The sequence below is a fragment of the Amborella trichopoda genome, chromosome 12 (assembly GCF_054954075.1).
Source record: "Amborella trichopoda isolate Santa Cruz 75 chromosome 12, AtrichopodaSantaCruz75HAP2 v2.0, whole genome shotgun sequence".
Classification (NCBI taxonomy): domain Eukaryota; kingdom Viridiplantae; phylum Streptophyta; class Magnoliopsida; order Amborellales; family Amborellaceae; genus Amborella; species Amborella trichopoda.
In genome coordinates this window covers 23,159,079-23,231,167 of record NC_142347.1, presented here as the reverse complement: position 1 = coordinate 23,231,167, position 72,089 = coordinate 23,159,079, and positions in this window count along the sequence as shown.

Below are 72,089 nucleotides of genomic sequence, written 5' to 3'. Positions count from 1 at the left end.
AGATCTGCAAAAGACCTTCTGGTGGAACAACATGAAGAAAGATGTGGCTCAGTTTGTCCCCAAGTGCTTAACGTGTCAGTAAGTGAAGGCAAAACATTAGAAACTCGTCGAGCTGTTGCAAACCTTACCCATACCAGAGTGTAAGTGGTAACACATTATAATGGATTTTTTTTCTAGATTGCCCAGGTAAAGTGTCGGACATGATAGTATATGGATCATCGTGGACTAATTAACTAAGGCTGCTCATTTCTTATCGGTTCATATAACCTATACTCTGGATAAACTGGCCCAATTATACATCAAAGAAATTGTGAGGTTGCATGTAATACCTATCCTCATCGTGTCCAACAGGGACACCAGGTTCACCTCTAAGGTTTGGGCAAGCCTGCAGTCAACCTTGGGATCTTGACTTGCTTTTAACACCGCCTTCCACCCCTAGACAGTGAGCAGTTAGAAAGAACCATTCAGACTCTGGAAGACATGTTGAGGACGTGTGTTACTGATCTTAAGGGAATCTGGGAGGACCACCTACGCCTAATAGAGTTTGCCTATAACAACAGCTTCCAAGTTAGTATTCAGATGGCGCCTTATGAGGCTTTATATGGAGGGAAGTATAGATCACCCATCTGTTGGGATGACGTGGGTGAAAGAAATTGTCGGGGCCTGAAATTGTTCAAATGACCTCTAAGAAGATTACCTTAATACGGGAGTGGCTTAAAGAGGCCCAAAGTCAGTGAAAGAGTTACGCCGATAATCACAAGAGAGACCTCGAGTTTGAAGTAGGTGATCGAGTCTTCTTAAAAGTATTACCGACAAAGGGCGTTATGAGATTCGACAAAAAGGGGAAACTGAGCCAGTGATTCATTGGACCTTTTGGAATCTTGGAAATAATTGTAAACGTGGCATACCGGCTTGCCCTGTCACCTGAATTAGTCAACATTCACAATGTTTTTCATGTATCGCTATTGAGGAAATATCAACCCGACTCGTCCCATGTCTTGAAGTACGAACCAATCCCTATCAAAGAAGACCTGACCTATGTTCAGAAACCGATTGAGATATTAGATAGGAGGGTACAAGTTTTGCGTAATAAAGAAATTCCCCTGGTCCGGGTACAATGACAATATCATTCAAGAGAAGAATCAACATGGGAATGGGAGGACAAAATTTGGGAGAAGTACCCCCACTTTTTTTATTAACATCAATATGATTTTGAGGACAAAATCCTTTTTCAGGAGGGAGTGATGTAAGGACCACATATTTTTGTAAGAGTCAGGCACGTATGGAAAAACACATGGACGAAGAAAGAGAGAAAGAAGCATCACCGCATGCATAAAGGGTAGTGTCATGTGTTGAAGACGCCTAGAACACATTTTTCAGCACCTTGGGTCCTTGATGCGGAATAAAGAGGAAGCAGGTCAATAAAGCCAGGCATACAGTGGAATTTTCGACAGTATCAGAATTTTCCGAGACCAAGTGGAAATATTCACAAGCACTTCAAAAGGCCACCTGCTAAGTTTCGTCACAATCCAACATGTCTAAGGCAATGTAGACAAAGAAACAATTTTGGAAACATCAGCCTCTACCACCCCGAAATGGACCCCGTAACTAGAACTACATTTTTGGTGCATTAATATGTTGTGGGACTAACATTATTGGATCCGGCACGGTCGAAAATCCTTATGAGTCAAGTTTCGGCTTAATCAGGCGCTCCAAGACAAAGTTATAGGTAAAATACGGAAATGGGATATGCCACACACTATTCTCGTGCGCCCTTCTTGCACTAAAACACCATTAATGGTGACTATTTTGTAATATCGAGCAGTGACTTTCCAGGGTCATATCTTACCCGTCCCAAAACAGATCACGCTCAAAGTTTGTGAGTGTGTTGGTCTTGTCCAGATGAGCGTTTCGATGTGTGACACGTCTCATGATGACACCTGAGCAGAGAGAAAATCTAGAGAGAAGTTTTCAATTTGTGAAGAAAGATGCAGGAAATCAGCAGCGACATGCCTCGCTCGAGCGGCCAAATCACGACGCTTGTACAACCGATCAACTTGAGACCAGTTTCATTATGTGCGTAAGGCCCAGGGCTACTATTATTCTAAACCCTATACGTGATGAACGGCTGGATTTCATTCACAAATGCGTCGAACTTGCTGTAAATTCTTGCCATGGAAATTCAAATTCCTGCCAAAAACCCAAGATGGCAAAATCTTTGTTCCTGCACGAAATCGAGCGACGTTTGTTGCAACGCGATCGTGACGAAATGCCTAGTGTGATCCAACAAAGGAATCACACAAAAAACATCAAGAAATAAGAGCACTATCGATAAGAAGTTTTCAAGATTCGCATGAATTTCAAGTTACATGATCGTGGCTTAAAAACACGATCCGTGGCTTGAAATTGGTATCAAATTGATCGCCATATCGAGCCGAGCAAAAAAAGAATCATCTTTTTGACAAATGGACACCAGAGCAACCCCGGATCATCCATGGAAGATCACGCACGTTCTAGGGCAGCAGTAGGGTTTGTTTTGGAATTCCATGAATTGTTAGGAAAGGGCAAAACAGTCATTTTGTACCAAATTTTTTAATTTCTTTTAATTAAAAATAATTGTAATTATCATCAATTGAGATATTTTTTAGGCATCCACCCATGTTTTAGGCCCAACTCTATAAATATATGCTAAACCTAATTATATAAGGATCCACTCATTCTCTACATGGAACAATAAAATTTAAGATTATTCTTTGAGTACGTGGGTGCGTCTTGGAGAGAGAGAGGATAGAAAAGAAAAGGGCTGGTACCCTTCAATAAGGTAACTTTTTCTCTCCTCCTTTTTTCACTCTCTTCATCTCTATCTTTCTCTCTCTTTCCTCTCTCGTCTATCTCTTTTCTCTCTCTTCTAGTGTATCTTTTTCTCTCTTCTTGCTCTTATTCTCTCTGTCTCTCTCATTCCCTCTCAAACATGCTCAGCAGTGACCATAACTGTGCATGTCTCTCTCTCTTTCTCTCTTCTTCTTCCTTTGTCTATTCTCTCTGCTTTCTTTCTCTTCTCCTTTCTTCTTCCTTCTCTCTCTACCCTATCTTTCTCTCTGTCTCTCTATCTCTCCCTGTCTGAACATGCACGGCGATGGCAACACCATGCACGAATCTCTCTTTATTTTTTTCTCTCTGACACACACGGCGATGGCAGCGTCGTGGGTGTTTCTTTCTTCTTTCCTTATTCTTCCTCTCTGTTTCCTAATCTCTTTCTTGCTCTCTTTCTCCTTTGGCTTTCTCCTAATCTCTCTCCTCACTTTCTCTTACTCTTTCTTCTTTCACTACTCACTTTCCTTCTCTCTCTTTCCTTTCCTCTTTCTCTTCCCTAAATTCTCTATCTCTCTCTCACTTTGTTGTTTCTTTTCTCTCTTCTCTCCAATCATGCACGATGATGTTCATCGTTGGGCATGACATTCTCAATCTTCCCCTATCCTTTGGAAGCATGCACAGTGAGCCGGGCCTTAACCCGAGTGGCGGGTCGGGCCTCTGTTTAAGCTCCCCTTCTCTCATGTCGTGCACAGCGTTGCTCATCACCACGCATGACTATCATTTCTCATTTTTGTCTCACTCTGTCATGGACGACGGAAGTCCATCACCACCCATGTTCTTTCTCTCACCTCTTTCCTCTGTCATGGATGGCAGAAGTCCATCGTCGTTCATGTTCTTTCACTCTCCTCTTTCCTCTGTCTTGGATGGCAGTGATCATCGTCGTTCATGTTCTTTCCCTCTTTTTTTTCTCTCTCTTCTCTTCCCTTTTCCCATCTCTCTTCTTTCTCTCTCTTTTTTTCTCTCTTCTTTCTTTCTTCTCTTTGCTCTCCTTTCTCTCTCTTATTTTCTCTCTCTTCATTTCTCCACCCCATCCTTATATCTCTTTTCTACTCTCTTTATTTCTCTCTCGACTTTTCTTTTTTCCTTTCTTTCTTTTCTTTCTTCTTCCTCTTTGATTTGACTTAGGGACAAGTCTAACACTGTCACGGTGGTCTCGTCGTCGAGCAGTATTTTCTTTGTGTTGGTCTAAGTTATTGAGTCTGTCTTGCTGCCACGTCGAACTCGCCAATGTGTCAGGCTGGTTGGTGTCGATGTTCTGTCGTCGAATAGTATTGTCATTGTGTCGATTCGCGTTACCGTGCCCGTCTTTCTACCATGACAAATCAATCATCATACCAATTTAGCCACTGTGTTAGGCTGGCCACTCGGTCAAATTCTTATTTTCTTTTCTTCTCTCTTTTTCTTTCTCCCAACCATCATCTCATAATCTCTCCTCTTTTCTCTTTTGAATGTGCGCGCCTATGTACGTTCGCTCAAAGACAAGGTGGGGGTCCTTTGGCCACTTGTCTTGTGACATTAATCTTGTGTGTGTGATTGCAAAAATAGGAGAATATAGGCCAAGGGAGGCGATTCCGAACCATTTGTAGGACTGGGAAGATTTGTTCGTGATCTAAGAGGACACCCATGCGAGCCAGCCTAAGTAAGTCTGAACCCACCTTAATTCCTCTCTCATCGGTTGGTATACCTGCCATTGTTCTTGAGGAAGGTTTCCAATAGAGCGATCTCAAGTCCTGGGTTCCCTCGAAACCCGAGACACGTGATGCAGATCATCCAGATTCGGAGGGCGAGATCGAGGAACCTAACCAACCGTCAGCTAGTGGGTCACCACTTTCGCCTCCTATCCATACACCATCTATCCCTTATAGGCGGCCTTATGCCATCTCCCCAATGTGAGTCAAAACCTCAACCATACTCACTCCGTGGCCTCCATAGACTGTCGTCCATCACCAGTACGGTCCAGCTGTATAACCTTAAAATATAATGCATATCCTGGCTGTATGACATTAAAAGACTTCGCACAAGTCCCGAAGACATGACCCTAAACATGCCTTCATAAAAAGCGAAAACAAAAAAAAAAAATAACGGGCATGGTGCTTACTTGAACAAGAGAATGCCATGAGTAAAAATCATGGAAAGTCATAGTCACGAAACCATGAGTAAGAGAGTTTCGTGAAAATAAAAACTCAGGCACCGTGAAAACCAGAAAAGGGCACCGTGAGTAAAAATGGAGGAATAAGGGCACACATGTTCATAAGGTCATGGGTAATAGAGCCCTAGATAAAGGGAAGTTGGTGAAAACTGTGTCTACAATGCCACTTCCCAAGTTCGAGTGAAAATTCATAAAGGGTGCTTGGAACAATAAGAAGGTTGATGCAGCACACGCCTCATGAGCAGCTTCAGCCCCCATTCAAAAGAAAAATCCCTGGTGTTAGAATGCCATGATATCAGGACCTAAAAATACGAGCTTCAAGAAGAATCCGACAGTCTGAGTTTGTTCATAAAAAGGTCATAGAGGTCAGAAGAATCGCTAAGACGGTAAGTCAAGGTTCCATGCTAATGGACCCCATTCCCAAGAAGTCATAAAAAATATGAAAGTCATTCTGACATGCTAAAGATGCTCCTCATTGATAAGAAACTGTTAAATAAGGTCAATACTTGCCAAAGACTTCAGGGTGATGCCTCTCCAAGAGGTCGCCTCGCTAAACCCCTCCCTAGCCGACAGGTTTGTCAGGACAGGCCAACAAAAAGCCCCCGATTGAACCCGACAGGATAGGGCCCATAGAGGTACATTGTTTGTTAAAAGCAAACCTGATGTAGCAACAAAGAACGCCCACCAAGGGCTCCTTGGCTGTCTATCTAAAAACAAAGGCTCGTGACGTGGATGATGGGCATTCCATGAGATGTCCCCCACCAGCAGCCAAGCGAGCTCCCGATATGGATGATGGGCATTCCATGAGATGTCCCCCACCAGCAGCAAAAACAAAAGTCCATGACGTGGATGATGGGCATTCAATGAGATGTCTCCCACCAGAAGACACAAAAACCCTGACTAATTGGGAAGAACGTCCTTAAGCAAGCCTAGATTCTGACCAACTAGGTCTACAAGCTTTTGAAAGCCCCCAGTTGTCGGAACTCGAAAAGAGCTCTTTACGTGGATGATGGGCATTCCATGAGATGTCCCCCACCAATAGCTCAAGTATCTTCTCCCTCGAAGTCTCCACTGATGGATCTGCGACAAATGCATCCAAACGTCTGAGCATCCTAGTTACAACAATGCATGGATATCTCATCGGTGTTCACGTGGTCCTGTAGCTAGGAAGAAAAAAGTAATAAAGCCAAAGGAAATTGTCTAAATCTTGCCCTTCTCGCTTCTCACGAAGCATAACATTCGGTGGGGCAAGCTGTTTGAACAATTTTTCAGCACTTTGGGTACCCGATACGGAATATAAGAGAAGACGGTCAATAAATCCCTGTCTTACAGTGGAATTTTTTACTGCCTCGGAACTGATCTAGAATGGGTTAGAATGTTCCTAAGGACTTCAAAAGGCTAGTTGCCAAGTTTCGTCATAATCTGATATGTCTAAGCTAGTGTAACAAAAAATAGTTTTGAAAAAATCAGCCTCTAGCACCCTAAAACAGACCCTACAACTGGAACTTTATTACTGAAGCATCAAATGGCTATGGGACTATCGCCATTGGGTCCAACTTGGTTAACAACCCCTAGGGGTTATTTTTCGGCTTAAACAGACACTCCAAGACAAAGTTATGGGTAAAATACTGAAAAGAGGTAAGCCACACGCTATTCCTATATGGCCTCCCTACACCAATCTCCATTAAAGGAGCCTGGTTTGTACAGTCACGAGCAGCAATTTTGATGACTCTTATTTCCCTCATTGTGAGTCGGGTCGAGCTCAAAATTTGCCAGCATGTTCGTCTCGTCATGATGAGCGTTTTGATATGTGGCATGTCCGATGACGATGTCCGAGCAGAGAGAAAAGCTAGATATAAGTTGGCGATTCGAAGCAAACGTTCCAAAAAATGCAGCAACAGCACGTCTCGCTCGAGTGACCGTAGCACGACACTCGCACATCGGATCAACGCAAATCCAGTAGCATTGCTTATGTAAGGTCCAGGGCTATGTCAGGTTCGAACTCCACACATGATGAATGGTAGGAATTTCACACGCGAAGCCGATAAAGTTGTTATAAATTCCAATCATTTGAATTCAGATTTCGCCCAAAACCCAAAGACTATAGAATATTTGTCCAGGCACGAAATAAAGCTACAATTGTTGTAACACAATTGTGACGGCATTCTCAGTGTAATACAGTGAAGAAATCACAGAAAAACATCAAGAAACGCGCACACCATCGATCGAAAGTTTTCAAGATTCATACAAATTTCGAGTCGCATGATCGTGGCCTAAAAACACGATCCATGGCTCGAAGTTAGTACTAAATTAATCATCACAAACGAGCGTCGGAGCAACCTTGAAATCATCCATGGAAGATCACACACATTTCAGGCAGCAACTGTGACTGTTTTGGAATTCCATGTAATGTTTGGTAGGGGCAAATCTGTCATTTTTCCCCCATTTGTACATTTTATTTTAAATCAAAAAACTGTAATTGTCATCAATTAGGTCAGATTTTGGGCGCCACCTATGTTTAGGGCCCAATTCTATAAATACATGCTAAACTTAATTGTAAACGGCTTCCCTCAAGCATCAATCTCATGAATAAAATTTGAGAGTTTTACATTGAAATTGTGAGCATGTCTTGAGAGAGAGAGAGGAGAGAGAAGAAAATTCTGGTACCCCTCGATGAAGGTAACTTTCTCTCTCCTCCTCTCTTCGCTCTATTCTTCTTTCTTTCTCTCTCCTCCTCTATTCTCTCTCTTCCTCTTTTTTCTTTCTCTCTCCTCGTCTCCTTCTTCTCCCAGTCTCTCGCTCCTCTTCTCCTTCTCTCTATCTTTTTCTCTCTTCCTCTTATTTTCTCTCTTTTCACTCAACACGCATGACAGTGAGCCACGCCATGCATGTCTCTTTTCCCCTTTCTCTCTCTTCTTTGTCTTTCTTTTTCTCTCTCTAACCTTTCCTTTCTCTCTCCTCCTTAGTCATACATGGCGGTACCCATCGCCGAGCATGACATTCTCCTTCCTTTCTTATCTCCTGAAACATGAACAGTGAGCCGGGTCTTAACTCGAGTGGCAGGCTGGGTCTCTATCCAAGTTCCTCTTTCTCAATGTTGTGTACGGTGATGCTCATCGTTGCGCATGATGTCTCTTCATATATATTCTATTATGATATTCTGATACTGCTACTGCCATACTATGATTGTGATACTGACCACTACACGATGGGACACCCATCAGTAGTGGATATTGTTTTACTAATACTGGCCATTACGTCATGGGATACCCATCGGTAGTGGATGCTGCTACATTGAGAAAAATGATGCCGGCTATGTCCCCTAACTTATTGAATGATAGGATGGAGTTAGGGGATGTGAAATGGGAGTATTGCATCCCCCAAAGAGTCATGAGATGAGACTTGTGACTGACGCCTTGCAAGGTAAGTGCCTATTGAAAACTCCAATTCACGCTAGGAACCGTGTGTGTGGGTATGAGGGTGTTACGAAGTGGATTTACCCACATTTCATTGCCCTCCCTCCTGAGAGATGGTAGAAGTCCTAAGTAATGGTATTGGCTTAGCTTGATGGATAGAGCTTCTACTTCGGGAGTAGGTGAACTAAGGAGTGTGTGGGTAATGATTGAATTATGACAGTGATTGCTGATAATCATAATGATGGAATGATAAATGACATTGAATTCGATGCTTGATATTGATGTTTTGATCTAATTTCTGACATTTACGACCATTATGTTATGACTTTTCATACTTGGAAGAATTGCTTATGATGCATGAATAGACTCATTAACAATGCATGGCACATAGATCTACTTACTGGGCTTTATAGCTCATCCCATTATATCTCCCCTCTTGTAGATTGATAGCGAACAGATCTGAGGTCCGCGGTTCTCGATTGGAAGGCAAGGTTACACTCTGCTAAGAAGAAATTATGATATTGTATGTAGTAGGGCAATTAGTCCTGAATTTTGTTTATTTTGAAAAGATGTATTATTCGGCCCAGTTGCCCCAGATTTAAGTGTAATATTTTCGGAATAAATTTTATGTATTACAATGTTAATGATGGATGGATTTCTCGAAAGTTTAAATGTTTATTTTCATTTACAATCATTGATTCAGTTCTTTGCTATGGTTTGCTTTGATTACCAATATAACAACGTTGAGTCAACTCCGGCTTGAGTGACTCTGGATCACGAACCCGCTCTCGGTCATCCTCCATCGAGTACAGAATTGGGATCGGGGCGGGGTCATGACAATCTCCCTATAGTCAATACACAGCCTCAAGGACCCATCCTTTTTCTTCACAAACAGGACCGGTGCATCCTAGAGTGACACACTAGGTTGGATGAATCCCTTATCCAACAATTCTTGCAACTGTTCTTTCAACTCCTTCAACTCTGCTGGAGCCATTATATACGGAGCTTTAGATATGGGAACAGTGACAGGTATCACGTTTATCTCAAATTCAATTTCCCTCGCTAGAGGTAGGGATGACAACTCTTTTAAAAATACCTCAGGATATTCTCTCACTATTGGTATCCCTTATAGCTTGGACTGGCCGTTCCGATTCTCTACCACATAGGCTAGATATCCTTCACATCTTTTAGCCAGGAGGTGAGAAGCTCAGAGAGAAGAAATAAAGTGCAGAGGGGGAGTATCATTAGTGGCCTCGAAGTGCAGCTCAGGTTACATTAGTGGCCTCAAAGTGCAACTCAGGTTAGTTTGGGAATTTAAAGGTTACCATCTTTTCATGGAAATTGACAGTGGCTTGGTGAGTGTACAACTAATCCATGCCCAAAATACCCCAAAATCCTGAACCTCTAAGAGGATCAAGTCTACAGGCAGGTTGCACCCATCAATTGTAATTCCACATTGTCTATACACTCTATCAGTTTTCATAGAATCCCCCATAGGTGTGCATAGTACTGGAGTATAATTAAGACATGCAGGTGTGTTATTCAAATGGCAAGGAAAATGGGGTGTAACAAAAGAGTGAGAACCAAGGCTCTAGCTTTAACACCACAAATAGAGAGCATACCTCGGATCACCGAGGTGGACGCCTTAGCTTCTTTCTCGGTGAGGGCAAATACACGTCCTTGCGTCTTCAATTGGTCCTCTGTCTTCATCATAGGACAATTCTTAACCCAATGGTCGGGCTTGCCACACCTGAGGCACGTTCTGTTTCCTGTAACATTCGGTGGTAGTATGGTTGTCCTTCCCGCAATGAGAACAGATTGGGCGTCGATCATTCTCCATGTTTCCCAAGAAATTATTCTGGGCCCTCTGGGTATGCTGGTAAGGTCTCCCCCTAACATCCCTCCTTGGAAATTGTCGGGGCTTCTTCCTAAAGTTTCCTGATGATAAGGGCTTCACCTTTCCTTTCCTCCTTGACCTGTGGTTCTCGTAGTCCCTCTCAATCTTTAGGGTGAGGTCTACCAATAGGGCATATGACTTCAGGTTGGCCTACAGTACCCTTCCTCTAATATCCGACCGAAGGCCCTCTCAAATTTAGCCGCCTTTCATGACTCGGTGTTAATAAGGTGAGGCGTGTACCTAGGGAGTTCCGCAAATTTAGCGACATATTGTTCTATTGTCATACTTCCTTCCTTAAGTTGAATAAACTTTACTTATTTCCTCTCCCTGACGGAGTCTGGGAAATAGTTCTCGTCAAACGCTGCCAGAAAGTTTTCTGAAGTGGTCTCGGTCTCTAACTCCCTCCAAGATTTCTTAACCGAGTTCCACCAATATTGAGCTTCTCCTTCCAGTGTGAAGGCTCCCAATCAGACTTTCTGCTCATCCAAGTAGTGCAACATTTTGAGAATCTTCTATATCTGTCTCTTCCACCTCTCGGCTTTCTCTACCCCGCCTTGCCCTAAGAAGGTCGGGGGTGCCAGTCTTCTAAACCTTTATATTAGGCTACTATCATTTTTCTCTGGGTAGAGGTAGACTGAGATGGCATCGACTCCTTCATCATTTGCTTCATTGCCCCCAGAGTCCTATAGAACTCACCGAGCGTATCGGTGTTCTCATTGCTGAAACTCGCATTGTTGGCACGAGTCCTTAGCATCTTCAACCTAGCACCGGAGCACCTAGTCAATAATCTGTCCTAAGACTATTCTAAGGACTCTTCCAAATCCCCCTAGGCCAAAAATCCTATCTTGGCTGCTCTGATAAGATAACTTTCACGACCCCTCTTCCAACCCTTTTTCCGTACATGACAGAGGGTGACCAAGTGCGGGTTCGTGAACCCAAGATAGCGTATGCCACTCCAGTCGGAGTGGACTTAACGATTTTATCTCGAAAATCAAAGCAAACCATGGAATTTAACTAAATCAACAATTCTAAGTACATAGGAAAATTTAATATTTGGAAGATTCATATATCAATCTAAAGGCACTACATGAAATTTCTTCCAAGAAAATATTACATCTGAGTCTGGGGTATCAGAGCCCAATTTTATATTTCCCAAAATTTCAAACAAAAATTCAGGGCTATACTGCTCAGCAACATACAAGATTTGAGTTCCTTCTCAAGGGAATAAGACTCCAACTCCCAATCTGCAAAACACGAGCTTTCGGCCCTCGACCTGACGCGATTAATCTACAAGAGGGGAGATACAGAGGGGATGAGCTGTAAAGCCCAGTAAGTAGATCTAAGTATTATGGATCATTAATGAGTCTATTCATGCGTCATAAGAAATTCATTCAACATATAAGAAGTCATAGTGCTACTGTCATGTAAATCAGAAATCAGATCAGTGCATCAATTATAAGCATCATAATCAAATATCATAATTAGCATTCAATCATTACAATCATCATCATTCTCATTCACTATTCAAGCATTACCCACTCACTCCTTAGTTCACCTACTCTCGAAGTAGAAGCCCTATCCATCGGGTTAAACCAATCCCATTGTTTATGACCTCTACCATCTCTCAGGATGGAGGGCAATGAGAAGTGAGTGAATCCACTTCATAATGCCCTCATACTCACACACACAATCTCAAACACGCATTAGGGTTTTCAATAGGCACTTACCTTGCAAGGCATCACTCACTAGTCACATGTCAAATTTTTGGGGGGCATGACCCTTCCATTCCACTTTCCCTTAAGTTCATCCTATCATTCAGCAAGTTAGGGGACATGGCCAGCATCACTTTTCTTAGTGTAGCAGTCCCCACTACCGATGGGTGTCCCATTGCCTAGCGAGTATTATCAGTAAGGTAGTATCCGCTACCGATGGGTGCCCCATCACGTAGTGGCCAGTATCACAGTATCATTTCAGAATAGTCCCCACTACCAATGGGTGTCCCATTACATAGTAGTCATTATCACAGCATCGTAACATGCTCAAGCATTAAATTCATTCATGCTAAATGAGTACCTATAGACAAATAATTCAATTTTCAGCATGCAGAGTTTGAGTCTTACTCAGAGCTATCCAGCAGTCACATAACACTATGATACTTGACATAACACATCCATCATATGAGAGATATCACATGGTATTTACGTTTAGTAATCAACATTAATGTTACGCTACTTATCATGTAACATCCGTCATGGAACTATCACATTAGTATTGCACTCATCAAATTTCACTCAACGTATAACTACATAGCATCGTTCACATCACACTATGGAATTTAATACTCATCACGTGAAAACTATCACTTATCAAAGATCACAATGTACCACTAGAGTTGCTTAGTGAGTGATCTAGTAAAAGGTAACATGATACGAACATAGAACCAAAATTTTAGTGACGTACCCCTCTTCTCGAAGGCGTAACTTCCAATCTAAAGAGAATCTCAAAATAGTTCAAACATGAAACTTTAAACTCATTCATGGATCTTTCAAATGGAGGCAGTTTGAAGGTGTTTGGGCATCGTTGATCAGTCAAAAGCTTGGTGCAAAATGCATGACAGTTGCTAGAATTACAGCAACTGTGGACAGCGACATATCCCAACATTTTGGAGCATATCTCTACATCCATACAAAATTTTAACATGGTGTAAAAATAAAACTTAGAGTTGACACACATATATTTCATTCAAGATTGATTTGAGCCCATTTGAACCCCGTTTGGTCACTGAAAATTTCAATACAAAATCCCTCACAGTTTCTGGATATTTCCCCTTTTTCAAGTTTTTTGAATGCTTTCAAATAAAAACTCCTCATTTCACAAATCCAAGTAAATTTCAATGCTAAACCTCATTCACGTTGAGTAAATTTTGTAAGTGTGCTACTTCATTAGCTTCTACAACTAACCATTTCGTTTATAATGGTGAATCAATCATTCAATCTCCTTTTAATTCAATTACCTCCACACTCTCCATCGTATTATTCTACTCATCTTTATTCCTTAAAATCTATGGCTACCCATTGTAAGTGATGCATGAACACCAAATCTACTTACCTTAAGGTCACGGTGTCTTCAAACCTCCCCCTCGTGGGCCTCTTCAAGCTCCAAGCCAAGGCTTCTCCAAGGGCAGCAGTTCACCCTCTCACTTTGCTTCTGAGACAAGTGAGGCAAAACGGCATTGAAAGGGGAGGGGAGAGGGCTTAAGTACCCATGGTAGGTGGGATCCACTGTTGCTGATTGGGTAGGTGGAGATCATTACAGCTGACATGCACGACACTGACAAGTGCGGCACTGACACGTATGGTAGCAATACGTTTTCTCCACTTTCCCTATTTTCATTGCCGCACGCACTCCTCCGTGGATGTTTTCTTCTCCTTTTCTGTCTTTGCTGCCACGCGCACTCCACCGCCCACGTTTTCTTCTTCTCTTCTCTTCTCATGATCGTGCGCACTCTGTCATGCGTGTTTTCTTCTTCTCTCTTCACTGCCACGTGCATTCCGCTGTGTCCATTTTCTTCTCGTCTTCTCTCTTCACTGTCGCGTGCACTCCGCCACACATGTTTGCTTCTCCTTTTCTCTCTTCACTATCACATGTACTCCACCACACGCATTTTCTTCTTCTCTTCTCTCTTCACTGTCGTGCGCACTCCACCACACCGGTTTTCTTCTTCTCTCTTCACTGCTGCGTGCACTCCACCATGCGCATTTTCTTCTCCTCTTCTCTCTTCACTACCGCGTGCGTTTTCTTGCTCTTCCCTACCATGCGCACTCTATCGCACACATTTTCTTCTCCTCTTCTCTCTTCACTGCCGTGCGCACTCCGTCGCACGTGTTTTCTTCTTCTCTTCTCTCTTCATTGCTGCACACACTTTGTTGCGCACGTTTTCTTCTTTTTCTCAAGAAAGTCTGGGTCGTTACACTAGTAGTGTGGCGGCGCGAGATTTGACCATGACGCTTCGTGAATAATGCTTGGTAGGTGAGGCATGAGAAGGTTTAAATGTCACAATCATCAAGGCACCGTTTTGGTGACACGTGGCTGAGCAACTACAAGGTTTGATGAGCCTAAGCCTTTTAAAAGGGGCTAGGCAGAAGAGCATGATTGCAACTTTTCCCCTTTGTGACAAATTTCCTTTTTGGATGCTCCTTTGTGTGGAGGCAGCGTAGATAATTCATTTCCTTTGAAGAGCTCGACCGGTGAGCGATGCCCACTGCAGGGGCGGACTACTTGACACCGACCATTGGGGTGCGAGCGAGCATTAAGAATCCTTGTGAATACATTTGCCCATGCAGAGGCGACGATGGACCCGTGACAGAGGGTGAGCTTGTTGCTTCGGAGCTCCTCTATTTGTGCGGGACCCATGACATGAGGCCTGCGGCCGTATATGAGGCGCTAAGGGCCTGTCATCCTCATTGGAGGATGATTTGAAGGAGTCGGAACCCCCCCATGTTCTTCAAGTCTGGCTTGAAGAGATGGATGCCACCTCTTGAAGGTACCACCACCGCAGGGAGGGTGGTTGGTCTCTTGAAGGAAAGGGATCCACTTCTGAATGGATGTACACATTTTTGTGTCACAAAGTGCATTGTAACAAACATATAATCCTTTTTGCTCATGAAATGAAATCCCTTTTCTTACGTTGAATTCTCCTTCTTTGCCTTGTGTCTCCATGCGCTACTCTCTTATGTTTTTGTGGACCGTCACAGTCCTTATCCCTGCTGATGGTGGGGATAAGGGACGGGCAATGGAATGCCTGGTCCGTGGGTTAGTTTCTGCTTGCTGTGTGATGATGGTTGGGATGCCCTTGCTGGTTTTCATCCCAACTCCTTAGGGATTGCATCATTGCTAATTTTCTCAAGACCCCTTTTTTTTTTTTTTTTAAAGGGACGGGGGGGGGGGGGGGGGACAAGGAACGAGGTTTGGCGAAGCACAATGGTGAAGAGGTGAGCCCTGAGCGCTCTGAGTGGGCCCTAGCCGTGGGCCGGCATAGTGGAGTTGGGCCATATGCAAGGGCTAGGAGGAGTTTGGACGGTGATAGGCGTGCCATTCCTGGTACGCCACCTCATGCTTGCAACAGTTAATGCAGAGCAAGAGAGGCGGTGTCAACGTCGTATGATAGTTTGATTACATGCCCTTAGTGCTTCCTCGGGACTGAGCGTAATCTTTCGCACATGTGGCACATCGCTTGGCATGCTATTCTTACGATCATATCTTCGGGGCTTGTGGTGCTGGCTCATGCGACGCTTCGATTTGCATGCTAGCGACATCTCGGTGCCTAGCCTCCGAAGCTTCGCTTCGCATGCCGTCGACGCTCTCTTGTGATTCGGGGGGGGGTTGCCCTTTGATTGGCCCTTCTGTTGCAAGACTTTATAAAAGGAGGGGTGTCTGCTCTTCACATTTACCCAAGGTATGGATCCTAAGTAAAAGTAATCACCCTTTGCACCTTTGTTCAAGCCTCCTTTTTTACATTCACCTTTTTTAGAAGCAGCACTTTCAAGCAGGGCCTATGGCTAGCTGGAGTCCACCCTCTCCTCTATGTAATGTGTGGCTGCTTGGGCCCGGGTGTGTGGCTGATGCACCATTTTCTTTTGGCCTAACACTTTTGGCTTTTTCTCTAGTGTAGGAAAGCGTCTGAAGGCAAAAGATTTATCAACTTTGTTGCCTCCCCTGGTGGCGACACGGGTACCACTCGGATTTGAAGCACTTTCACCAAGGGGTGACGTGAGGGAGTCCTTGCCCGAGGGTCATGTAGACCTCCCTACGCCTTCGGCCCTCATGGGTGTAGAGGGGTCACCTAAAATTCAGCCTTCTACATCTACGGATCTTGTTGCCTTGGCTCCTTCGTCGTGGATTCCGAAGGTTCGACCAAGGAGCACATGGTCCAAGTGAGCCTCCAGATGTTGTGCGAGTGTCCCCTTTCTAGCCTCAAGACAGAGCTTGAGGTTGTTAAAACTTGTACAGCCGACTGAAGGATCTACTGAGGGATCTCACCAATTGGGGCTCAGCAGCCGTTTTCAATGGGATTGCCACACCGAAGGTCCTTGACACGCGTATAGCTTCCCTACAAGAGAGGCTGACGAAGAAGCAATCCTTCCTGCAGGAGTATGAAGAAGAGAGGGAGTGAGTCACTGTTAGGGACACTTAATCGGTTGAAGAAGAGATCGAACTTTTCAGTCAGCTAGCGGACACAAAGACCACGATTTCCTCTTTGCAGGCTCAAGCAGTTGACCTGAGGGCTCGCCGACATCAACATAGGGAGGCGATGGCTTTGAGGTATCGCAGATTGGCGCGCATAAGTTTGGAGATAGAGCAGCTACTTAACTAGTCTGAGCGAGTGATGAGGAATGTCTCTCTCCATGAGCAGCAGAAGCAGGCAATGTTGGAGGAAGCACTGGCGTTGAGAGATAAAATGTGCAAGGTGCTCGATCTTATTTTACGGTCTCTCCCACTATTTCCCCCTCTCTTCTTTTTTCTCTTTTTTTTTTTATGCGGGCCTTGATGGCTTGCTCAATGAGACATTGTAGCCTCTTGCACATGTGAATAAAGTAGACCCCCCTGTTTCTCTCTTTTTTTGTGTGTATCGTGCCAAGGTTCCTTCTCCCTTCTCTCTTGTTTTTTTTGTTGCGCCTTGGTTTCGAATTCTGTCTTCCCATCATCGTGAGAAGTCCTGATTTGAGAGAGAATGGCGAATGCATCAAGTCTGGCTACCTCAGGTAACCAAGACCCTGTTTCTGATGGTGTTTGGCTAACACGGCCTCTATTACGGCAAAGGGGGCCAGCATCCCTTTTCTGTTGTTCATACCATGACTGCTGGATGGCTCATAGACCATCTTCTTCATGATCTGATGGGCCTTAGGTCCATACAAGTCCCATCTGGGCATAGCCACAGCCTCTGATGAGGGGTCACTCTGCGTGCAAGGCTTACTAGGGCTCTCTTGAGATTCTGAGACAAAGCCTGGCAATGGGGCGGAAGCTGTCTTCAGGGGAGCATCTTCCCTCTTCCCCATCTCCTCTTCCCCCATTACCTTAGCTCGACTAGGCACGGCCAAATCCTTCCCCTTTGTTGCGGGCACTGGATCCCACGGAGCGAATATCGGGGGTTCGTCGGGGTAAGTTGGACCATTCTTCATTTCCGGGTGGCCTAGGCCAGATGATAGCTCCGGTGCGCCCCGAGAGTCGAACGTGTGGCAAGACTGTGCTGTAGGTTTGGCCTCATTCCCCCTCTTTCTTGTGGTGGCGAGGGATCAGACTTTGGGAATCTGTAGGATTTTGCTTGACCCCTGGTGGTGCAGTGCATGCCCCACTTGTTTTTGAAGATATGTTTTAGCTCCTTGGGTCCCCGATGCGGAATAAAAGAGGAAGCCGGTCAATAAAGAACTGACATACAATGGAACTTTTTATAGTCTCAAAATTACCTCAGAACAGATGAAAATCTTCCTAAGAACTCCAAAAGGAAATTGCCAAGTTTTGTAACAGTCCGACATGTCTAAGGCAATGCAAATGAAGAAACAATTTTGAAAAAGTCAGCCTCTAGCACCCAAAAACAGACCCTGTAACTAGCACTCTATTTTCGGTGCATCAAACAGTTGTACAATCACTGTCATTCAATTTGGCACGGTTGAAAACCACTATGGCTCAAGTTTCGACTCAAACCGAAGCTCTAGGACCAAGTTATCGGTAAAAGATCGAAAAGGGATAGGCCACACACTATTCTCGTGCGACCTCCCTGCACCAAGTCACGATTAATGGTGAGTATTTTCACAGTCATGAGCAACAACTTTGAAGACCCATATCTCACTCATTTTGTGTTGGATCGCGCTCAAACCTTCTGAAGAGTGTTCGTCTTGTTAAGACTAGTGTTTCGATATGTGATACACCCCGTGACGATGTTCGAGCAAGGAGAAAAAGCTAGAGAGGCAAAAAATTCAACAGCACCACGACCCACTCGAGTGGCCATATCACGGTGCTCGTAGATCGAATCGGTGAGAGACTAGTTCCCTCGCGTGCGTAAGATCTAGCGCTATCTTTTGTTTGAACTCTGCATGTGATGAAAGGTCGGATTCGGCACACGAACACGTTGAAGTTTCTATAAATTTCGACCGTCGAAATTCAAGGTCCAAAACCCAAAATTTGTGAAATCTTCATTCGGGCACGAAATCGAGCTGCGTTTGTTGCAACGCGATGGTGATGTCATGCTCAGTGCAATATAATGAAGAAATCAAAGAAAACTATCAAGCAATGAGCACACAATGGATCCAAAGTTTCCAAGATTCGTGCAAATTTTGAGTCGCGTGATCGTGGCCTAAAAATGCGATCCATGGTTCAAAGCTAGCATCAAATCGAATGTCATACCGAGCCCAACAAGAAAGTAGTCATCTTTCGACAAAACAAGCAACAGAGCAACCCGAATCATTCATGAAAGATCATGCATATTCTAAGACAGCAGCTGGGACTATTTTGAAATTCCATGTGTTGTTGTGCAGGGGCAATACTATCATTTTGTACCCTATTTTTAAATTTTCATTAATTCAAAATAATAATTATCATCAATTAGGCTAGATTTTGGGCATCCACTCATGTTTGGGCTCAATTCTATAAATATGTGTTAAACCTAATTGTAAAGCACTTCTCTCTAGTCCCACGCTGATTAATAAAATTTGAGAATTCGCTTTGAGATTGCCTGTGCGTCTTGGAGAGAGCGAGATAAAGAAGAAAAAGGTTGGTACCCTTCGATGAGGTAATTTTCTCTCTCCTCTTCTCATCTCTCTTTCCCTCTCCTCCTCTCATTTTCTCTCTCCTCTCGTCTCTCATCTCTCTTCGTCTCTCCTCCTCTTTCTCTCTCTTCTCGCAGCATGCATGACAGTGGGTAATCGCCATCCATGTCTTTCGTCTTCTTTCTTCTTTTCCTCTTTTCTCTTTCTTTACTCATCTTCATCCTTTCCTAATCCTTCTTCTCTCTTTCTTAATCTCTCACTTCTTTCTTTCTCCCTATTCTCTCTCTTCTCCATTCATGCACAGCAGAGCCTATCGCCAGGCATGATGATGATATCCTCTGGAACACACACAGTGAGCTGGGTCTTAACCCGAGTGGCAGGCCGGACCGAGCCACTGTCTGAGTTTCTTCTTATATCATGGATGGTGGAAGCCCATCGCCGTCCATGCTTTCTCTCTCCTCCTTACTATGTCATGGACGGCACAAGCTCATTACCGTCCATGAATCTCTCTCTTCATCCTTTTATCATTGACGGTGGAAGCTCATCGTTGTCCATATTTTCTCTCTCCTCTTCTCTCCTTCGTCATAAATGGCAGCAGCTCATCACTATCTAGGCATCTTCTCTCTCCTCCTCCTTCATCATGGACCATCCATGTTTCTTCTCTCTTCTCTTTCCTTCTTCATGGACGATGGAAGCCCATCGCCGTCCATGTTTCTTCTCTCTTCCCTTTCCTCTGTCATGGACGGCGGAAGCCCATTGCTGTCCATGTTTCTTCTCTCTTCTCTTTCCTCTGTCATGGACGGTGGAAGCCCATTACCGTCCATGTTTCTTCCTCTTCTCTCTCTCCTGTCATGGACTACAGAAGCCCATCATTGTCCATATTTCTACCTTTCCTCTCTCTCTTATCATGGATGGTAGAAGCTCATCAGCGTCCATGTTTCTTCCTTTTCTCTCTCCCATGTCATGGACGACAGAAGCTTATCACCGTCCATGTTTCTTTCTCTTTTCTCTCCTGTCGTGGATGGCAGAAGTCCATCGTCGTCCATGTTTCCTCTCTGTCTTTCTCTGTTCCTTCTCCCTTCTTTCTCTATCTTTCTCTCTCTTCCTTCTTCCTTTTCTCTTCTTTTCCCTCTCTCGCTTGTTTCTTTGTCTCTTCAACCACTCTTCTTCTCTCTTCTCCTTTCTTCTACTCTACTCTTCTCTTCTCATCTTATTTTCTCTCTCTTCATTTTATTCTCTCTCCTTATTCTTTCTTCTCTTTTCTTCTCCTTCTCTCTTCCTCTATCTTCCATTCTCTCTCTTTTTCTTTTCTCTCTTCTTTCTTTTTCTTCTCTCGGTTGACTACGGGAGCTTAAGATTAACACTGTCAGGGTAGTCTTGTCGTCTGGCCATAATGTTGTTGTGCCGGTCTCAGTTACTGTGCCCATCTTACTGCCATGACGGACTAACCATCGTGTCAGACTGGTTGGTATTGGTTCTGTTGTCTAGTACTAATGTCATTGTGCTGGTCTGAGTTACCGTGCCCATCTTGCTACCACAATAGGTCAATCACCTACTGGTCAAGTCACTGTGTCAGTCTAGCCGCTTGGTCAAATTCTTCTTTCCCCTTTCTTCTATTCTATCTCTTCCTTTTCTTCCTCTCACCCCAATCTCTATCTCCTTATTCTCCCTTTCTTCTCTTGGATGTGCACGCCTGTGTACATTCGCCCAAAGACAAGGTGGGGTCCCTTGGCCCACTTGTCTTGTAACATTAACCATGCGTGTGCGATTGTAGAAACATGAGAGTACAAGCCAAGGGAGGCAATTTCGAACCAGTTGAAAGACTGCGGGGCTTTCTTCATGATCTAAGAGGGCACCCATGCGACCCAGCCCGAGTAAGTCTCCTCTCTCATCAGTTGGTATACCTGCCTTTGTTTCCTAACAAGGTTTTCGAGAGGGCAATCTCAAGTCTCCGGTTCCCTTGAAACCCGAGACACGTGTTGCTAGGTCATCCCAAGCCGGAGGGTAAGATCGAGGCACCTAACTAGCTTGGCGACTCCACTAGGAACTTACTTCCCCTTTGTTGGATTGTCCTTGTTTGGCTAGTCTCTCCTTTTGTTTTTTGCATTACATTCACATGGCTTCTGGGTTTCTTAACCCATTCATCCAAATCGGGGATTTTCTCATCCCGGCATTCGCGAGCTTACCTCTGAAACAAGTTCCTCAAACTTCATTCCCATGTTTGTCTTGAGCAAAGCCCAATGTCTAGCTCCCAGGTATTAACCTGGATAGGTGTGAGGAGGGACTTCAAGGTCACTAACTCCCCATTTACTTGCCTTGGTGGAACCTCCACCAAGGCACCCTGCATCGGTATCATATTTGCTACCACTCACAGCACACACCCTATCACTGGCAAGTCACTTGCCAGTCGTATTGCCAAGGTACTACTCTAAAAGGCTGTCCAGTCCCTTTCTGCAAAAGGCAAGCAAGTTATCATTGCTCCTGTGCGTCGCCGCAAGGCCACCCTCCACATTTGTCCACCACCTCGGGTCTCTATGCTTATAGACTTAACACATAAAGGAGGAGACCGTGGGGCCTCCACCTCTCAGATACAAGCTAAGGCTCGTGCGTCATCCACTTGAGCCACACCTTGATGCAACCCTTATGTTACCTTGAGTCATTATTCAGCATCAGGCCTTCTCCAGTCAGATCCTGTACACGTTTTGCATGTGCATCCCACCACTCAGGGGTCTCTAGCCTCTTAAGGCTTACAGACACCTACTCGTGGTCCCTAGCCTCCTAAGGCTGGACAACTTGTTCGAGCTCGGGCTGACCCCCAAGTCACCCGTAATCCTTCTTCAAGGGGTACACACGCGTCGCCTTCCCAAACTGCCAAGCACCTCAACCCTTAGTACTCAAAGTATTTCCCTAAGAGTACCATCTTGAGCCAACGTCGTCAACTAGGTCATGCCTCTGGAGCCTATAAGACAGCTCGGGGCAAAGACCTCATGGGATATCAAGTCCTTCATCCTCCTCGGCCTAAGTTAACCCTAGTTCCTGACCCACACCCTTTGCTTCACTTAATGGAGACACCTCTCTCTTGTGCAATAGGAGCTGACCAGCCACAGTCCCAATCGCAGGTCTGGCATGAGGTCCATCAAAGCCTCAAAGCCAAGTGCGACAGGGGTCTGCAAATCCTCACCAGGGAAGCCACTAAAGCAGTTCGGGCACCCAGTTCCGATGACCCTCCACATCAGAATCCCTTCTACCCTCTTCAGATGACCAGGCTTGAACAAGAGGTGCTAGAACCATGCACGGTGGTCAGTGTCATAGAAGATGATCCAACCACTCATTAGTTACAGTCCCAAGACCGTCGAGAACCGGTCCTTACACGATCGACATATAAGACTCGAGTCCAGTAGGGGCATGCTGAGCCCCTGTTGACCGATCTATCGCATGTAACTTGCCAAGTTAGGAAACCCTCAACTGCACCTAAGCCCAACCTCCCTAGGGAAACGGTCAGCGTCATGGTTGTAAATGCACCTAACGGCTCCCTGGAAGCACACATGGATAGGTTCGAACAGATGGTGCAAGCAATGATGGAGAAGATTGATCGCATGGAAACCGTGCGACACTCGGCTAACCAAGAGGCCAATTCCCATCATTTGGATGATGCAGCTCCAAGGCCGCCTCCTCTTTTTGCCTCACAGGACAATTCTATCCCTCACCCTCTCTCATAAGAGGACATCGATGCTATGGTAACCCACAGCCTAAAGAACAAGCAGATCCCTGGATTACAAGGTGCAACACTATACCAAAAGCCGTACTCCTCTTTCATTGATCAGGTGATGTTTCCCTCAGACTACAAGAAAGGAAAGTTTCCAATGTTCAATGGAACGACATCCTTACACTAGCATATTACACACTTCCAAGCGGCATGTCAAGAGATAACGGATCATGGGAGACTCCTCCTTCGTTAGTTTGTTGAAACCCTTGATGGCCCGACATTTCAATGGTATGCTCGACTTCCCCCAAATTCAGTACATACTTGGGAGGAAATGGAGAAACTATTCCACGAAGGCTTCTATAAGGTCAAGAGAGAAGTTCAAACCATCGAGCTTCTCACCTTGACCCAGGAACTAGACGAACCCGTCGATCAATTCATAGCAAAGTGGAGGGATTTGGCTGCTCGCCATCTTAATCCCATGCCTGAGAAGGAAGCAGCCCAAACCTGTGTGTGAAACATGAGACCTGAGATCGCTCTACATGTTGAGGCCTCAAATCCGACCTCCATGTTAGAGCTCATCTCTAAGTTTGTTCGTATAGAGAGCTTATCACGACACAATAGTGGGTCACAATAATAGTCTTCAAGTTCAAAAAACAACCGGGGCAATGGTAACTCTTGAACTAACCCCTGAGGCAATCAGCAAAAAGGGGTGATCAGTGCAGCTGTCACCGTTAGCGATTCAAAGAAAGCTGCCTCTCAGACTTTGGACCTCTTCAAAGGGGTAAGCATTGCGAAGACAACACCTCAGGAAGGCAAGCAGCAGCAGTCCTACAATCGGGTACCCCCACCTACGAACCTTAATCGAGATGATTATTGGGCCATGCATAAGAATAAATTTTACCCTTTTGAAAGAAAATAGGTACCCACATTACTCCGACTATTATTGGAACATAACATGATCGAGCAACTTGAGTCTAAGTCCCCTGAGAAAGCTAGACTCGACACTCATGCGAATTACTGTGCTTACCAACAAAGGATTAACTACCGTACAGAGGAATGCTACACGATTAAAGACATCATTGAGGCTCTGATCCAGAAGGGTAAGATAAAACTTGAAGACCTAAAGAAGGCATTCGGGGCAGCAGAAGCTTCCCACATAGTGACAGTCCATGTGGAAGATGAAGTGCCCGATCTCCTTCGTGCCTTATTTGCCATGATGCTTTAAGAAGGCCTCATCACACCAAAGCCGGCAAAGCAGCCCCATCGCCTTGCTCAAGGAACTGAGAACCATTGTTGGCCGTACCATCAGATATGGGGCCACGACTTGAGCGAGTGCTCTAGTTTCACAACATAATCGCAAATAAAATATAGGGATGCTAAGAAGCTCGTAGTGTTTCACAGAGGGATCCCATAGTCACTGTTCCATCGGTGCGATAGGACCTCCCAATACAAGACCCAGGTAATGATAATTCAGGTCTTGGTGAACCTCAACTTCCCAACCATGGAGAGTTTACCATGGGTGAAGCAAACTTAAATCTTTGAAGTGAGAGACAGTTCGTCAAGCTAAGGCTGTTCACAAACCTAGCGAGACGAATCAAGCACTTTCTATGAGATCCAAGAGAAGATGAGCCCCAAGGGCTACTCGCCGAAAGGTCAAGGTGCCTCAACCGCCGGTCGAGCAGAAATTTCTCAAGCCTCTTCCCCCGTTGCCGACTTTACAAAACTTCATCCTCGACAAAATTTTCCCTACTCCCTCACCTCACAAACATGACATCCCCGAGCAATCTACTACGCGAGACTGTTTGAACATATTTTTCAGCACCTTGATCCCTAATTAGGAATAAGTAGGAAGCAGGTCAATAAAGCCTACAAAACAGTGGAATTATTGATAGTCTCAGAATGACCCCATAACTGGTCAAGATCTTCATCAACACTCCAAAAGACCACCTGCTACGTTCCATCGTGATCCGACATGTCTAAGGCAGTAAACAGAAAGGAACGGTTTTTGAAAAAATGGCCTCTAGCACCCTAAAACAGACCCTACAACTAGAACTAAATTTTTTATATCTCAAATTATTGTAGAACCATGGCCATTGGATCGAGCATGGTAAAAAACCCCTATGGGTCAAGTTTCGACTTAATCAGGTGCTCCAGGACAAAGATATGAGCAAAACACTAAAACAAGAGGGGCCGCACACTATTCCTGTGTGGGCTCACTCCAAAAACACTATTAAAGGTGGTTGTTTTCACAGCCACAAGCAGCACTTTTGGAGTCCATATCTCACTCGATCCGAGTCAGATCGCTCTCAAATTTTGTGAGTGTGTTCGTCTCGTCGAGACGAGTGTTTTGATATGTGGTATGCCCCGTTATGATGTCCTAGCAGGGGGAAAAACTAGAGAGAAGTTGTCGATCCGTGAAGAAGTTCATAAATTTCAGCAGCGACGTGCCTCGCTCGATGGACCAAATCATGACGCTCATGCAATGGATCGACGCGAAACCAATTCCATTGTGTGTGTAAGGTCTAGGGCTATCATTGGACCGAACTCGTTACATGATGGACGGTCAGATTTTATGCACGAAGCCCACGAAATAACTAAAACTCCGGCCGCCGGATTCCATATTCTGGCCAAAACTCAAAAGTTGCAAAATCTTCGTTCGGGCTTGAAATAGTGTTCTGTTTGTTGCCACGTGATCATGACAGCATGCTTAGTGCAATACGATGGAAAAATCACGAAAAAACATCAAGGAACGAACGCATCAGCGATCCAAAGTTTTCTTGATTCAAGCAAATTTCTAGTCTCATGATCGAAATATGATCTATGGATCAAAAATTGTATCAAGTCAATCGTCATGCCGAGCTCAACAAGAAAATATTCATCTTTCAATCAAACGGGCATCATAGTAACCCCGGATCAATCACGGAAGATCGCACAAGTTTTCGAGCAGCAACAGGGACTGTTCTGAAATTCCACATGTTGTTAGGCAAGGGCAAAATGGTTATTTTTCACCCTATTTTCTTAATTTTCTTTAATTCAATTAAAGTGTAATTATCATCTTTTAGTTACTTTTTTTGTATCCACCCATCATTTTGCCCAATTCTATATAAACATGAACGAAAATTACAAAAAGGCCCCTGTTCATTATTCACATTGATCAATAAGATTTGAACTTTTGCCTTGAGTTCGTCGTGTTGCTTAGAGAGAGAGAGAGGAGAGAGAAAAAAGGGTCGGTACCCTTGGGTAAGGTAACTTTCTCTCTCCTCATCTTTACTCTCTTTTTTTCTTATCTTTACCTCTTTTCTCTCTCTTCTTTCTATTTTTCTCTCTTCTTTATATTTTCTCTCTCTTCTTTCTTTTTCTCTCTCTTCTTTTTTCTCTCTCTTCTTTCTTTTTCTCTCTCTTCTTTCTCCTTTCTCTCTCTTCTTTCTTCTTTCTCTCTCTTCTTCTCAGCACTGGCAAGTTTTCTCTCTCTTCTTTTTTATCTTTTTTCTCTCTCCTTTCTTCTTCTCAATATCGACTGGGTTTTCTCTCTCTTATTTCTCTCTTTTTCTCTCTCCTCTCTTCTTCCTAGCACCGGCTAGGTCTTCTCATCTCTATCTCTCTTTCTCTCTCTTCTCATTCCTATCTCTCTTTCTTCTCTTCTTTTCTCTCCTCTCCTCTCATTCCCAGTGCCGACTGGGTTTTCTCTTATTTTTCCCCTCTTCTCTCTCTTTTTAACCTTGTGGTCCCACATGACCACAAGCCTTCTCTTCCTCCTTTCTTGTGGTCTCTCATGACCACAACTTCTTCCCCTCCTTCCTTGTGGTTCGACATGACCATAGTTCCCCTCTTTTTATCACTTTTTTGTCCCTTGCTAGTTCACTTGCTTCCAGGTGCACCCTAGGGTGTACCTCCTCTATCTTTTATTGGTGGTCCTTCACGACCATCTCCCTTTTCTATTCTTTTTCAGTACACCTTTTAAGTTAGATGCCTCGATCTCGCCCTTGAATTTCAAGGAAGACTCGGGACATTCATGAGATCGCTCTCTCGAGAACCTCGTACGAAAACGGGGGCAGGTGTTATCAAATGGTGAGAGAGGAATTTTAAAAGGTAGGTTCGAGACTTACTCGAGCTGACTTGCATGGGCACCCTCTTAGATCACAAAGAAAGCCCCCCAGGAATGAAACTGGTTCGAAATCGCCTCCCTTGTCTCGTATTCTTCTTATTTTCTGCTTTATGCAATCACACACATATATGGCAAAGGTTATGGGATAGGTGGCTCAAACCTCACCCTTTTCCTTTCTGATGAGCGTACACAAACATGAGCATTCAAGAAGAAGAAAGAAAGATGGGGGGAGAGAAGAATTCAACCAAGCAAGAAGGTCATGGCAGGGACTAGACTGGTGGATAATTGACATAGCGTGGTGGTGCAATGGGCTCGGTAACTGAGACCTGCTCACAAGATCGCTACTAGACATTATTGCCGATGTCGACTAGCTAGGCACGGTGGTCGGTCTGTCATGGCAATAAAGCGGGCCAAGCTAACCTGGCGTGACAACATTACGGCTAGACGACAGGACAACCATGAGATGCTAACCTCAATTCCCCTTGGTCGAACAAGAGAGCAGTAGATGAATAGTTAAAGAGAGGAAGGGGATAGACGAAAGGAGAGACAAGAAGGATGAGGAGATGCAGTTGGTGATAGAAATTGCTGATTATTTCAGGAGATAGAAAGAAGAGGAAGCAGTCAGCGCTAAGCTTCACCGACAGTGTCAGATGAGAAGAGAGGAAGGGAGTCAATTCCATGAATTTCAGGCACATCCTCCTCTTGTATGGCTACAACATGGGAGGTCGTAGCTGCCCCGAAGGCCTTCTTTAGGTCTTTGAGCTTTATCTAACCCTTCTGAATCAGGGCCTCAATGATATCCTTCATCGTGTAGCAGTCATCCGTAGAATGATTAGTCCTCTGATGATTAGCACAATAATTCACCTGATCGTCGAGGTCCGATTGCTAGGGGAACTTGATTTTTTGAAGCTGGATCATATCCATTCCTTCTCGAAGGGATAGACCTTATTACTATGCCTGGAGAGATAATCCTTCTGATCAAAGATGGCTGGTGGAGGTACCCTATTGTATGACGGTTGTTGCTTGCCAGCCTTGGGTGCTACTGTTGCTACAGTTACCCTTTTAAAGAGGTCCAAGGTTTGGGGGGAAGCCTTCTTTGAATCAGTGACCATGACGGCTGCACTAATCACCCCTTTCTGTTGGGTGCCCCCTGTGTTATCTTGAGAGCTACCATTGCCCCGGTTATTTGTTGAACTTGTTGATGGCTATCATGTCGCACCATGATGGAGTGACAAACTTTCTTAGCACACTGATTTGGAGATCAACTCTGACATGGAGGTCAGATTGGAGGCCTCGACATGTAGAGCGATCTCAGGTCGCCTATTCCGCATGCAAGTTTGGACTACTTCCTTCTCAGGCATAGAATTAGGATGACGGAAAGCCAAGTTTCTCCATATTTATATGAACTGATCTACATGCTCATTGGGGTCTTGAGTTAGGGTGAGAAGCTCGATGGTTGAAACCTCCCTTTCGACTTCATAGAAGTGTTGATAGACAAATTTCTCCATCTACACGCATGTATGCACCGAGTTTGGAGGAAGTCGGGCATACCATTGAAATACCGAGCCATCAAGGGTTTTGACGAACTGGCAGAGAAGTAGTCTCCCGTTAGTTGTCGTTTCTAGACATGTTGCTTAGAATTGGGCGATATGCTGGTTTTGGGAAGTGGTTCCACTGAATAGAGGAAACTTCCCTTTCTTATAGTCAGAGGGGAACGGGACTTGATCAATATAGGAGGGGTATGTTCTTTGATAAGGTGTCGCCCCCTGTATGCCTTGAATTTGCCTATTCTTTAGGCTATCGGTGACCATAACATCAACATCAGCCTGAGAGACCGGATGAGGGACAGAATTGTCCTACGAGGTAGATGGAGGAGGCTTCCATGGAGGTATACCATCAGAATGATGGGAATTGCCCCATGACTAGCCGACTGGCATGCTGCGTCAATACGATCTACCTTCTCCATCATTGCGCCCACCATATCCTCAAACTTGTTCATGCGATCTTCCTGCGCATCCCCGAGCTCGCTTACAACCATTACGCTAACCGTTTCTCTAGGGAGGTCAATGTTAGTGGCAGCTGAAGACTTGCGAGTTTGACGGGTCGTATGTGGTAGGTCGGTCAGTAAGGGGTCGGCATTCCCTGACTACTCAACTTTTGTACATATATCGGACCGGTTCTCGACGGTCTTAGGACCGTGGCTGGGGATCCGGTTCACGACGGTCTTGGGACCGTGGTTGTTGAGTGGCTGAGTCTTCTTCTGCGATAGTAACCATGGCACAGGGCTCATAGAGCTCTTCTCCAGGCTTCATCGTCTGAAGGGGGTAGAAGGGATTTAGGTGAAGAGGGTCATCGAAATCGACTGCCTTGACTGCCTTGGTCACCTCCCTAGTCAAAATTTGCAGGTCACTATCGCGTGTAGCGTTGAGGTTTTGATGGACCTCTTACCAAAATTGCGATTTAGGACACGCTTGGTCAACTCTTCTTGCAAAAGAGAGAGTTGTCTCCATCAGGTGTGTTAAAGGATGAGGGCTAAGAACTGCGATCATCTTGGGCTGCGGAGGATGAAGGACTCGATCTTCTGTGAGGTCCATGCCCCGAGCTCTCTTATGAGCCCCAGAGACATGACCAAAGTATTGGGGCTGGTTCAGGATGGTACTCTTGGGGAAAACCTTCAAGTACCAGGGCTGAGGTGCTTGCTCGATGAAGAAGGAGCAAGCGGGAGCAGGGTTGACTCATGATGAGGCTTGAGTCAAGGATGATGGAAGGCCTGAGATGGCGACACATGCCCCTTGAAGAAGGATATTGAGGGACCTGGGAGTCCACCCAGGCTCGTGCAAGTGAGCTGCCTTTAAGAGGCCGAGAACTACAAGCAGGTGTATGTAAGACAACAGGGGTGGACCTGCCCCTTACAGAGTGTGCTTGTGTGTCAATAGGAGGAGGACGAGGAGGTCATCTTCTGTGTACTCGAGTAGGCACAATAATGGCATTGCCCCGAGTAGTGAGATGCACATGAGTGGCGTGTGGAGAATCTGGCCTTGGAAGGTTCGATCTTGGACACGAACTCAAGGTAATAGAAGGGTTGCCCGGAAGTGTGACTCAAGTGGGTGAGCCACGAGTCTTGTGGTGTGTGTAAGGAGTGGAGACAGTGGGGTTTTCGACTCTCTGTGTTGAGCCTCTAAGGATAGAGACCACTGATGTAGGAATGTGGGGGGTAGCCTTATGGCGACCCGCTAAAGCAATGGCAACTCGCTTGCCTTTTGCAGAAAGGGCTGGGCAGCCTTCTGGCGTACCTCAGAAACATGACCGGTAAGCGACTCGCCGATGACTGGGTGCATGCTGTGTGAGGAAACATAAGTGCCGCCAATGCAAGGCACCTTGGTGGAATTTACACCAGAGCAAAGAGATGGTGAGTGTGGGACCTTCAAGTCCCTCTTCACATTGGACCAGGTTAAGACCTGGGAGCTAGACAAGGGGTCTTTGGTCAAGAGGATGGTCGGGAACGAAGTTGAAGGACCTTATTCCCTTGAGACACTCTCGAATAAAGGGATAAGAAAATCCCCGATCCGAATGAATGGGTTATAGAACCCAGCAGCCATAAGTGAATGTGAAAAGATGATGAAAGCAGATAAAGAAGAAACTAGCCAAACAAAAACGATCAGACTAAGGGCTAGTAAGTCCTCAGTTGAGTCGCCAAACAGGTTACGTGCCTCAATCTCACACACAGGATCCCTAGGGGATCAGGCGGCACGCGTCTTGGGTTTCGGGGAAGACTTGGGACGTTCGTGAGATCGTACTCTTGGGAACCTTGCTCGAAAACAGGGGCAGGTGTTACCAACCAATGAGAGAGGAATTTTAAAAGGTGAGTTCGAGACTTACTCGGGCTGACTCGCATGGGCGCCCCCTTAGATCACGAAGAAAGGCCCTCAGTAATGAAACAGGTTCGGAATCGCCTCCCTTAGCTCATACTCTTCTTATTTTCTGCTTTCTACAATGACACACATATATGGCTTAGGTTAGGGGACAGGTGAGTCAGACCTCACCCTTTTCCTCTCTGATGAGCGTACATAAACATGCGCATTCAAGAAGAAGAAAGAAAGATGGGGGGAGAGAAGAATTCAACCAAGCAAGAAGGTCAAGGCAAGGACTAAACTGGTGAATAATTGACATAGCGTGGTGGCGAAACGGGCTTGGTAACTAAGACCGGCTCACAGAATCGCTACTAAATCTTATTGTCGATATTGACTAACTAGGCATGATGGTCGGTCTGTCGTGGCAGTAGAGCGGGCCAACAGAACCTGGAGCAACAACAATACGGTTAGGCGACAGGACTATCATGAGATGCCAACCTCAATCCCCCTTGGTCGAACGAGAGAGCAGCAAAGGAGTGGTTAAGGAGTGGAAGGGGATATACGAAAGGAGAGCGAAGAAGGAAGAGGAGATGCAGTCGGCGCTAGACATCAGTGACTATTTCAGGAGATAGGAAAGAGATGAAGCAGTTGACATTAAGCTTCACCGACTGTGTCAGATGAGAAGAGAGGAAGGGAGCCAACTGACGCTTAGTCTCGCCAGCTGAAAAAAGAAGAGAGGGAAAACCAGCTGGCTCTAAGCCTTGTCGAATGGTAAAAGAAGAGAGAGGAGACCAACCGATGCTAGCTCTCATCGAATGCTAGACGAAGAGAGAGGGGACCAACCGAGGTCTCACAGACTGATAATCGAAGAAAGAGGGGACCTACCGGCGCTAGGTCTCCCTGACTGATAGATGAAGAGAGAGGGACCAACCAGTGCTAGGTCTCGCCAGTTGACAGAGAGGGGACCAATCAATGCTAGGTCTCGCCAGCTGATAGACGAAGAGAGAGGAGACCAACTGCCACTGGGTCTCACCGACTGATAGACAAAGAGAGAGGGGACCAACTGGCGCTAGGTCTCACTGATTGATAGATGAAGAGAGAGGGGGCCAACTAATGTTAGGTCTCATCAGTTGACAGAAGAAGAGAGAGAAAGCCAACAGGTGCTAGGTCTCGTCGACTGATAGACGAAGAGAGAGGGGGTCAACCAACACTAGGTCAGTTGACAGAAGAAGAGAGAGAAAGACAATCGGTGCTAAGTCTTGCCAGTTGACAGAAGAAGAGAGAGAAGGTCAACTGATGCTAAGTCTTGTCAGTTGATAGAGAGAAGAGAGAGAGAGGAGAGAGAGAAGAGGGAGAGGGGATGAGAGAGAAAGTTACCTACTCGAAGGGTACCCTTATCTTCTCTCTCCTCTCTCTCTTTCCAAGACGTATTCACAGGCTCAAGCAAGGAATTGAAATTTTTATTGAATTTACTCAATAGCGAGAGGTGGTGGGGGGTTTGCGTGTTGTCCTTTTATAATGAGGCAATGCCTGTTTGTATAGAGTTGTGCCCAAACAGGGGTGGATTGATCAAAATTAAATCTAATTGCTGAAAATTAAGATTTAATTGAATTAAAAGAAATTCTAAAAATAAGTGTCAAAAGATTTTTTTATCCCTGTCTAACAATGTGTGGAATTTCAGAACAGTCCTTGTGGTTGCCCGAGAACTTGCATGATCTTCTATGGCTGACCCAAGGTCGTTCTGATGCCTGTTTGATCGAAAGATTATTGTTTTCTTGTAGGACTCGACATGGCGATTGTTTTGATACCAACTTCGAGCCATGAATCATATTTTTGAGTCATGATCACCAGACTTGAAATTTGTTTGAATCTTGAAAACTTTGGATCAATAGTGTTGTCTTTTCTTAACGTTTTTCTGTCATTTCTTCATCATAGCGCACTAAGCATGTCATCACGATCACGTGGCAACAATCGGAACACGATTTGGAGGCCCACCGAAGATTTCGCAACTTTTGATTTTTGACGGGAATCTAGAATTCGGGGACCAGAATTTCAGTAACTTTATCGGGTTCGTGCATGAAATCTGACTGTCCATCGTGCACGTGGTTTGGTCCAATGATAGCTCTGAACCTTACACACACAATGGAATTAGTTTTACGTCGATTCGTTGTGCGGGCATCACAATTTGGTTCATCAAACGAGGTGTGTTGCTTCTGAATTTTTTGTAATTTCTTCACGGATCGACAACTTCTCTCTAGCTTTTCTGCCTACTCATCGAATTGTTCATCTTGATGAGAAGAATACGGTCATCAAATTTGGGAGCGATCTGACTTGGAACGAGCAAGTTACGTGCCCCAGAAGTGACTTCCCGTGACTATAAAAACAACCACCTTTAATGGTGTTTCGGTGCAATGAGGTCATATGGGAATAGTGTGCGACCTCTCCTGTTTTAATATTTTGCTCATATCTTTGTTCTAGAGTGTCTGATCAAGCCGAAACTTGACCCATAGGGGTTTTCGACCATTCCAAATCGAATGGTGGTGATCCCACAGTAATTTAAGAGACCGAAAATGTATCTCCAGTTGTAAGGTCCATTTAAGGGTGCTAGAGGCAAATTTTCTAAAAACTGTTCTTTGGGTTCACTGCCTTAAACATGTCTGATCTTGACGAAACTTGACAGGTGGTCTTTTGAAGTGCTAATGACAATCTTGAAAAATTTTGGGGTTATTCTGAGACTGTTGAGAACTTTCCACTGTTTGTAGGCTTTCTCAACTTGCTGCCTACCAAGGACCAAGGTGATGAAAAATACGTTCAAACAGCTTACTCCACCAAATGTTGTGCTTCAAGTGAAGCGAGAAGGACAATCATTCAGAAAGTTTCTTTCGGCTTTTACTTTGTTCCTTCCTAGCCACAGGACCACACTCGCCTATTTTACGTAATGGTGTAACTAGGCTGCTCTGACATAGGGATGCATTGTTCGCAAGTCCGTCCATGGAAACTTTAGGGGGAGAAGAGACTTTTTGGTGATGTTTTTTTGCTGCTACACTAAGTTTGCTTTTGACGATCAGAGTACCACTATTGGTCTCGTCTACCGAGTCCAGTTGGAGGCAGGTTCTATTAGCCGATCCCAAAGGTCTGGTCATCAAGGCTAGGCGAGCTGAAGTCTCGAACAGGTTCCCTAACTTTGTTAGTTTCTGCCTTGGGGGGATGATGACTGGGCTACTTTGTGAACTAACCTCATGAAGAGGGGGGTTTATAAGAGAAGGAGAAGGCATGCACACTCCATGCATGGAGAGGAGGTCTATAAGAGAAGAAGAAGGCATGCACACTCCATACATGGGGAGGGGATCTTGTAAGAGAAGGAGAAGGCATATATACTTCATGCATGGGGAGGAGGTCTTGTAAGAGAAGGAGAAGGCATGCACACTCTGTGCATGGGGAGGAGGTCTTGTAAGAGAAGGAGAAGGCATGCACACTCTGTACATGGGGAGGAGGTCTTGTAAGAGAAGGATAAGGAACACTCCATTCATGGGGAGGAGGTCTTGTAAGAGAAGGATAAGGCATGCACACTTCGTGCATGGGAAGGAGGTCTTGTAAGAGAAGGAGAAGACATGCACACTCCATGCATGGGGAGGAGGTCTTGTAAGAGAAGGAGAAGGCATGCACCCTCCGTGCATGGGGAGGAGGTCTTGTAAGAGAAGGAGAGGGCATGTACACTCCGTGCATGGGGAGGAGGTCTTGTAAGAAAAGAAAAAGGCATGCACACTCTTTGCATGGGGAGGAGGTCTTGTAAGAAAAGAAAAAGGCATGCACACTCTGTGCATGGAGAGGAGGTCTTGTAAGAGAAGTGACAATAACTAGGCTACATTGTCACCTAGCCCTGAAGAAGGATGTCGATTGGGCTACCTGTTCACCTAGAACTTGAGAAGGATGTCGACTGGGCTACTTTTTCACCCAAGACTGGAGAAGGATGTCGACTTGGCTACCTATTCACCCAGGACTGAAGAAGGACGTCGATTGGGCTACCTATTCACCTAGGACTGAAGAAGGATGCTTGTCGGGCTACCTGTTCACCCAGGACTAGAAAGGATGTCGACTGGGCTACCTGTTCACCCAGTGAAGAAGGACGTCGACTGGGCTACTTATTCACCCAGGGCTGAAGAAGGACGTCGGCTGGGCTAGTTCACCCAGGATTGGAGAAGGATGTCGACTAGGCTACCTTTTCACCCAAGACTGAAGAAGACGTCGATTGGGCTACCTATTTACCCAAGACTGAAGAAGGATGTCGACTGGGCTACCTATTCACCCAAGACTAAAGAGGGACGTGAACTGGGCTACCTGTTCACTCAGGACTGAAGAGGGGCATCGACTAGGCTACCTATTCACTCAGGACTGAAGAAGGACGTCGGTTGGGCTACCTATTCACCTAGGACTGAAGAAGAAATGTCCAGGGATGATTTTAACGTCTACATCCTATTGGACGTCTTGACAATGAAGGGAGTGCTGACTGAGGTCATCTGTTTATTGGTCCAAGCATCCTTTGTGGGTTTTCACTTAGATTGGGGAAGCAATGTCGTAGAGACGGTTTTCACCAACTTCTTTTTATTTGGGGCTCTTTTACGCATGATATTTCGGCCATGTCCCCCCTTTTAGTCCATTTTTACTCACGATGCCCTTTCGGGTTTTCACCGTGCCTGGTTTTTATTCACGGAACTCTTTTACTCATGTTTTCATGACCATGCTCATCCGTCATTTTTACTCATAGAGTTCCTTTGTTCAGGTATACAACATGCCCATTATTTCTTTTCTTTTTTTTTTTTTCTTTTTTTTTTGTGAGGGTGAGTTTAGGGTCATGCCTCCTTGACCCATGCGAAACAGTTTAATGTCATGCGGCCTGGACGTGCGTTGTGGTTTTAAGGGCATATAGCTGGACTGCAATGGTGATGGATAGCAGTCTATGAAGGCTATGGAATGAGCATGGTGGTGGTTTGGCTCTCTTGGGGAGATGGCTCGAGGCTACCCATGAGATATGAGTGATGTATGAAAGGTATGTGGACATTGGTGACCCACTAACTTACAATGAGTATGGATGACAAGATAGTTCACCATTTTGTGAGCATGGGTGAGACATACTGGGGAATGATGTAGGGTAATAAACTCTTAGGGAGGTAATGAAGGTGATGTGCGCACACTAACAGGTAGCTTAGAAAAGGTGTGCATGAAAGTGCACATAAAGGCATGTGCTCGTATGTGGGGGCGCGTTTATGGTCATGCCTCCTTGACCTGGGCAAAGCAGTTTAACTTCATGTAGCCAGGGCATGTACTATGGTTTAAGGTCATATAGTGGGACCGTGGATATGCAGTTTTAAAGTCATACAACTAGGACTATGCAGTTTAAGGTCATGCAACTTGACCTTCGCTACACTTTAAAGTCATAGAGTTCGGACCATGGTATTGTGCTGTTTAATTTCGTGTGATCGGGATGTAGACTACGGTTTAAGGTCATATAGTTTGGACCATGCAGTTTAAGGTCGTGCAACTAGACTTCCGCTATAGTTTAAGGTCATATAGTTCTGACCATAGTTATTTAGTTTAACGTCATGTGACCGGGACGTAGACTATGGTTTAAGGTCATATAGTTTGAACCATGTAGTTTAAGGTCATGCAACTAGACCTCAGCTATAGTTTAAGGTCATATAGTTCGGACCATAGTTATGCAGTTTAAAGTCATACAATTGGGACCATGCAGTTTAAGGTCGTGCAACTTGACCTCTGCTACAGTTTAAGGTCGTATAGTTTGGACCGTGGTGTTGTGCATTTTAACGTCATGCGACCGGGACATAGACTATGGTTTAAGGTCATATAGTTTGGACCAAATAGTTTAAGGTCGTGCAACTAGACCTCTGCTACAGTTTAAGGTCATATAGTTCGGACCGCGGAGTTTAAGGTCGTGTGTTTAGACCAGGGTTGTGCAGTTTAGGGTCATGCAGCATGGACCGTGGTGTTGGTCGCCATGTAAGTGGAGCTCCATGGGGAATAGGCTTGTAGATGGTAATCTGACTCCCTTGGGATAACATGACTAAGACCATTCACAAACTAAGGGCTAGGTGGAAATGGTGATCTAATGAAGGATGACCAACAAGAGTGGACTTTGCTGTGGTTTTTAAGGGGGTAAGACACTATCTGGGGTGAAAGATGAGACTTTATGGCTGGTAATCCGACTCCCTGGGAATTGGGGAGGTAAGAATGACCCTATCTTCATTGAGGATGATGGGCAGTAGTATGGGTGTGACTCCTAGTGGGGGAGGAGGGACAGCTCATGACTCCATAGGGGAGGTCACAGTTTAGGTGCAATGGCCCCGGTGCAAGTCCACTAGGGATAGTGGAAGCGCATATACTGCTTGAAATACGGCCGGCGCCACATGTAGTGTTGATGGTTTGTTGTGATTTTTCAATCAGCGTTGAGTTCTCTCAACACAAATGGCGCTAAGTACTCACAATGCAACCGGCCCTGAGTTCTCACAACACAACCGGCGCTGAGTTATAACACAATCAACATTGTTCAGTTAGCATTGTGAATGACCCATGATATCATCTAAAGTCAACTGGAGCTGAGTTAACCGGCGCTAGGGTCGTTTCAGAGACACACCCGACGCTAAGTCAATCAGCGCTAAGGTTGTATTTGAAAACACACCCACCCGGCGTTAAGACAACGGGCGCTAATTTTTATTTGAAAACACACCCCGCGCTAAGTCAACTGGCGCTAGGTTGTATTTGAAAACACACATGTCGCTACGTCAACTGACGCTAGGTTTTTTTAGAAATTTACCTGGCACTACATCAACCGGCGCTGGGGATGGATTGATGAGTGTTCCTCGGGCCTCATGTCGAAGCCCAACCCGGCCCATTGTCGCTTGGCTTCCCTTCGACGCTACTGGTATTTCGAGTTTGTGAAAGGCTTTTGAGGGCAGTGTAGTCTGTAAAAGGGTGTAAAACCCCGTTTTTCCCTTATTTTTCACCAAGGGTAAAAACTTAAGCGAGTTTTCTTTAGCCTGGAGGAGAGAGTGCTCGGTTGAAGTTTTAGGTGGGCAGTGGGACTTCAGCAACTATCAGGGCAGGTTCTTCGGTAGGCAACAGGATTCCAGCAAGGGTTTTGCTGAGAAGACCTTCGGCGTGCATACTTTGCCTAGAGTTTGGTGAAATTGCAGAGAGAGTTCCAGGGAAAGGAGAGTTTTCCAGGAATCTTTCTGGGAAGTAGAGGAGGCTTTGGCTATCGTTTTTCTCTTGGGAAGATGGGGGAAAACACATCAATGAGTATTTCGCACGTCTTGAGGGCATTTGGGGACTTTTAAGGGGTTTCCCGACGGTTGTGGAAGTTTTTCGACACTTTCATAGCGTCACAGAGTTTTCCCGACAAGGTTCTGATGATGTCCAGACCAAAACGATAGGCGAGAAAGTTTTTTGTGTGTTTTCAGCCTTGTGGGAGCAATTCCGGCAAAAGACTTACGGTCACTGAAGGTGGACCATACGGCTACAGGAGGTGAAACGTCGTGGGGAACGCGTATGGTCGCTGAAGGTGAACCATCGCGAGGAAGGCTTACAATTGCTGGACATGAATCGTCTCGAGGAAGGTGTACGGTTGCTGGAGGTGAACCGTCATCCTTAAAAAGCTTATGACCATTTAAGGAGGTGTGAAAACGAGGAATCTCGAGAGACGAGCAGTCGCGACAGAGCCTGTGTTAACAGAAGTCCAACTAATGCTAAGCTAACCGACGCTAATGATTGGACTATTGATACAACCAGCGTCGACCCTCAAGCAAAACAGCTGGTGCTAAGGGTTAAGAGCACAACCGGCACTGGCCTTTGGAGAACTCAACCAGCGATGGCTACAGTGGGCGCTCGTTACCACATGTGGCTTACCAAGAAGCGAAGAAAGATGTTCGCATGTGTCAGTAAGTCACGTGCGGGGTTCGCGACCCTCGGTGATGAGCTACGTACGACGATGTCCATGGGCCGGCAAAAAGTGGCGAAGGATGAGGCGTCGCTTGGGGTATCTGTTGGAAGCTAAATCCTCCAGGACAGCAATGAGGTCTTGTTCTGTGGAAGGGCACCCACCGTGAATAGGGTGTGCTTCTCATCATAGGCCAGGTCTTTTCCAGGGCAGCCCCTCTTGTATGTTTGATATACACGTCGAATGGATCCTACGTTGTATGTTTAACAAAGATGAGGTATCTAGCTTGTATGTTTGACATACACAACGGATGAACTGAGGCTAACTTCTTGGAGTGGCTATGCTTTGTCTTCTGGCCTGTAACCATCCTCTTACTCGTCAGATGAATTAAAGCTAACTCTCCAAGTGGTTTCGCTTCTTCTTCATGAGGAGGTCCTTCCTTTTGTGGGTTTGCTTCTTCCTCATGGGACAGACATTTGTTTAGGCCTGTAACCATCCTCTTACTCTCTGATGTGAGAGCAACAGCACAAGTTTTGGTTTGTAATCGTCCTCTTATCCTCAGACGCAAGAGACTTGTAACCTCCCTAGTAATGGGTTCTTGTAACTTGTAACTCATTTTTACTGTAATATAAAAGAAAAACGTTACCATTTTGTTTAGATTATCTTTCTTGTTTTCGCGTTGAGTCCCTACTCATCACAAATAGTACTTCTTTAGGTATCGCTCGTTGATAGAGGGCATCGCCTCTTCTCCACCAGGATGTGCTAGTATGTAGGCCCAGTTGGGCGAGACCTTTTTTACTATAAAGGGACCTTCCCACTTAGGCTCAAACTTTCCTTTATGCCAACCATACATAACAATAGGCCTCTTGACTGCTAAGACTAAATAACCACTGGTAAATGAGTGGATCTTGATAAATTTGTCAAAAGTCCTCTTCATTCTCCCTTGGTTGAGTTCAAGGTTCTGCTGAGCCTCTAACCTTTTTCCATTGAGTGCATCTAGTTCTTGATACCGGAGCTTGACTTTCTCATCTTCAGTTATTCCCTGGTGAATAGCTACTCGCAATGAAGAGATTTGTATTTCAAGAGGTAAAACTGCTTCACCCTCATAAACCAAAGAATAAGGAGTGGAATCAGTATTTCGTATAGTAGTGCGATAAGCCCACAATGCTTCGGGAAGCCTCTCATGCCAGTTCTTCTTTTTTTTTTATACTGACTTTCTTAGAACATTGCATAGAGTCTTATTGAAAGCCTCAGCTAATCCATTCACCCGAGGGTGGTACATAGTCGAGTACCTCCATTCGAAACCGAACTGATTAACTAGGCGATCGATGTGTTGCTTCTAAATTGAGGGCCATTGTCAGATATGATCTGGTCGAGCACTCTGAAGCGGTATATGATATTATGTTGAACAAAGTAGGCCACCGTTGTCCCAAGAACTTGCTTAAGGGGGACCCTTCAGCCCACTTAGAGAAATAATTTGTTGTAGCTAGGATGAAAATATGGCCCATTGTAGAAGGGGGGTAAATGAGCCATATGATATCCATACCCCATTGTGAGAAGGGCCATGATGCAACCGTAGGGTGTAAGGGCTCTGGAGGCTGGTGAATCGGGCTGGAGTGTATTTGTCATACCTAGCACTTTTTAGCATAGCTTAAGGAATCAGTGATCATAGAAGGTCAATAGTATCCCAACATGCGTATTCGTTCATTGAGCTTAGGACCGGACTGGTGCAGCTCACAAATGCCTGAGTGGACTTCTTCTAACACCTTATTTGCCTCTTGGATGTCGACAAATCTTAAAAGAATGCCATTGAATGACCGTCTAAAGAGAATATCATCTTCGAGGAGGGTATACTTGGTAGACATTCAACGTATACTGTTACGTTCGGCACGATCGTTCGGGGGCCTGCCATGTTTTAGGAAACTAGAAATGGGGTCTCTCCAATCTTCGACCGGCTCAATTTCTGCACATATTGGGTCAAAGAATTGTGGTTCTTGATTTCAACCCTTAGCTCCTCAACTTTGTGCTATTTCTTGTTCAGTCTTGATTACTTCTTTAGCCGATAGAAGTGCTCCAAATGGATAAGGAGGACACTCGAGGAAGATATTTCTCTTGTCATCCGCATCGACTTCAGTTCTTAGCGTGATGCGTCCCCATTCCGCCACCTGAACAAGTGTGGATTCTGATGAGAACAACTGAATTGTAGCACTGACTTTCGCAAGTGCATCAGCCGGAGAATTTAGCCTCCTGGCGATGTGACTCAAGATACGTCTTTGAATTGGGCCATATACGATTTTGTGGTATTGTGATAAGGCTTGAGGATATCTTTTCTTACATCATAAATCCCTTTGAGCTGTCGAATAACCAACTCAAAGTCTCCGTAGATCTTGAGCTGCTCCAAGTCGAGATCGAAAGCTATCTCGAGTCCGATTATAAGGGTCTGATATTCTGCTTCATTATGAGAATCGGCTTGAGCGAGAGAGAAAGAAAGTGGCAGTATTCCTCTTGTAGGAGTCAAGAATATGACTCCGGCGCCTCCTCGTTCCGATTGGAAGGCACCATCGAAGTATAATTCCCACACAAGAGCAAGGTCGACACATAATACTTCTTCATCAGGGAGGTTGCTCGATAGAGGATATTCAGTGGACACGGGGTGTGCTGCTAGAAAGTCAACCAAGGCCTGGCCCTTGATGGCCTTTTGTGGGACATATGTGACGTCAAACTCCTTCAGCAATAATGCCCACTTGACAAGGCGTCTTGACAAATATGGGGGTGTCATGAGAAATTTTATAGAATCAGCTTTTGATATAAGTTTCATTTCATGACCAAGCACGTAATGGTGGAGTTTTTGTACTGTGAAGATCAGAGCTAGACACATTTTCTCAATAGGGGGATAGTTCCTCTCGGCTCAGTGCATCCTTCAACTGAGGTAATATAACGCAGTCTCTTTTCCCCCTTCATTGTTTTGTGCCAACAATGTTCCGAGTGACTCGTCTAGAACAATCACGTACAAAATGAGGGGTTTCTCCAATACTGGTGTAGAGAGCACTAGAGAGTTAAGCAAATAATGCTTGATGTCGTCAAGGGCTACCTAACATGCTTCATCCCAGATGAATGGGGTATCTTTCTTTAGCATATGTGCAAAGGGTTTACAATGACCTGAGAGGTTTGAGATGAACCTGCAAATGTATGCCAATTGCCCTTGAAGAGAGCGCAGTTCTCGAAGTGTAGTGGGTGATGGAATTTTTTGGAGATCCTTGATCTTAACTGACTCAACTTCAAGCCCTCGATGTCTGACGATGAACCCCAATAATTTTTGGGAGCGCACGCCAAAAGCGCAATTTTAGCGGGTTCATTTTAAGTTGATGAAAACGTAATCGCTCAAATACTTTTTCAAGGTCCTTCATGTGAGCATCCTTCTCTTCAGATTTTACCACCAACTCATTTACATAACACTCCACCTCTCTGTGTATCATATCTTTGAAAATGGTCGTCATTGCTCTCTGATATGTTGCCCCATCATTCTTTAATTTAAAAGGCATCATTGTGTAACAGAAGACCCCTTTTGGAGTTAAGAATGCGGTGGCCTCTTCATCTTCGAGCCCCAGCCGTATTTGATTATATCCGGAGTATCCATCCATGAAGGAGAAGATCTGGCAGTGAGCTGTAGAGTCGATGAGCATCTCAGTGAATGAAAACAGAAAGTCGTCTTTAGGACGAGCAGTGTTCAAATCATGAAAGTTAATACACACTGTCATTTGACCATTCTTTTTCTTGACCAGAACGACATTTTCTAGCCATTTCGAGTATTTGACTTCACGGATGAAACCTGCTGGTCTGAGCTTGGTTATCTCGGTGTCTATCTGCATCTCAAGGTCAGGCCTGAACCTTCTCAACTTCTGTTTAACTGGTTTGATAGTTGGATCGATGTCGAGATGGTGAACTGCTACTTGAGGGTGTAAACCAGGCATCTCATGATAGTGCCAAGCAAAGATGTCTCGGTTTGCTTTCAAGAAGGTGGTGAAATCTTCTTTCTCCAGGAGACATATTCGCCGAAATGAAAGTGGGTCTGGAATCCGCTTCGTCTTCAAGATTTATTTCCTCAAGTTCATCAACTGTGGCTTGACCACCTTCTTCCCATTCTTCTGGAGCCTCTTGAAGTTCTTCATCGTCGTTCTCAGAGATTTGTTGATCAACCTCAAGTGCAGAGACCCATAATCCTAACATTTCTGCCTCTGATAGAGGTCTAGAGTGGGTCATAATTTCTGCACCTCCCTTGAATCGAGTGACAGAAAGGTTAACCTTCAACGTGGTGGACACGTCAGGTTGGAGAGGCTTGTCTTGAACAATAGAGGGGAATTGAGGTTCAGTGATGTTTATGTGAAGAGTGTATTCATACGAACCATACGGTATTTGTATGGATGCCTGGAGTGTTTGCTCCAAGCCAGCTAGTTCTTCACAAACTTATATCATGTGGCAAACCTCGTGAGAATAGAAGCTTTCTCCTCTTGATTCTCTCAATCTCTGCTCGAAGTCAGGCTCAAGGGGCCACTAGGGCTTCTTTGGCTTTGACTTCTTGCGCTTCTTTGATGAAGGTGGCTCTATCTTGGCTTTAGCTGTCAGGGCATCAGCAACTGTTAAGAATCCTGCTGCCTGTGCCAAGGTCTTCCTCAATCGCTTCCGCTGCGTCTTGCTTATATTGATTCCTTAGAATTCCAGATCGAGAGCCTTGAAGTCTGGGCACATCAAGGTCGTATCTGCAAAAGACATAAGAGAATGAGAAGCAGGAAAAGAAGGTGGTGAAGGGTTGGAAAGTGGGGGACTTTTATGGTCATTCCCCTCATGAGACTGATCTAAGCAGCTTTTTACATCATCACCAGGATTCGACGGTTGCAGGGGATCTTTTAGGTCTTTCCCTTGCTCAGACCGTTGGGGAATGCTTTTAACGTCTTCACCCTCATCGAACGTTTGCTTAGTAGAAGATGAGACGGGGGCATCTTCTTGACAGGACGAAGAAGGAAAAAGGATCGTGTCGGGGATGAAGTCTAGCAAAGTTGGCAATGGAGGAAGGGGCCTGAGAAATTCGTGCTCGACTGTGGGTTGAGCGGTCTTATTTCTTCGTCAAGCAGCCCTTGGTGCCTGTCTCTTTTTGGTTTTCTAACGTAATGTGTGATTCGTCTCAATGGGCTAGCGAACAGCCTTAGCTTGACGAATTGCTTCTCGCTTCAAAGACTTGAGTCTGCTTCGGCCATGGTAGATCATCATGGCTGGGAAGTTGAGGGTTCCACAGGGTCTAAGTCATTGATGGGAAGGCCCCGCCTTGTGAGATCTTCTTGCCCCGATGAGGGAATAATTTGAGGATCACTTACGGGAAGATTGTAGAATTCTTGATACTCCTGCATCTTCTTTGAGAATATGTCAAGGAAAGTTGTGCATTTTGACAAGTAATGACCTCTTATCTGATGATATGGACACCAACAATCTTCAGTCCCCTTAATAAGGCAAAAGGGTTGCCTTGCCTACTTTGGTGTGATTATGCCTTCTTGAAACATTAAAATGAAAAAGGTGTAGAGAATTCTAGGCACTTCATCCTCCTCTTGGATGGTTACAACATGGGAGGCCGTAGCTGCCCCGAAGGCCTTCTTTAAGTCTTCGAGATTTATCTGACCCTTCTGAATCAGGGCCTCAATGATGTGCTTCAGCATGTAACAGTCATCCGTAGGATGATTAATCCTCTGATGGTAAGCACAATAATTCACCTGATCGTCGAGGGCAGATTGCTCGGAGAACTTGATTTCTGTAAGCTGGATCATATTCTGCACCAATAATAACTAGAACAACGCAAGGACCCATTCCTTCTCGAAGGGGTAGACCTTATTCCTATGCTTGGAGAGATAATCCTTCTGATCAAAGTTGGCTGGTGGAGGTACCCTATTATACGATGGTTGTTGCTTACCAGCCTAAGGTGTTACTAGCGCTGCGGTTACCCCTTTAGAGAGGTCTAAGGTTTGGGGGGAAGCCTTCTTTGAATCGGTGACCATGACAGCTGCATTGATTACGCCTTTATGTTGGTGTCCCCGTGTGTTATTCCAACAGCTACCATTACCCCGATTATTTGCTGAACTTGTAGATAACTGTCGTGTCGAACCATGATGGCGTGAAAAACTTTCTATGCGGACTGATTTGGAGATCAGCTCTGACATGGAGGTCAGATTGGAGGCCTCGGCATGTAGAGCGATCTCACGTCGCATATTCCACATGCAAGTTTGGATTGCTTCCTTCTCAAGCATTGGATAAGGATGACAGGAAGCCAAGTTTCTCCATCTTGATATGAACTGATCTACAGGCTCATCGGGGTCTTGAGTCAGGGTGAGAAGCTCAATGGTTTGAACCTCTCTTTTGACCTCATAAAAGTGTTGATAGAACAGTATCTCCATCTCCTCCCATGTATGCATCGAGTTTGGAGGAATTTAGGCATACCATTGAAATGTCAGGTCATCAAGGGTTTCGACGAACTAGCGGAGAAGAAGTCTCCCGTCAGCTGTCGTTTCCCGACAAGCTGTCTGGAACTGGGCGATATGCTGGTTTGGGGAGGTGGTTCCACTGAATAGAGGAAACTTCCCTTTCTTACAATCTGAGGGGAATAGGACCTGATCAATATAGGACGGGTATGGTCTTCAATAAGGTGTCGCCCCCTGTATGCCTGGAATTTGCCTGTTCTTTAGGCTATGGGTGGCCATAACATCAACAGCCGACTGAGAGACCGGATGACGGACAGAATTGTCATGCGGGGTAGATGGAGGAGGCAACCATGGAGGTATACAATCAGAGTGATGGGAATTGACCTCATGGCTAGCCGACTGGCATGCAACATCAATACGGTCTATCTTCTCCATCATTGCGGGCACCATATCCTCAAACTTGTTCATGTGATCTTCCTGCGCATCACCGAGCTCGCTTACAACCATTACGCTGACCGTTTCTCTAAGGAGGTCAATGGTAGTAGCAATAGAAGACTTGCAAGTTTGAAGGGTCGTATGTGGCAGGTTAGTCAGTAAGGGGTCAGCATGCCCTGACTGATCTTGACTTTTGTACGTAGATGGTGTTTGGACTGGTTCTCTACGGTCTTGGGAATATGGCTGAGGAGCCGGTTCACGACGGTCTTAGGACCGTGGTTGTTGAGTGGCTGAGTCTTCTTCTACTATAGTAACCATGGCACAGGGCTCATAGAGCTCTTCTCCAGGCTTCATCGTCTGAAGGGGGTAGAAGGGATTTAGGTGAAGATGGTCGTCGAAATCTGCTGCTTTGATTGCCTTTGTCACATCCTTAGTCAAAATTTGCAGGCCTCTATCGCATTTAGCCTTGAGGTTTTTATGGATCTCTCGCCAAAACTGTGATCTAGGTCACGGTTGGTCAATCTTCTAGCACAAGAGAGAGCTGTCTCCATCAAGTGTAGCAGAGGATGAGGGCCAGGAACTGGGGTCATCTATGGCAGGGGAGGATGAAGGACTCAATCTTCTGTGAGGTCGATGCCCAAGCTCTCTTATGAGCCCCAGAGACATGACCAAAGTGTTGGGGCATGTTCAGGATGGTACTCTTGGGGAAAACCTTTGAGTACCAAGGCTGAAGATGCTTGCTCGATGAAGAAGGAGCGAGCCGGAGCAGGGTTGACTCATGAGGTGGCTCGAGTCGTTGACGAGGGAAGGCCTGAGATGGTGACACATGTGCGCACCTTGAAGAAGGATCTTGAGGGACCTGGGAGTCCACCCGAGCTCGTGCAGGTGAGCTGGCCTTAAGAGGCTGAGAACTACAAGTAGGTGTCTGTAAGAGAACAGGTGCAGACCAGCACCTTACAGGGTGCGCTTGTGTGTGCATAGGAGGAGGACGAGGAGGTCGTCTCTTGTGTACTCAGGTTGGCACAATAATGATGTTGCCCCGAGTAGTGAGATGCACATGAGTGGCGTGTGGAGGATCTGGCCTTAAAAGGTTCCATCCTGGACACGGACTCGAGGTAACATAAGGGCTGCCCCGAAGTGTGACTTGAGTGGGTGACCCACGAGTCTTGTGGTGTGTGTAAGGGGTGGAGACAGTGGGGTTTCCGCCTCTCTGTGTTGAGCCTCAAGGGATAGAGATCTTTGATGTAGGAATGTGAGGGGCGGCCTTATGGCGACCCACTAAAGCAATGGCAACTTGCTTGCCTTTGCAAAAAGGGACTGGGCAGCCTTCCGACATACCTCATAAACATGACCGGTAAGCGACTTGTCGGTGGTTGAGTGCATGCTGTGTGAGGCAACATAACTGCCACCCATGCAAGGCGTCTTGGTGGAATTTCCACCAAAGCAAAAGATGGGGAGTGAGGGACCTTCAAGTCCCTCCTCACACCAGTCCAGGTTAAGACCTGGGAGCTAGACAAGGGGTCTTTGCTCAAGAAGATGGATGGGAACGAAGTCTAAGGACCTTGTTCCCTATGGACACTCTCGAATAAGGGGATAAGAAAATTCCCGATCCGGATGAATGGGTTATAAAACCCAGCAGCCATGAGTGAACATGAAAGGATGACGAAAGCAGATAAAGAAGAAACTAGCCAAACAAGAACGATCCGACTAAGGGGTAGTAAGTCCCCAGTGGAGTTGCCAAGCAGGTTAGGTGCCTCGATCTCGCCCTCCGAATCCCTAGGGGAACGGGCGGCTCTCGCCTCGGGTTTCGGAGAAGACCCGAGACATTTGTGAGATCACTCACTTGGGAACCTCGTTCAAAAACGGGGGCAGGTGTTACTAACCGGTGAGAGAGGAATTTTAAAAGGTGGGTTTGAGACTTACTCGGGCTGACTCGCGTGGGCACCCTCTTAGATCACGAAGAAAGCCTTCCAGTAATGAAACTGGTTCGAAATCGCCTCTCTTAGCTCGTATTCTTCTAATTTTTTGCTTTCTGCAATCACACACATATATGGCAAAGGTTATGGAACAGGTGGGTCAGACCTCACCCTTTTCCTCTCTGATGAGCATACACAAACATGCACATTCAAGAAGAAGAAAGAAAGATGGGGGGAGAGAAGAATTCAACCTAGCAAGAAGGTCAGGGCAAGGACTAGACTAGTGGATAATTGACGAAGCGTGGTGGCGAAAAGGGCTCAGTAACTGAGACCGGCGCACGGGATCGCTACTAAACAGTATTACCGATTTCGACTAGCTATGCACGATGGTCAGTCTGTCGTGGCAATAAAGCGGGCCAAGCGAACCTGACGTGACAACATTACGGCTAGACGACATGACTGTCATGAGATGCTAACCTCAATCCCCCTTGGTTGAACGAGAGAGCAAAAGAGAAATGGTTAAAGAGAGGAAGGGGATAGACAAAAGGAGAGGAAGAAGGAAGAGGAGATGCAATCGGCGCTAGACATCGCCGACTATTTCAGGAGATAGGAAAGAGAGGAAGCAATCGACGCTAAGCTTCACAAACTATGTCAGATTAGAAGTGAGGAAGGGAGTAAAATGGCGCTTAGTCTCGCCAGCTGATAGAAGAAGAGGGGGAAAACCAGTTGGCTCTAGGCCTCGTCGACTGGTAGAAGAAGAGAGAGGAGATCAACCGGCGCTAGGTCTCGCGGATTGATATTCGAAGAGAGGGGGAACCAACCGACGCTAAGTCTCGCCGACTGATAGTCAAAGAGAGAAGGGACCAATTGGCATTATGCTCACCGACTAATAGATGAAGAGAGAGGGGACCAACCGATGCTAGGTCTCACCAGTTGACAGAGAGAGGGGACCAACTGACGCTAGGTCTCACCGACTGATAAGCGAAGAGAGAGGAAACCAACTGACGCTAGGTCTCGTCGACTGATAGATAAAGAGAGAAGGGACCAACTGGTGTTAGGTCTCGCCGACTGACAGACAAAGAGAGAGGGGGCCAACCGCCGCTAAGTCTTGCCAGTTGACAGAAGAAGAGAGAGAAAGCCAATCGGTGCTAGGTCTCGCCGACTCATAGACGAAGAGAGAGGGGGCCAATCGGCGCTAGGTCTCATCAGTTGACAGAAGTAGAGAGAGAAAGCCAATCGGTGCTAAGTCTTGTCAGTTGACAGAAGAAGAGAGAGAGGTCAACCGACGCTAGCTCTTGTTAGTTGACAGAGAGAGAAGAGAGAGAGAAGAGAGAAGGGGAGGAGAGATAAAATTGCTTGGGTACCGACCCTTTTCTTCTCTCTCCTCTCTCTCTCTCCAAGCTGTACTCACAGGCTCAAGTAAAGAATTGAAATTTTCATTGAATCTTCAAAGAATCCACTCAAGACCGAGAGGTGGTGGGGGGGTTTGCGTGCTATCCGAGGCAGTGCCTGTTTATATAGAGTAGTGCCCAAACAGTGGCGGATTGATCAAAATTAAATCTAATTACTGAAAATTAATATTTAATTGAATTAAAAGGAATTCTAAAAATGGGGGCAAAAAGACTGTTTTGCCCTACCTAACAATGTGTGAAATTCCAGAACAGTCCCTGTGGCTGCCTAAGAACTTGCGTGATCTTCCGTAGCTAACCCAAGGTTGTTTTGATGCCCGTTGATCGAAATATTATTGTTTTCTTATACGGTCGACATGGCGATTGTTTTGATACCAACTCCGAGCTATGAATCATATTTTTGAGTCATGATCACGAGACTTGAAATTTATTTGAATATTGGAAACTTCAAATCGATAGTGCGGTCATTCCTTAATGTTTTTCTATGATTTCTTTATCGTAGCGCACTAAGCATGTCATCACGATCGCGTGGCAACAATCGGAACCCGATTCAGAACCCGAACGAAGATTTCACAACTTTTGAGTTTTGGCCGGAATCTAGAATTCGACGGCCAGAATTTCAGTAATTTTTTCTGCTTCGTGCATGAAATCAGACCGTCTATCATATATGTGGTTCGGTCCAATGATAACCCTGAACCTTACACACACAATAAAATTGGTTTTTCGTCGATCCGTTGTGCGGCCGTCGTGATTTGGTTCATCGAACGAGGCATGTCGCCACTGAATTTTCTGCAATTTCTTCACATATTGATAACTTTTCTCTAGCTTTTCTCCCTGCTCGAATATCGTCTCAGGGCGTGCTACATATCGAATTGTTCGTCTTGATGAGATGAATACGTTCATCAAATTTGGGAGCGATCTGACTTAGAACGAGTAAGTTACGGGCCCTGCAAATGACTTCCCGTGACTGTAAAAACAGCAACCTTTAATGGAGTTTTGGTGCGGTGAGGCCATATGAGAATAGTGTGCATCATCTCTTGTTTCAATGTTTTGATCATATCTTTGTTTTGGAGTGTCTGATCAAGCTGAAACTTGGCCCATAAGGGTTTTCGACCGTGCTGAATCCAATGGCATTAGTCTCCACAGTAATTTGAGGCATAAAAAATGTAGTTCCAATTGTAGGGTTCATTTCAAGCCATTAGAAGCCAATTTTTCAAAAACTATTTCTTTGTGTTCACTGCCTTAGATATGTCTGATCGTGATGAAACTTAGTAGGTGGTCTTTTGAAGTGCTAATGACGATCTTAAATAATTTTGAGGTCATTATGAGACTCTCATAAATTTTTCAATGTTTCGTAGGCTTTAGTTACATACTTTCTACAAGGACCAAGTAGGCTTTATTGACATACTTCCTACCAGGGACCAACGTGATGAAAAATTCGTTCAAACACTTCCCTTTACCCTTTTTGGTGCACCCTCACGTCGTTTTTTTCTCTCACTTTCCGTAGTCCCGCACGATCACCATTCCACAAATCCTCATAAAAGCGTATTGCCACCTAGCACCGAGTGAATTCCTACCCAGCGCCGGTTGTGCAAATTCCTTCCTAACGCCGGCTGTGTGCTCCCGTTCCCTCTTCCTAGCGCCGGCTGTGCGCTCCCCTTCTCCTTCCTCTTACCTCCCATCTCTCTTTCTCTCTCTAGCAGCCCCAACCTTTCTGCTCCATCTCTCTGCAACCAACCCATGCTAAGCAACACAGGCCACTGCTCCCTCTTCACCACGTCTCACCACCCCTGACTAGCAGCTGATCGTCCTCTCTTTCTCGGCTTTCATCTTTGCTCACTTACGATCTCAGCCATAACCACCACTTCAACTATCTTATTCCACCCTCACTCAGCTATTCAGTGGCTAATATCCTCCCATACACTCTGCTTCTCTCTCTCTCTAACTTCTTGCAACCAGTGACCACCATTGTAGCCCCCTCTACACCTCTTTTTCAGCCCATGCGCACGACCTCTCGTTCAACCCCTGAGCGCCCCCTCCTCAACTCATTCCGCTTCCCAAATCACCCACAGTTTCGCCATCCTTCTCCCTCTCAACTTGCTCACGCAGCACCAACCTCCTCCGCGTACCTTCAGCCAATCTCTCTTCTTTCTCCGCTGCAACCCCCTACTTCTTCTCGTTAAAACACCCAAAAAAAGGAGCAAATCATCCTCCCTTAGCCCTTCGTGAGTCGTCCCTCCAATCAACCTCCACTCTCCGCTCTCTGTAACCTCCCTCATTCAAACAGAAAAAAAAACCCATTAGTCACCTCTCTTTCTCTCTCTAAACGTAACAACACAATACAAGTCCTCACTTTCTTTTAATCATTTTTTTTATTATTATTATCCTACTCTACTTTCCTCCATCTATTTCATTCCTTTTTTATATATATTATTATTATCCTATTTTGTCTTATTTGATTCTTTTAGTCAACCCTTTTTCCCCTTCCCTTGACGAAAACTTTTTTTTTAAACCCAATATCTTCTCTCTCTTTTTTCAATAAAATAATCCAACAAAGGCATTCTCTCTCTCTTTTAACTAACGAATTCATCTACTTTATTTTATTGAAACATTCTCCATCCCTTACCAACTTTCCATTATTTTATTTTTATTATTATTTTATTTTACATAATCTCACTTAACTTATTTATTTCACCTTACCTTAATTTATTTCATGCCATTTTTCTTTTATGCCATTTATTTTATTTTATATTCATTACCTTATTCCATTCACTCTACCAATTTTATTTTAATTTATCTTTATTTTATTTACCTTATTTATTTTATTTTATTCTATTTTTCCCACCGCCTTCACTTTATTTTATTTTCTTTTATTCCATTTTATTTTATTTATGTTATTCCACTTATTTTATCCTACTATCCCTTACTCAATTTTTATTCATTTATATTATTTCAATTATCTCACTTTATTTTATTTTCTTCCATCCTTTTTATTTTATTTTACTTCATTTTATTCATTTCACTTCACTTCTTTCCATTTTAATCCTTATTCTATTTTCTAATTTATTTCATTTTAATTCATCTCTCTTATTTTTATTTCATCCTGTAACGAGATGGGGACCTTGCCCCACTTGTCGGTACTTCTAATGCGTGTGTGTGTTTACATGAAAGGAGAAACATGTCAAGGGAGGCGATTCCAAACCAACCATAGGCCAGGGGGGCTTTCCAACGTGATCTAAGAGGATGCCCACGGGAGCCAGCCCGAGCGTGTCATGGATCCACGTGATATATATCCCGCCTCACGACCTTAAATTCCTCTCTCACACGTTGGTAATACCTGCCCTTGTTCTCGAACGAGGTTCCCGAGAGAGCGATATCGAAATGTTTTGGGTCTCACATGAAACCCAAGACGCATGCCATCCGATCATCCAAATCCGAAGGGCGAGATTGATGCACCTAACCAGCTTAGCGACTCCACTGGGGACATGCTACCTCATCGTTGGGTCATTCTTGCTTGACCTTCCTTTTTTTTATTCTTGCTCACTACACACACACCTGTTTTTGGGGTTTCTTAACCCCTTCATCTGAGTCAGGGGTTTCGTAATCCCCGCATTCGTGAGTCTTCATCAGGAACAGGTTTCGCGAACCTCGTTCTCGACCTTTCCCCTGAGCATCGACCACGTGTCATGCTCTCAGGTCCTGACCTGAATTGAGGTGATGATGGACCAAAAAATCCCTTACTCCCTACCTCCTTGCATTGGCGAACCCTTTGCCAACGCACCTTGCATTGGTGGCACACACGCCACCACACACAGCATGCACCCTGTTATCGGCGAGTCACTTACCGGTCCCATTGCTCAGGGCAGCCCGGAGGCTGCCCCCCCCTCTCCCGCGACTGACAATTCATTTGTCGTCGCTCCTGTGGGTCGCCGCGAAGCTATCACCCATTCTTTATCACTTCGAGCCCCTATAACAGGATGCTCGACATCAGGAGGAGGCGGCTCTGAAGCCACCACCCCACACACACCCACCAAAGCTAGTGGACCATCCATTCTAGCTACCACTCGGGCTAACCCTCAGGTTACCCCGATACACTATCAGGGTTCCGGTCTTCTTGGACTTGGCCTTGCACCTTTTTTACATGCGCACTGCACCACTTGGGGCAACCTTCAGGTTACCTCGGGACACTGTCCAGGTTCGGGTCTTCTTGGACTTGGGCCTGCACATCCTCGAGGCAACCCTCAGGTTACCTCGGAACACTGTCAGGGTTCGACTCTTCTTGGACCAAGCCCTGCATACCCGTTGCATATGCACTGCACTGCTCGGGGCAGCTTTGTTGTTGCGCCTACCCGAGCATACGAAGGGGAACCTCCTAGTCCGCCTACCCAGCACATGCCTGTTCACTCTGTGAGGGATGGTTACATAGCCATTCTGTCACACACACTTGCTCATGGAACCGGGGCCTCTTAATTTCGGACATGCTGCTCGAGCCCTGGTTGACCACCAGGTCACCCGAAGTCCTTTTGTAGAGGGCGCACACTCGCCAATCCCCCGCTCTCCCAGGGCACTCCTGAGCAACGTGCACAGATCCAAAACTTCCCCTAGTTCTGAAGGTGAAGAAATGGACACCATGGAAGACTTCTATGCCGAAGACGAGAGCCATTTCCTTCCCTTAATTCCCCTCGATGCGGATGATATCGGAAAAGCATCCAATGAGGAGAACACCAAAACGGTTACTCGGAGCATGATGAAGCCGGTTATCTATGAAGGTTCAAGTCTCACTCGGGGCAAGGACAAATCCACCGACAGGGCAAAAAGCCAATAAAACCCTAGTGACCCCATCAATTCTGAGCCAATGGCGCCATCATCTGATCAGACACCCGAACTCATTTAGGGTCAGAACACCGAGAGCAACGGCTTCTTCGAGCAAACTGAGCTCGAGGCAGCTCCTGGGACTAAATCAATTTCCCCTAAACCCTTGTTAAGCCCGAAGGCATCGCACCGAGGCAGCCCCAGTCCCTCAAGCGAAATGGAAGCTGAACCTACCAAGGGCACTAGCCATGACCCATTTGTGGTGGAGAGTCTAATCCATGAAGGAACTGGTCTTCTTCCCATCATGCAAGAGAATGATCCATCATCTCTATTCGAACTCTGCTTTGACATCCCGGCTCCTCAAGATGAAGCTGAACAGAAAACCGATACTGTTGAGCCGCTGCAAGGGCTTGAGAAACCCATTTTCGAGATTGACCTTCAGAATAAGAAAGGGACCCTGCCACTGGCCACTTTCTTTCATCTTTCCAGGGATTCATCACTGAATCTTGGATACGTGATGAACAATCGTCTACTCTCGTTGGTCTTAATGATGCTACTTCCCTTGCTTGCTTCCCCCCAGACATTCTTACCACTGATGAGAACTCGTCACTCCCATCTAAGGAAAGCTGCTCCCTAGTACAGGATGAAACGAGCTCCGCTTCCCCTGACTCTGATGCAAGCCTTGTTTCAAGTGAATGCCTCATGTATCCTCATGTCATGAATGCCTCATGTATCCTCTCGAGGATGTTGATGGAGGCTTGCCGTCCCATGAGAGGTTCAGGTTCTCTCTTAATGGTAAGGAGCCCTCAAGTACGACTAGCGTCAAAATCGTGGTGATCAGGAAAGTACCAAAAGCCTATGAAGACAAGATTGCACTTCTTAAGACCATAATAAGGCGGTTATAGGCTGAGATGAGGTTGAAAGATGAAATGATAGAAACCGTGCGTCAAGCGATATTGAAGTCTCATAAGTTTGAGTGTACCCCCTCAGGGGGGCATCAAGCCCTATTTACTGTCTGTCAAGCACCACTCCTGGCCATCAACATGGGGCCATTAAATATGAACTATGGCCACCCTCACCTCCCTTACTGTTAGTCCCTTCCCCATCTATTCTTCAGATTGGGAACGGAGGACTAATAAAAGTCAGGGTGGCCAGAGCACTGAAACGATATGACGCCTCAGTGACAGGAATGTCAAATCGCTACCAGAAACCTCCCCCAGCTTATCATGATCAAACTCTATTATCACAATGAGATCAAAGAGGGTCTCCAAGAAGAAAATCGGTTACATCGGACACAGGGATTATGCCTTTCAAAAGTTTATGATCCCCATGTTGCTGAAAACTCTCATATTAAAGGGAGTGATCAAACTGCTTGCTCCAAAAAGACCTGAGGAAGTTGAGAGAGATGACGAGCCCCATTATTGTCAATACCATAGGTTACTTGGTCACAAGACTGAGGAGTGTCTTTACATGAGAGACATTATCTAAAATCTCATAAACAATGGGGAGATTGAATTAGTAGAATGATTCCACATCATGGTCTATGCTGCATGACCTTAAACTATACAATCATGGTCTAGATGCACAACCCTAAACTGCATGGTCCAAACTATATGACCTTAAACTGTAGCTATAATCTAGATGCACGACCCTAAACTCCATGGTCCAAACTATATGACCTTAAATTGTAGCTATGGTCTAGATGCACAACCCTAAAATCCATGGTCTAAACTATGTGACCTTAAACTGTACCTATGGTCTAGATGCATGACCCTAAACTCCATGGTCCAAACTATATGACTTTAAACTATAGCTATGGTCTATATGAACGACTCTAAACTCCATGGTCCAAACTATATGACCTTAAAACTGTAGCGATGGTCTAGTTGCACGACCTTAAACTGCACAGTCCTAGTTGTATGACTTTAAACTACATCACCACGGTCCAGCTGTATGACCTTAAACCATAGTGCACATCCTAGTAGCATGACGATAAAAGGCTCAACACCATGGTCCAAACTATATGACCTTAAACTGTAGCGGAGGTCTAGTTGCACGACCTTAAACTGCACAGTCCTGGTTGTATGACTTTAAACTGCATGACCACGGTCCAGCTGTATGACCTTAAACCATAGTGCACGTCCTACTCACATGACGATAAAAGGCTCAACACCATGGTTCAATCTATATGACCTTAAACTGTAGCGGAGGTCTAGTTGCACGACCTTAAACTGCATAGTCCTCGCTGTATGACTTTAAACTGCATAGCCATGGTCCAAACTATACGACCTTAAACTGTAGCGGAGGTCTAGTTGCACGACCTTAAACTGCATGGTCCGTGTTGCATGACCTTAAACTGCACAGCCATGGTCCAGATGCACGATCCTAAACTGCATGGTCCAAACTATATGACCTTAAACTATAGTGGTGGTCTAGATGCATGACCCTAAACTATATGGTCCAAACTATATGACCTAATACTACAATGGAGGTCTAGATGCATGACCCTAAACTGCATGGCCCAAACTATATGACCTTAAACTATTGTGATGGTCTAGATGCGCGACCCTAAACTCTATAGTCTAAACTATATGACCTTAAACTGTAGTTGTGGTCTAGATGTACGACCCTAAACTCCATGGTCGAAACTATATGACCTTCAACTATAGGTATGGTCTAGATGCACGACTCTAAACGCCATGGTCCAAACTTTATGACCTTAAAACTGTAGCCATGGTCTAGTTGCATGACCTTAAACTACACAGTCTTAGTTGTATGACTTTAAACTGCATGACCACAGTCCAATTGTAAAACCTTAAACCATAGTACACGTCCTAGTCTCACGACGATAAAAGGCTCAACATCATGGTCCAAACTAAACAACCTTAAACTGTGGCAGAGGTCTAATTGCATAACCTTAAACTTCATGGTCCTCACTGAATGACTGTAAACTGCATAGCCACAGTCCAAACTATATGACCTTAAACTGTAGAGATGGTCTTGTTGCATGATCTTAAACTGCACAATTCTAGTTGTATGACTTTAAACTGCATGACCACAGTTCAGCTGTATGACCTTAAACCATAGTGCACGTCCTAGTCGCATGACGATAAAAGGCTCAAACACCATGGTCCAAACTATATGATCTTAAACTGTAGTAGAGGTCTAGTTGCACGACCTTAAACTGCATGGTTCTTAGCTGCATGACTTTAAACTGCATAGCCACAGTTCAAGCTACATGACCCTAAACTGTAGCACATGTCCTAGTGGCATGACGTTAAGCTGCACAACATATGGTCTCGGAGGCAAGACCTTATACATGCCCTCAGGTCTCGGCGAATGACCTTAAAGCACACCAAATTGTTGGTCACGGTGGACTGACCTTAAACACGTTTTCGAAAAAAAAAATAGAAAAAAAGAGAAGAAAAGAAAGCAAAAAACGGGCATAATGAAACCCTCAAGGGCACTATGGGCTAGATGATCAAAATAAATGGGGTGCGGTGAAAACCCTTTGGGGCACTCACTCTCAAATGACGGGGGTGTTGATCCTCCCCTATGTGTCATCATGGGTAACAATGTCAAACATCCCTGCGCCAAGACGTTAAAACTATGCGACAGATAGTCCATTCGCACAACTATAAACTGCTTCCTGTTCCTATGTGTCTCCATGGGGTTACCGCATGACATATCTCCTACACATCCCCAACTACATCCTTCTTCTCAAGCCCTCGGTAAAAGGAAACCACCCCTCCGATGTGTCCTCCCTAATCAACGTGTACCTCAGTTGTGACCATGAGGCTTCGAAGCAAAGCATGCACTTCAAAGCATGCGACCACCTCTACAAAGCCATTTATTAAAGAGGTGTACCACAATTCCGACTGTGAGGCTTCGAAGCATAGCATGCAACCGTCAAAGCATGCACCCGCCTTTATAAAGCCATATCTCAAAGAGGCTTACCACAGTTCCAGTTGTGAGGCTTTGAAGCATAGCATGTAAAAGTCAAAGCATGCGCCCGCCTCTATAAGGCCATATCACAAAGAGGTGTACCACAGTTCCAGCTGTGAGGCTTCGAAAGTAGAGCATGCAACCATCAAGGCATGCGACCGCCTCTACAAAAGCCATATCTCAGATAGGTGTACCACGGTTCCGACTGTGAGGCTTTGAAGCAGAGCATGTTATCATCAAGGCATGCACTTGTCTCTCTAAGCGGCATACCATAGTTCTGGCTGTGAGGTTCGAAGCAAAGCATGCAACCGTCTCATCAACAAAGAGGCGTACTGCAGTTCCGACCATGAGACTTCATATCATTTCGCTTGATAAGGCCTTTCACCATCAGGCTCCCATTTCCCCAGCTGAAATACACCATTTGTGGCTGTTTAAGCCTCCATCGTACACCTTAATTGCCCATGACCCCACTTCTTGTCATGTGTGCCCCTATGCTTGGCCCCGTTACCGCTAAGCATGTTCTATCACTATCCTCAACGATGTGATACCCAAGCCATGACCTGTCATCGTTAGTGGAGTTGCACCCAGGTCGTGACCTGTCATCCCTAGTGGAGTTGCACCAAGGTCGTGACCTGCCATCCTATTGGAGTTGCACCCAAGCCGTGACCCACTATCCCTAGTGGAGTTACACCCAAGTCGTGACCCGTCATCCCCAATGGAGCCAGGAGTAGGCCACTGTCCGTCATCCTCAGTAGGAGTTAAACCTATAGTGCGGCCCATTATCCCCAGTGGAGTTAAAGTCATTCTTACCACTACAATCCCCAATGGGTCTATTTCACACCAAGCTATCTTATCCCCAGGGAGTTAGGTTGCATGTCATAAGCCAATTTTTCATAGAGTCTCATCTTTCACCTCATGGAGTCATGCTTGCCCCCCTAATCCCCAGTGAAGTCCGCTTCCATTCGCCATCCCTTGTTGGGCCACCATCTCCATCTGAGCCCTCTGCTTGTGTATGGCATTAACCATTTTATCCCCAGGGAGTCAGATTGTCATCCATGGACCTATTCCCCATGGAGCTCCACCTACATGGCGACCCACACAACGGTCTAGATGCACAACCCTGAACTACATGGTCTAAACTATACGACCTTAAACTGTAGCGGTTTACACGACCTTAAACTACATGGCCACTTTAAAACTGTATAACTACGGTCCAGCTGTATGACCCGAAAACTATAGTACACGTCCTAATCGTATGACGTTAAAAGGCTTCGCACAGGTCCCGAAGGCATGACCTTAAACACAGCCCCACCAAAAAAAAAAAAAAAAAGGAGAAATGAATAACGGGCACGGTGTATACCTAAACAAAGGAACGCCATGAGTAAAAATGACAGACGGGCATGGTCATGAAACCATGAGTAAGAGAGTTCTGTAAATAAAAAAACCAGGGAACGATGAAAACTCTAAATGGCACCGTGAGTAAAAATAGAAAATAAAGGTGGACATGACCAAAAGGACATGGGCAAAAGAGCCTAATAAAATAGACGATTGGTGAAAACCGCCTTTACGGCACCACTTCCCCAGTCCTAGTGAAAACCCTCGAAGGGCACTTGGACCGATAAAATCAGTTTGATGCAATATTTGCTTTCACAGAAGGCCCCAGCCAGCACTCCCTTCATCATCAAGAAGTCCAGCAGGGTGTAAATGTTAAAATTATCTACTCATCTTCCTTCTTTAGTCCTGGGTGAATAGGTAGCCTAGTCGACATCCTTCTTCTGTTCTGGGCAAATAGATGGCCCAGTCGACGTCCTTCTTTAATATTGGGTGAACAGGTAGCCCAATCGATATCCTTCTTCAGTCTTGGGTGAAGAGGTAGCCCGATCGACGTCCTTCTTCAGTCTTGGGTGAACTGGTAGCCTAGTCAACTTCCTTTTTCAGTCTTGGGTGAACAGGTAGCCCAGTTGACGTCCTTCTTCAGTCCTGGGTAAACAGGTAGCGCAGCTCACTTCCTTCTTCAATCCTGGCAGGTAGCTTAGTCGACTCAGTTCTGGGTGAATTGGTAGCCCAGTCGACATCCTTCTCCGGTCCTAAGCGAACAGGTAGCCCAGTCTACATCCTTCTTCGGTCTTGGGCGAACTGGTAGCCCAATCGACATTCTTCTTCAGTCCTTGGTGAACAGGTAGCTTAATCGACGTCCTTCTTCAGTCCTGGGTGAATAGATAGCCCATTCAACATCCTTCTTCAGTCCTGGGTGAACAGGTAGCCCAGTCAACATTCTTCTTCAGTTTTGGGTGAACAGGTAACCCAGCTGACATTCTTCTTCAGTCCTGGGTGAACAGGTAGCCCAGTCGACATCTTTCTTCATTCCTAAGTGAAGAGGTAGCCCAACCGACGTCCTTCTTCAATCCTGGGTGAAGAGGTAGCCCAGTCGACGTCCTTCTTCAGTCCTGGGTAAACAAGTAGCCCAGCCGACATCTTTCTTCAGTCCTGGGTGAATAGGTAGCCCAGTCGATGTCCTTCTTCAGTCTTAGGTGAATAGGTCGCCCAGTCGACATCCTTCTTCAAGGCTAGGTAACAAAGTAGCCCAGTCATTATCCTTTCTTCAATGACCATCCCTTCTTCAAGGCAGGGTGACAACATAGCCCAATCATTATCCTTCTTCAAGGACCCTCTCCCCATGCATGAAATGTGCATGTCTTCTCCTCCTCTTATGGACCTTCTCCACATGCATGAATTGTGCATGCCTTCTCCTCCTGTTATGGACCTTCTCCCCATGCATGAAATGTGCATGCCTTCTTCTTCTATTATGGGCCTCTCTCCATAAGGCTAGGTGACAAAGTAGCTTAGTCAAGGAAGGAAACTGACAAAACCAGGGTGGAACCTGCCAGAGACGTCAGCTCGCCTAGCCGGCATAACCAGACCATCGAGATCGAGTAATAGAACCTGCCCTCGACTGGACTCGGTAGACGAGACCCATACTGGTGTTATGATAGTCAAAAGCAAACCTGGTGTAGCAGCAAACAACACTGCCAATTTGTCTCTTCTCCCCTAAAGTCTCCATGGAAACCCGTGAGCAATGCATCCCTATGTCTGAGCAGCCTAGTTACACCATTACGTGAATCTCCTCGGCGTTCACGTGGTCCTGTGACTAGGAAGAAAAAAAGTAAAAGCCGAAGGAAACTTTTTGAATGATTGTCCTTCTCACTTCTCTTGAAGCACAACATTCGGCTGGGCAAGCTGTTTGAACGTATTTTTCAACACCTTGATCCCTGATTAGGAATATATAGGAAGCAGGTCAATAAAGCCTACAAAACAATGGATTTCTCAACAGTCTCAGAATGACCCCAGTACTGGTCAAGATCTTCATCAGCACTCCAAAAGGCCACCTTCCAAGTTTCATCACGATCCGACATGTCTAAGGCAGTGAACACAAAGGAACAATTTTCAAAAATATGGCCTCAAGCACCTTGAAACGGACCCTACAATTGGAAATATATTTTCGGTGTCTCAAATCACTATGGGACCACCACCATTGGATCCGGTATGGTCGAAAACACTTATGGATCAAGCTTTAGCTTAATCGGGTACCCCAGGACAAAGATATGAGCAAAATATTGAAACAGGAGGGGCCACATACTATTCCCATGTGGCTTCACTCCACAAAACACCATTAAAGGTGATTGTTTTCACAGCCACAAGCAGCCAGTTTTGCGGTCCATATCTCACTCAATCCAAGTCGTATCACTCTCAAATGTTGTGAGTGTGTTCGTCTCGTCGAGAAGAGTGTTTTGATGTGTGGTACGCCCCATGACGATGTCCAAGGTGGAAGAAAACCTAAAGAGAAGTTGCCAATCCATAAAGAAGTTGCGGAAATTTCAGCTCGACACGCCTCGCTTGATGTACTAAATCACGACGCTCGCGCAACGGATCGACACGAAACCAATTTCATTATTGCGTAAGGTCCACGGTTATCATTGGACCGAACCCCGTACATGATGGACGGTCAGATTTCATGCACGAAGCCAACGAAGTAACTAAAAATCCGACCGCCGGATTCCAGATTCCAACCAAAACTCAAAAGTTGCAAAATCTTCGTTCAGGCTCCAAATCGCGTTACGTTTGTTGCCACGCGATCGTGACAGCATGCTTAGTGCGCTACGAAGAAAAAATCACATAAAAACATCAAGGAACGAGTGCATCATCGATCCAAAGTATTCAAAATTCAAACAAATTTCAAGTCTCATGATCATGGTTCGAAACACGATTCATGGCTCAAAAATTGGTATCAAATCGATCGTCATGTCAAGCCTTACAAGAAAATATTCATCTTTCGATCGAACGGGCATCATAGCAACTCCAGATCAATCATGAAAAATCACACAAGTTTTCAGGTAGCAGCAGGGACTGTTCTGGATTTCCACACGTTGTTAGGCAAGGGCAAAACAGTCATTTGGTACCATATTTTCTTAATGCACCATATTTTCTTAATTTTTTTTAATTCAATTAAATTGTAATAATCATCAATTTAGTTAATTTTTGGATATCCACCCATCTTTTAGCCCAATTCTATATAAACATGTATGCAAATTGTAAAAAAGGCCTCGTTCATTATTCACATTGATCAATAAGATTTGAACTTTTGCCTTGAGTTGGTGGTGTTGCTTAGAGAGAGAGAGAGGAGAGAGAAGAAATGGCCTGTACTCTTGGGTAAAGTAACTTTCTGTCTCCTCTTTTCTTTCTCTTCTTTTATTATCTTTACCTCTTTTTTTTTCTTTTTTTTCTCGTCTTTACCTCTTTTTTCTCTCTTCTTTCTATTTTTCTCTCGCTTCTTTCTTTTTCCTCTCTTTTTCTTTTTTCTCTCTCTTCTTTCCAACATCAATTGGGTTTTCTCTCACTTCTTTTTTATCTTTTTTTCTCTCTCCTCTCTGCTTCTCAACACCAATTGGGTTTTCTCTCTCTTCTTTTCTATCTTTTTCTCTCTCCTCTCTTCTTCCCAACACCGGTTGGGTCTTCTCATCTCTATCTCTCGTTCTCTCTCTTCACATTGCTTTCTCTCTCTTCTTTTCTCTCTCATCTCCTCTCATTCCCGACTGGATTTTTTCTTATTTTTTCTCTTTTCTTTCTCTTTTTAACCTTGTGGTCCCGCATGACCACGACCCTTCCCTTCCTCCCTTTCTTGTGGTCTCTCACAACCACAACTTCTTCCCCTCCTTCCTTGTGCTCCGACATGACCACAGTTCCCCTTTTTTTTCGTTCTTTTGTCCCTGGCCAGTTCACCTGCTTCTAGGTGCACCTTCGGGTCTACTTCCTCTATCATTTTTTAATAGTCCCTCGTGACCATCACCTTTTTCTAGTTCTTTTGTCCCTGGCCAGTTCACCTGCTTCCAGGTGCACCTTCGGGTCTACTTCCTCTATCATTTTTTAATAGTCCCTCGTGACCATCACCTTTTTCTATTTTTTTCATGTACACATGCCCTTTACCTTTTTGATGCACCCTCGCGTAATTTCCTTCTCTCTCACATTCCGTGATCCCGCGCGACCACCACTCCACAAATCCTCATAACTTAGCGCCAAGCGTTTTGCAAACTAGCGCCGAGCGAATTCCTACCCAGCGTTGGTTCTACAAATTCCTTCCTAACGCCGGCTGTGTGCTCTCTTTCCCTCTTCGTAGCGCCGGCTGTGCGCTCCCCTTAACCTTCCTCTTACCTCCCATCTCTCTTTCCCTCTCCAGCAACCCCAACCTTGCTGCTCCATCTCTCTGCAACCAACCCATGCTAAGCAACACAAGCCACTGCTCCCTCTTCACTACGTCTCACCAACCCTGACTAGCAGCTGGTCATCCCTCTCTTTCCCGGCTTTCATCTTTGCTCACTTACGATCTCAGCCATAACCACCACTTCAACTATCTTATTCCACCCTCACTCCGCTATTCAGTGGCTAATATCCTCCCATACACTCTGCTTCTCTCTCTCTCTAACTTCTTGCAACAAGTGACCACCATTGTAGCCCCATCTACACCTCTTTTTCAGCCCATGCACACCACCTCTTTTTCAGCCCCTGAGCTCGCCCTCCTCAACTCATTCCGCTGCCCAAATCACCGACAGCTCTTTCTCAGCTGTCCACTCGCGCACTTCCTTCACCCTGCTACTCCATCAGTGGCAGTACAGCCACCAGTTCCGCCACCCCTCTCCCTCTCAACTTGCTCACGCAGCACCAATCTCCTCCGCCTACCTTCAGCCAATCTCTCTTCTTTCTCCGCTGCAACGTCCTACTTCTTCTCCTTAAAACACCCAAAAAACGAGCAAATCATCCTCCCTTAGCCCTTCGTGAGTCGTCCCTCCAATCTCGCTCCACTCTCCGCTCTCTGTAACCTCCCTCATTCAAACAGAAAAAAAACCCATAAGTCACCTGTCTTTCTCTCTCTAAACTTAACAACACAATACAAGTCCTCAAATTCTTTTAATCAATTTTTTTATTATTATTATCCTCCTCTACTTTCCTCCATCTATTTCAATCCTTTTTTATATATATTATTATTATTATCCTATTTTGTCTTATTTGCTTCTTTTGGTCAATCCTTTTTCCCCTTCCTTGACCAAAACGTTTTTTTTTAACCCAATATCTTCTCTGTCTCTTTTTTCAATAAGATAATCCAACAAAGGCATTCTCTCTCTTTTAACTAACTAATTCATCTACTTTATTTTATTGAAACATTCTCCATCTCTTACCAACTTTCCATTATTTTATTTTTATTATTATTTTATTTTACATAATCTCACTTATCTTATTTATTTCACCTTAATTTATTTCATGTCATTTTTCTTTTATGTCATTTATTTTATCTTTTATTCATTACCTTATTCCATTCACTCCACAAATTTTATTTTAATTTATCTTTATCTTCTTTATTTTATTTACCTTATTTATTTTATTTTTCCCACCTCTTTCACTTTATTTTATTTTTCTTTATTCCATTTTACTTTATTTATGTTATTCCACTTATTTTATCCTACCATTCCTTACTCAATTTTTATTCATTTATATTATTTCAATTATCTCACTTTATTTTATTTTCTTCTATCCCTTTTATTTTATTTTACTTCTTTTTATTCACTTCACTTCACTTCTTTCCATTTTAATCCTAATTCCATTTTCTAATTTATTTCATTTTCATTTTAATTCATCTCTCTTATTTTTATTTCATTCTGTAACAAGGTGGGTACCTTGCCCCACTTGTCGGTACTTCTAATATGTGTGTGTGTGTGTTTCCCGAAAAGGATAAACATGTCAAGGGAGGCGATTCCAAACCGGCCATAGGCCAGGGGGCTTTCCAACATGATCTAAGAGGGTGCCCACGCGAGCCACCCTGAGCTTGTCACGGAACCACGTGAGGAAAGTCCCCCTTTACGACATTAAATTCCTCTCTCACGTGTTGGTAATACCTGCCCTTGTTCTCGAATGAGGTTCCCAAGAGAACGATCTCAAAACATCCCGGATCTCGCCTGAAACCTGAGACATGTGCCGCCCGATCATCCAAATCCGGAGGGCAAGATCAAGGTATGTAACCAGAGGCACGTCCAATAAGGGTGTTGACATTAAAAGCACCCCCCAACAGTCTAAGCAGGGGAAAGACCTAAAAGACTCCCTGCACGTGTCCAACTCTGGTGATGACGTAAAAAGCTGCCCAGATCGATCAAATGGAGGGATTGACTTTAAAGGCTCCTCACCTACTAACCTCTCTTCTTCTTCTTCTTCCTCTTCCTCTTCTATGTCACCTGCAGGTACAATCTTGAAATGTATATACTTCGAGGCTCTTAACAGAGAACTCAAAGGAACCAATATAAGCAGGACGCACTAGAAGCAGCTAAGAAAGATGCTAGCCCAAACGGTGGGATTCTTGACAGTCGCTAACGCCTTGGCGGCTCAAGCCAAGTCAGAGCTATCTTCTTCTACTGGGAAGCCCGATTTTGAACAGAGGCTGAGAGAATCAAGAGAACAGAGCTTCTATTCTCAGGAGAATCAAGAGGACAGAGCTTCTATTCTTAGGAAGTCTGTCATATGGTGCAGATCTCATAAGCATCACCCAGCACGGGGCAAATGAGCCTGCGGTCAAGGAAAACATTGCAACCTCCACCTCAGAAACCTGGCATCTTAAAATCTCTTAGCCCTTCACTTCTCCCTCGGCCAAATACCTCAAATAATTTACCAATCCTCAAGCTACCTGGGCTCCTTCCTCACCGAAATACCCTAAATAATCCACCTATCCTCCAATTCCCTAGGATGCCTCTAATCCCATATACCCAACCACCTCCTAGGCCTCAACCTCAGACCTCTACTTCTCTTAAGCAAATCCCTATCACTAAATCCGCCCAAACCACTCAAACTAAACCTGCTACACAACTAAGCTAGCCGGCACACCAAAATAAACCTCTTCCACCTAAACCTGTTCCTCAATCTCCTAGACCACCCAAACCAGTGGCAGGACCGAGAGTACAAAAGCCTGACCAGGAAAAGGTGAAATATGATGTGATAGGGCACTTAAGGAAGCTTCCAGACCTTCTCAGCGTCTATGATACCCTCATGCTCTCAAAGGATTACCGTATGGCTTTGGTTCAAGCTCTTTTTGATCCAGATGTGTACGAGACCAGGGTGGAGCCCATTGAGGTGGACCCAACGATCTTAAGTAGATGTATGACTATCACCTTCTCAGAGGATGATCAGCAACTGGGAGAAAAGTTTCACAACCGCCCTCTCTTTGTGACTGGTGAATTACATGCATGTCCCATCAACCGAATTATGTTGGATGGAGGGTCTGCGGTAAACCTTATCCCAAGGAGAATCCTCACTCAATTGGGATTAGGGCCTGAGGACCTCACTCCGACTCATATCACAGTCTAGAGGTTGAACCATTAAGGAGAGAAGCCGGCTGGCATGGTTCGTCTTTGCCTCAAGATCAGTGAACTAAATGATTATACTCAATTTCATGTAATCGACACCGACACATCCTACAATATCCTTCTCTGCCGCCCGTGGCTCCATGACCAGGGGGTGGTTCCATCGACGTTGCACTAGTGCTTCAAGTATAGTCGAGATGGGAGACAGTATACAGTCTATGCTGATAAAAGACCATTTCCTGTAGCTGAAACTCACTATGCTGATGCCAAGTACTACTTCACAGATTTGGTGTCACCTCAAAGGTCAAATGATGATGATCACAATTCTGTGAATATGTTCAAAGAAGAGGAAAGACAATGAAAAATTCTCCCTCTGACTCTCATTCATCCCAGCATCCCATTCACTATCCCTGAGGAGGCTCCATCTTCGCCTAAAGATGAGGCTTTCCCCTCTACTTCCAGTCCAGAACCACCTTTGCAAGAAGGTGAACCAGAGGCCGCTCTTAAGATTGCAGAAGTCATGGGGAAAGAATTCCCAGCTCCAAAAGTCACTTACACGCCAAACCACCAAAAAGTCATGCATGTCCTTATCGCTCTCTTGAAAGCAAAATTGGCACGCCAGGCGCCATAGAAGGTACTTCAAACCCCGATGGCTATAAGCAAAGAGGACACTCCTCATCCCACTGCAAGGTCTGTTCAAACCTGTAGTAAGCCACATGTCCTGCGCTTCCCTGATTCTTTGGGAGGGGAGCAGTTCGAGAAAGCATAGCAGTCTCGCCCTCAAGAGCACGATCCCTTGATCGAGTTAAGAAGTGAAGTTCACAGTCTCCATAGCCAACTGGAGGCTGTGCGTATCGCTTCAAAACATCTGAAGGAGTTCGTGCCTGAGACCAAGAGCTACGACGGACTTGAAATAAATATGCCTCGAATAGAAGCTAAAGCCCCTCCTGATTGGACCATTTATAGTGAGCAAGCTCATCAAATGATGAGAAAAATGAATTATGAGCCCCTATCCAATCAAACATTAAGAGGAGAAGAAGCAACTGCTCCTCCATTTGAAGTCATTGTAACCACGACAGTTTGTCATAGGACAAAGCAAGGCTTAGGGCTCCCCTCAGTAAAAAGGCAAAAGCAGTAAAAGCAACGAGACATGGCCTACCTAAGAGCGAGAGATGAGATGCAGTGGAGCAAACAGAAAGAACAAAGCTAGAGGACAAAAGAGGCATTTCATTCATAAATCCAAAATTTTTACAAGTGTCAGTATATAAAGAAAGAAAAAAATGCAAAGAAAGGACATTCTCAAAAACCGATCATTGATCTTATTGATCTCCGTTCTGGGTGCTACAGAAGAGGCCTCGGTATTCTGAATACGCTCCTTTAGCTTGACCACCATTTGAGCCTCCTGCTCCATGGAGGCGGTTTCTGACTCGACGGTGTAAGTGAGTTCAGATAAATCCTCAACCAAAGAGGCATCCAAGGCCTTCCTTTGAATCATCTCCCTCTCAAGATCATCAAATTCGCTCCTCAGCCTTCGCATCTCTACCCTTATGCCTATCATCCTATTAAAGCAAGCCCTCCCTTCCATCTTGAGAGCGAGTTGATGGGCAACCATAATAGCCTTCTTCTAAGTGTAGGAATTTATCCACTCACAACGACGTGAGATTGATGCCTCCAAGGAAGCCAGCCTGTTGGTCTCTACCTCATAATGCAATCTTCTCGACCTGCAGCTCTCCAATTCGTTTAAAGTAGCATCAAAATGAGAGAGGACTTCTGGCGCATTCCCAAAAATAGTAGTTGCAGTAGCAAATTCCTGAGTTTGGCTAATTCCTCGCCCAGCTCAATGAAAGGTAGCTCCCTTATACCCTAGAGACTTGCATGGAGCATGTCCACAATTATATCAGAAACCCTACTAAAAATAGGTCTGGATGATACTATCGGATCCACCACTACGGACAGAACTTCAGTTTCGAGGGCTGGGCTCAAAGGGGTGATAGCCAAATGAGTCACTTGCTCTTTGGAGCAATTGTGAAGCCCAAAGCCTCAAGCATTTCAGATTCAGAGGCAGTCTCAGCCTCAACTTGCCTAGTCTCCTCAAACTCCTCACCATAATCCTTGCTTGTTGGGGCAACCACTTCGGCCTCAGTGTTCTCCAAAGCAACCTCCTCCCCTTGTCTCTCACCCTCTGCCATGGCCTCAACAAGTTCAAGCTCAGTATCTCTCCCTTGTTCCTCACCCTCCTGAACTGTCACTTCAGCTTCGACAAGTTTAGGGGCTACCTCAAGACCCTTTGGCCTTCATCTTCTAAGGTCACCACTTCAGGTTCAATCGCGGCCTCTTCTACCTGGCCCGCATCCTCTACAGCCAGAACCTCTGCTACAAAAAGCTCAACCCCTTCATCTTCATGACCTGTGCACTCTGGGGCAGTAGCCTCTTGATGCTCAGGAGCCTCACTAACCATATGTCCCTCCTCCTAAAGGATGCATGGGCCCTCATTATCCATGATCACAGCCGTTGCCTCAGTTAGGGGGGTAACCTCCTGAGGGTCAGAGGTCATGTCAGTGTCAGTGTTAGGTTCCTCTCCTTGAGCAATAACTGCAGGGCCTTTAGCCTCATTGATCCCCATGGGAACTGGATCTGACTCACGAACCACCCTTGGACTTCGAGACACCACTCAAAGTTTCGGAGTCACTTCTCGATCAGAAGCAATGATAATAGGCTCAGAGGGGTCAGATTCATCCACCTTGGTCTATGAAGATGTAGAAAACAATTTAGGGGAGGCAGAAGATGATCGAAAAAGGGTAGAGGGTGACACTGAGGGAGCAGTTAATGAATCAGAAGAGGACGAGCTACCTCCTGATTCCAAAATGACAGGAAGTTTGGCACCCTACATCTTCGAGCAGGTCTAACTGCCTGAGCTGTTGCACAAGTGTCGGTAGGGGTAGAGCATTTCCTTTTCTTCCCTCCTGCTAAAGAAGAAGCAGCCACCTCAGAACTCCCCACTTATGAAGTGCCTGCAACAAGAGCATTGTGGGGGCTGCTCTCGATCAACAAGTTCAAGTCCTGGATTGGATGCCCTTCAGAACCTGGGACCTTTCGGCCCTCCGTTCATTCGAATATAGAGCTTATTTTATCAAAAAGGCTCTTAGTCTTTTTCTCCATGGCAAGAAATTACGGTGAAGTGTCATCAGCTGCTATCTCTCGAGGAATCCCAAGAGCCTACCAATTCCAGGGATAGCCCAAGTCAAAGACCTCGCCAAAGAGGGGAGTGTTGACGATTCTCCTTTGTCTAGTCTCTTGGGGTCAATTGCAGTTCTCCCCTTTTCATTGGTGATCAGCATCCCAGTATCCTCGGCTGGTAATTCTCCACCAGCATGCATAGGCCTCGGTCACCCGAACCCTTCTGCTGAAATGTGGTACCACATATTTTCTAACCTCAGTCATCTCCAAACATATGGACCATGCGGTCCGTATATGCTCTGGCCGCCATGATTCCCGAAGAGTCCGGAGCTCTTCCTTCTGATCCAGCTAGTGCTAACGAGCAAAATGGTGAGGGAAGTACCCTTCAAGTCTGACACTATGTGTGGTTCGATAGGCCAAAACTCCACTTCTGATGCTCAAGATAAACATGAGCTCTTTGATGGTTGTCGGAGCACCATCCAACTTCTTGCTCGGTTCATCAATAAAAGCCCGATCAGTATCCTGACCAGAAATGGGACCCAACGCATGCTATAAATTTCATTCCCAAACAAGTTATGAGCTTCCCTTGGGCTATGAAAAATGGCTTTCTGCCCAACAATTCTCATCAAGAAGGCGCACATCTTCTCCCCATTGCCCGGGCTTCTGACATAAGTTGAGGGAAAATAGGCCCCTAACCACCCATACATATAATGGATGGGGAATGGTGTCTTGAAGTCCCTAGGAAATGCTTCCCCTCCGACAATGTCATTGCCCCCCTCTGTGTGACCCTAGCCTCGAGGAAAAGTACCCTTTTAAATATTAGTTCTCCCCTTACACTCGAAGGTCGGCAGAAGACCACACCAGCCCCTTTGTCTGCACCATCCTCTTTCCCAGGGTGGGTAAGTTCTTCCCATAAACTATATTCATATGCATGCAATGAAGGAGCGCCACCCCTTCTTCAATACTGACGTTACCGTCATTGTCCACCCGGACTTCAAAGCGAACTGGGTCAGTAATAAACGTGACAGTGAGAGGCCACTCTGATTTGCATATAGGTTTTGTCAACCAAATGGGATCGCCCCTCAATAGACTCTCACCAGTAAATTCACTAGTTCTGACCTCTCCTCCCCTTGGAAGGTTCTTCACATCGTGAATTTTGTAAGAAGACAGCCATTATAAAGCTCAAGGAATCACTGCCGTGTGCAATTCACTAAGGCATTGGCCTGACATCGGCTACGTCTTCAAAAGGCTAACGTCGGCTATATTCTCAAAAGCTAACACTAGCTATGTTCTCAAAAGCTAGCGTCGGTTGTGTTTGTAAAGGCTAGCACCGGTTGTGTTTGTTGAGGCCTAGTGCTGGTTGTGTTTGAAAGGCTAGCGCCGGCTGAGTTTGTCGAGGCCCAGCACCGACTGTGTTCTTAAAAGCTAGCGCCGGTTGTGTTCGTCAATGCCTAGCGTTGGCTGTGTTCTCAAAGCCTAATGTAGGTTGTGTTTGAAAGAACTACTATCGGTTGTGTTTTAAAAGGACTATCGTTGCTCGTGTTCAAATCTCCCCCACGTGCTATAGATTGTGCATGTGTCACCTCAAGCCCCAGTGCGCTGCTTGACAACTGCCGACCGTGACGTGGTCTGACCCATTCCCTCGCACGTGTGGACTCTCAGCAGTTCACCTCCCAACGACTGTTCGCTGCTAACAACCCTTCATCTCCATGTGACTGTTCACCTTCCTAGCGAACCTTCGTCTCCCTGCGATTGTTCGTTGCCAGTGACTGTTCGCCTCCCTATAACTCTTGGTTTCTCACCAGAAACTCCCCTCACTCACTGGAAAACTCTGCCGTTGATCTTTTCCCTTCTTTCCAATGGCAGAAAACCATCAGAAACCAGCAGAAGTTTGCCTGAAGTTTGCCAAAAGTTCCCTGCTACAACTTACCCCCCTTTTTCCCCTGTATTCCATGCATTCCCTTGCTTGTGTTCCCTCTTTTCAGCTGGAACCTTCTCCTGTTCTCCTACAAACCTCTGCAAACTTCACTCAAATACCCTGTGTTCTTGTCGGAGTTCTTGCCGGAGGCCTCTCTTCCTCACTACTAAATATTTTTTTGCCTTAGCCATATTTACCTTCAGTAAAACAATAAAAATGGGGTTTACCCCCTTATATAAGCGAAGCTTCTCTGAAGTGCCCCTCACAAATCGAGGAATGTCAGTTAGGTCCCTAAAGACCAAACAACGATGGGCCGGAACTCATGAAATTCCATGCATCAGAGACCAGAACTGGGTCGGGCTCGGGCCCGAGGCTTGAACATAGGTCACTACCGTTTATGTAATTTGTGCC